Source organism: Acanthochromis polyacanthus, chromosome 22, assembly GCF_021347895.1.
Source record: "Acanthochromis polyacanthus isolate Apoly-LR-REF ecotype Palm Island chromosome 22, KAUST_Apoly_ChrSc, whole genome shotgun sequence".
Taxonomy (NCBI): domain Eukaryota; kingdom Metazoa; phylum Chordata; class Actinopteri; family Pomacentridae; genus Acanthochromis; species Acanthochromis polyacanthus.
Genome location: NC_067134.1, coordinates 13765986 through 13838074, shown reverse-complemented (window position 1 = coordinate 13838074; position 72089 = coordinate 13765986). Strand labels below are relative to the sequence as shown.

Genomic DNA, 72089 nt, shown 5'->3' with positions numbered 1-72089 from the left:
TGGAACCCTGTCCTCACCCAACACGCAAAAGGGGAGTGTGTGGGGCATGAATAAGGCGCCAAGCTCACTCCACAAGAACGTCAGCCATGTTCCCTATCTGTTTAACTTTTTTCTTTTTTTTTAATCTGTCACCCCAACCCCTCCCCTCTGAGCCCTGGGTGAGTCTTTTTGGAAGCAGCACCCTTCTTTTTGATGTTTGACAACTGAGAGAGAGGAGAGAGAAGAAGGGTTCAGGGAGGTGGGGGTGTGGGCTGCACCTTTCATCCAGCGGATGCTATCCTAAAGGGAAAGATGGGAAGTGTGTGTGTGTGTGTGTGTGTGTGTGTGTGTGTGTGTGTGTGTGTGTGTGTGTGTGTGTGTGTGTGTGTGTGTGTGTGTGTGTGTGTGTGTCCGTGAGCCGGAGAGTGTATTCTGGATCTCTGTGGCTGTGCAGGCCAAGGTCGTCTGAAGAATTAAGCAAAATCGCTTGCAGGTATAATAAGTAAGACTCACTCGCTCAAACCACAGAAATAAAAGAGTTGAATATATTTAATTTGTGATGTTAAAAACCTCCAAAAATATTGAAAGCTAGGACATGGATTACCTTTGTGAACAATATATAGGGAAGCATCCTCCTGCTAGGTTTCCATGTATTTGACAACATCTTAAGGTATTTAGTTCATTGAGTAATTGACCATGAAGTGTAACCTCAGTTTTCAAGCAAAGATGGAGGTCAAATAATTCTTAAATTCAGTTGCATTCTTCTAAGAGTCAATTTTTCCAAGATCATTTGTTACAAGCCCAAGTTGAATTTTTCAAAAAAAGCCCAGTGTTCTTCATGAAGCCAAGCCCGTTCTTCTGAAAGCCCATTACATTTTTGTAAAAAAAAAAAAAAAAAAAAAAAAAAAGTCTAAACCCAAGAAAGTCCAAAAGAAAAAGTCAAGTTGCATACCAGTGACTTTCCTCTATATAGGAGGTTTTGGAGCCAAATTCAAATCAGCATCTAACCAATCATGAATGTGTACCAATCATGAAGGGGTGGTGTTGAGTTTCACTGTTCAAGAGAGGTCAGAGGCCATCTTCCTTTAAAACTTAGTCTTAGTTCATTTCTTAAATGTAGAAATCTAATTGTACAACATTTATTGGGATCAGAGATCTGCAATAACACCGAATAAATGATTAAAATGACACCAAACACAACATGTTTATCTCGTATGGTTCCTGAGATAATAATAAAATGTGTAAACATATGAATAAACTTACAGATTGTAGACTTCGGGGTACATAAAGGTAAACTTATAGCATGGCTAGACATAATAGCGTATACATTCATTAATAAGAATACTAAGATTCTTAAAGTAAAAAATCTCTCTGTGACTTTATGGCTGTGGTCTGTGACAGAGAGAGAGGGAAGGGTGTGTTTGTGTATCATATGTGTGCATCTTCCACAAACACTTCAGACTTGGTGTTCTTCTTCTATATTGGTCCTGATCAACCTGGTATCAGAGACTGAGTCCAGATCGTCATTCCGATGATGCATTTCTTCAATGTTCTGATTTAAGCTGTTCTATTCTATTCACTCCTGTGTAGAAAGTTCTGTGTGTTACGTTGGAAGATCAGAAGGTCAGAAGGTGTGGTTTTCCTCACAGTTGACACTTGATGACCCTTATGAGATTCTAGTGGAGGTAGGAGGGATCCTGTTGTCTCCGAAAGTGTGAGTGGTCCTTTAGTAGTAAACATCCAATCAGCAGATGCTCCACTGGAGGTGAAATTTGGGTTAGTTGTCTCCTGAAATGGTATCTTACCAAATTTACAGCTTTGGGAGAGGGTCTTTGGATCTTTGTGAGTTGCTCTGGAATGTTCTGCTCCTTAGTACGCTACAGTGTGCATCATGTGACTAAAACAGACAGAGAAGAAAACATGGAATGCCTAAAGCACTGTTTTTGTTGAAGAAAATAAGAGTGGTCTAAGGGTGGGAGGGGGACCCCGGCTGATGGGGTCCCATCTTTCCTTCCTTTGTTCTCTTTCCCCATATTTCTTCAATGTCACTTCCTAATAAAGGTAAAAATGCCCAAAAATATGTTTTCCAACATCATGCTTTTAGCACATTTTATAAAGCCAGGCTGACGTAATTGTATGTGATATACCGTATATTCATGCTTATGTGATTTCATACCCAAGCGTGTGACACTGAGATCAGGACGTGCAGTAATGAATCTCAAATCCATGTTCAACCATATTCTTCACACAGTAGGGGTGAAGACACACAGGCCACATCCCTTTGCTAACAGAAATCAGGAGAGAACTGAAGTCGCATGTGTCCTTGTCCCTGGCATGGCAGCTCTTGTCATTGTGCAGCAATAGCCCTATGATCTCCCTCCCTCTCTTGCTCACTAACATAAAGCCCCCTCAGGCTCCTCTCTCGCCCACCTAAGGTTTCAAGGTTGCTGCTCTGCTGTCACATTCTGACTATATCTCTCCTTTTTTATTTTTCCTCTGCTGTGAATGGACTATTCACCTCCCCCTCAGTGATTTTACTGTTAGCTTATCATTTTGCCAAGATCAGGCTTCAGTAATGATGTCTTATAGTCTGCTGATACATACAGTGCAACCTTCTAATGTCTGTTTCTTGTCTGAACAGTAGAGTATTCCCACTTGTTTGCACTGAGCATCAAATTTGTGGTGCCTCAAATTAAACAGCACAAACTACACTCATTTTTCAGAATACTTGGCACACAGATCAATCAATTGATATGTATTGCAGATATCTGTGATTTAATTCTTCCTTGTCCAAAAGGACATTTCATCTATCCACAGTGTTACTCTTATTATACACAATTGTCATTTCACATATTTACACCATCATCCGTCTTCGGAGAAATGACATAACTTTCACCATTCATGTGCATAGGTTTTCTCAGTATAGATATCTACAGTTTAGCTGCAGATATCTACAATTCTGCTGGTATTTTCAGCTGAATAATGCCTTTTGGGAATTTAAACTTTCGGGAATCTATTCGTCTATTTCGTATTTGCCAGAACATCTATATAACATCTTTAAGTTTTAACTAATCAGAATGCCGTTTTAGATGTCTTGAACAAGAATTATCACGAGTCAAAATCAAGCTGTAGAAATCTCGAACTGGAATTCTCCCAAGTCAAAATGTAACTATAGACATCTTGAATTAGAGTTTTGGCTAGGGTAACTGTTGATAAGGTATGACTATCCCACTGAATTGTCTTACAATTTTATTCACCACATCAACCACCATTACTTCTGCACACTGTTCAAACACACCGCCTATTATAAAAATACATCAATAACTAGAAAAGCACTCAGAGAGTGCAGACCTCCGCCAAGGATAGAGAGGAAAACAGGAAACCCATGCAGTAAAGGATCATGAGCTGGAATCGGACTTGCGTCTCTGACACAGTTCTATTTACGAATCACCTTCTTAACCAGTTGAGCTATCTGGACACCTTGCTACAATTTGTTGGACGACATACTAAGCTATGATGTTTTCGTCATATTTTGGACCACATACTAAAAGATACTAAAAAATTCAAAGTGATCCAGAATCCAGGATCCTTTCCGGATTGCCACCAAAATTAAATCAGCTCTTCCTCTCACCATAGTCTACATCCCCTCAGAATTTCATGTGCATCTGCCCAGGCATTTTTGAGCTATCTTGCTAACAGACAGACAGACAGACGGACACACACACAAACGCCGGGTGTCACATAACCTCCTTGGCGGAGGTAAATATCCAGAATAAAAATTCAGACTAGTCACAGCATAATTATGACTAGTCAAAATGACATTGTTGATCAACAAATTTAATTAAGGAAGGTCAAACTCAGCTATTTAATTGTTTAAACAGTTACCTGGAATACCCATTGTGGAAATTTGTGGCTCAATTGTAGATATCTGCACTGAGAATCCTAATGCACATGAACAATAAAAGTGATGTAACTTATGTAATGAATAACGATGATGTGGATATCTGAAATTAAACTTATGGATGAAGAAGAATGTTCCTGTAGATAACTGAAATGTTCTTTTTGACAACTAAGAACTGATTTATGGACCTGTATAAAACACATTTAGTCTAGCTATTATATGTGACAACACTTTGCCATGGGCTGCTTCTTATACAGTGGGTACGGAAAGTATTCAGACCCCTTGAAATTTTTCATTCTCTGTGTCATTGCAGCCATTTGCCAAAATCTAAAAAGTTCATTTTATTTCTCATTAATGTACACTCAGCACCCCATCTCCACAGAAAAAAAACAGAAATGTAGAAATTTTTGCAAATTCATTTAAAAAGAAAAACTGAAATATCACATGGTCATAAGTATTCAGACCCTTTGCAGCGACATTCATATTTAACTCACATGCTGTCCATTTCTTCTGATCCTCCTCGAGATGGCTCTTCTTCTTTATTGGAGTCCAGCTGTGTTTAATTAAACTGAGTGGACTTGATTAGGAAAGGCACACACCTGTCTATATAAGACCTTACAGCTCACAGTGCATGTCAGAGCAAATGAGAAACATGAGGTCCAAGGAACTGCCCAAGGAGCTCAGAGACCGAATTGTGGCAAGGCACAGATCTGGCCAAGGTTACAAAATAATTTCTGCAGCACTCAAGGTTCTTAAGAGCACAGTGGCCTCCACAATCCTCAAATGGAAGAATCTTGGGACGACCACAACTCTTCCTAGACCTGGCCGTCCAGCCAAACTGAGCAATCGTGGGAGAAGAGCCTTGGTGAGAGAGGTAAAGAAGAACACAAAGATCATTGTGGTTGAGCTCCAGAGATGCAGTCGGGAGATAGGAGAAAGTTCCACAAAGTCAACTATCACTGCAGCCCTCCACCAGTCGGGGCTTTATGGCAGAGTGGCCCGACGGAAGACTCTCCTCAGTGCAAGACACATGAAAGCCCGCATAGAGTTTGCCAAAAAACACATGAAGGACTCCCAGACTATGAGAAATAAGATTCTCTGATCTGATGAGACCAAGATTGAACTTTTTGGTGTTAATTCTAAGCGGTATGTGTGGAGAAAACCAGGCACTGCTCATCACCTGCCCAATACAATCCCTACAGTGAAACATGGTGGTGGGAGCGTCATGTTGTGGGGGTGTTTTTCAGCTGCAGGGACAGGACGACTGGTTGCAATTGAAGGAAGGATGAATGCGGCCAAGTACAGAGATATCCTGGAGGAAAATCACTTCCAGAGTGCTCCGGACCTCAGACTGGGCCGAAGGTTCACCTTTCAACAGGACAATGACTCTAAGCACACAGCTAAAATAACAAAGGAGTGGCTGCAGAACAACTCTGTGACCGTTCTTGACTGGCCCAGCCAGAGCCCTGACCTAAACCCAATTGAGCATCTCTGGATCACCATCCAACCTGACAGAACTGGAGAGGATCTGCAAGGAAGAATGGCAGAGGGTCCCCAAATCCAGGTGTGAAAAACTTGTCGCGTCATTCCCAAGAAGACTCATGGCTGTACTAGCTGAAAAGGGTGCTTCTACTCAATACTGAGCACAGGGTCTGAATGCTTATGACCATGTGATATTTCAGTTTTTCTTTTTAAATGAATTTGCAAAAATTTCTACATTTCTGTTTTTTTCTGTGAAGATGGGGTGCTGAGTGTACATTAATGAGAAATAAAATGAACTTTTTAGATTTTGGCAAATGGCTGCAATGACACAGAGAGTGAAAAATTTCAAGGGGTCTGAATACTTTCCGTACCCACTGTATCAGTCACTTTCAAACCAGAGAAATTCATATAAATTCCAGTATTATTATTGCAGCCGAACATTGAATCAGTAGGGGAAAAAAATGGCCTAAATACTTGAGTAATTGCAACCCATCTTGCAATTCCAGGTTAATTTGGTTCATGTTTGTGAATTTTTCCAGCAAACAGATGATGCTGTTATGTTTTATATTTTAGAAGTACTGAAAACTCCTTTAAAGTCTTAAGTGTACTTTGTCAAAAATGTCACAGTTTGGCCACTGAATCAACAAGGAAGGGCTCCCTTTCCAAACTCATTTTTTACCACCACTCAATACTCAGCTAGAAATTATTTGCAGAGAATGGAACTGGACACATCAAAGAACGAAGCTGTGAATCACAATATAACTCTTGCGTCTCTTCAAGATCAAACCTATAAGATTTATTACCGTGTAAGAGTATCTGAGGGCAGATCTGTTTCCTAAGTCCCTCTTAAAATGTCTGTGTATTGCTCCTCACTTCATAAAACCCACTGGAAATGGACAGTGTCATTGCACTGAAAGAATTCAAACAGTTTTTAGGAGTTTTACAAGGTCAGCAGCGGAGTTAGGACGCTTAAAGTTAGGACGCACACACACTGGTATCTATAAATCCAAGCACGTCGGCCTTGGTACTGTAAAAACCAGCAATCTCACCCTCTGTCTCTTTATCATTTCTTACAGAGTAGTCACACACCTAAACACATTCGTCGTCTCTCCAGCTCTCTCTTCTTTTCATTTTTTTTGCCCACTCCTAACGTTTGCCTTCATTCAATTTGCTCAGACCTTGGAAAGCTGTAACTGAATACAGTCAGAAGAAAAGTTTTTTTTTTTTTTTAAAAAAGCATGAGTTGCACTTGGGTCTTCTTTTTGTGAATTGTCCTGCATGCCTCTGCAAGATAAATACTTTCCCAAAACTTTTAATGTATTTCCGCCCACACTTTGCCATGCATTTTTTAAATTATACAATGATTCTGAAGAATCAAAACCCTGGAGGTCATACATATTCTTCACCCCAAGCGGGGGATAGTCCCTAAAAAAAACTCGGCCTGTGTCCCGATTTCATACTAATTCTGAGCAGATTTATCAGCCCAGCGCGCCTGGAATATTGGACAATTCTGCACCTCATTATTTATATTCAGTGTCAAAGTGCAGCGGCAATGCAGGAGGTAGTGTGTCATTTATGCAGGTAGTTAGAAAGGAAGGTGAGGAGGGTGTGCAGCATGTCAGAAGTTCAGCAGGAGTCTGACATTCTTATCACAGACCTGCAGTTATGTCTGCCTTTTTAATCTCTGCTGTCTAAAAGTGTCTTCTCCATCCAGTCCTCTCTGTCGACTGTTATAAGAAGCACATCTAGGCTAACAGTGACCTCCTGACTTACTCACAGACTGGCCTCTTTTATCAAGCTGCACAGCAGAAATATGGAGAAAACAACAGCTACATTTTTTTATGTCCTTGGATGCACTTAGCTCCTTGGATGCACTGGATTTTTTTGACAATTTGCACCAAAATCCGTCAAAATTTTGCAGGGGGCATTAAAATAGCAATAATTTTCTCTTTCTGGTCACACACTCTTTCCCCTTTTATAATTTTTCCCCTATTTATTCATCATGTCTTTCACCCTGTCCATCTAGTCCACACTTAAATGTGAACAGTTTTATTTTTACAAGGACAGCCAGGATGACATACTGCCAGCAATTCCTGTTAACTCATATCACAGTATTTTTGCTAAAGTGTTGGCTAAAGTGGTAATGCTCCAATGCCTGTCAGGTATGGATTTAAGGTACTATTTGATCATGAAACTATGATTTTTTTTTCTTCAATGTCAGATATTAAACCTCCCAGCAACACAACATAAATGGCTTCTTCAACACCTTGCTCTGTCAGAAAAAAAGTGAATAAGATGGGAAGCTAATAGAAAGAAAAAAAGAGAAGAGCTTGAAGGAGGAGTTTATCTATGTGTAGTACATGACTTTTTTTCACTTTGGAACTCTCAAGCTGTCAACATGATGGATAATGTTTTAGGGCTACTTCTCCTGGGAGTGATGTGTTGTCTGTACCATCAACCGTGGAGAGCAGAGATAGAAAGAGAAAGAGAGAATGAGAGAAACTGACAGAGGGCAGCAGACAGAGAGAGCAGAACCAGTCCTCATTACAGCCAAATCCTGCTGGGGTTGAACAAACTGGGGCGATTTAAAGTTTAAAGTTTAAAGAATTTCCCTGTCTCTTTCTAGCGCTGTCTCTCTGTACTTTAATAACAACGAAAGACACACATGCATACACCTTCAGTCAACATGCACCCACACACTCTATGCACTATCTCTGGCCTGTGGGAACTCATTATCTTCCCAGACGAATGGTGCCACAGGTTGCCAAGTTGGTCTCCTCTCACCATGTCACTTTGTGACGTTGGGTTCAAATATATGGGTTGTGGAGACACTCGATTGGGAGGACACGGAAAGACAAAATAATGGTTGACACATGAGGCTGGTTTTGGTCTTTGGGGAATTAGATGGTGTGCCAGTAGAGGTTTTGTTGATTCATTTGTTGGGCAACTTCAACAGCATTCGTGGTTATCTTCTTTAGATCTGGATCCATCGAAAAACATCATTAAAGTGTTGTTATTGGTACATAGGAGATTTACAGCTTTGCTCATGCTCTTTTATGGTTATAGTGATAATGCTTGAACTGAAATCAAGTCATGCATGTATCACTTGAAACCTTTTTGTTTGTTTGTTTTTTTGTTTGTTCCACTAATATCTTTTACATTTTTTTCTATGTGCAAGAAGAAGAGTGATAGAAGAAGAGCAAAATAAGCAGTCAATGTCATGACCAAGCATTTCTACTTTGAAACTACAATGTGCGGAAGACAGTTTCAAAAACATGGACTCCTGAAGTTTCATACGTAACAAACCAAAGTCAAATTGCAGGGTGAAACTTCCAGCACCATTATTCTTTTTCAAAATCAATTTCTGATTCAAATATATGTGGATGAATTACCTCAATATTACAACTTGCCATCATGTGGCATACACTCAAATAAAATGACAATTATAATCATAACTGCCAAAGTTATCACCAATCTTTGAGTTATGACAACTTTTAAAGAAATTATGTTCAACTAACAAACTGTGTAGAATTCGGGGAATTTGCTTTTCCTCTGCAATCAAAAGCATTTTTAATTACAACTCATTTGACGACACTAGCATAAACGGTGGGTAGACAATTCATAAACTCATATTTCAAAAGGAATTTTTAAGTTTCATCTACTACCATAATGATGAACAGATGTTTTAAGCAGAGAAACCTTCAATTTAATTCAAATAAGTCCAAAAATTGATTTTGTTCAGTATTTTTAGGGGACCTATTTGTGTTTTCATTCATACAGTTTAGAAAATAATTCATTCAAAAACATAATTTTGTCTGATAAACATTGTTTTATTTTAAAATGCAGTTCCTTTTGAAAACAAAGTTGAGTTGAAATTGTACACAAAATTAAGGTGATGCGGCTACTATTGTTATTTTTGCCCTCATCAAAATATTGTTTGGATGTTACAAGTTTTACCTAAATCAATGATTCAGAATTCTATATCTTTGCTTTTTACCATGCCTTTTAGTAGCTAGTAGGAATAAGTAACCTGTATTCGTTTTTTCAGAGCATAGACGAGTTTTACAATGTTTGAGCAGAGCTATAGGTGAGCTGGTGTGTTTGAGCTGCAGTAAGTGACAAAGGATAAGGTTGAGAGAGAGGCTGGAACTTTATATGTCTACAGTTTCTAACAGAGGGAACAGTAGTGGAGTTACATCATAGCCATGTTAAAGCATGACGGTATTATTTCAGTGGGAAGAAAATCTAAATCTCTATATTCAATATACAAGGATGAGTTTTTAGGGGTTAATCAATGACCAAAGTGGTCAAAATCCCTGAATGATGGTGACTCTGAAAATGACTAAAAACAATGGTATTTTCAATGAAATTAGCCAGATGATGCTCCAGATTTTAAGCTCTATGCTGGGGGTTTTCTCTGACTTATGTATTTAAGAGCCAAAACAAAAATAGTCAGATGTGTAAGATATTTGCAGTGCAGTTACAATTGATGCTTTAATGTAACCTGTGGTCTCTGAAAAAAGCAGGATCAGCCACTGTTTCATTTTTACTGTTTTCTTCTGGTGAGACACAACCCATGACACAAAGAGAACCATAATCTTACAAAATTGCAATTTTGAACTATGCCCAAAAAAGGCACTTTGAGTCCTGAGATTCACATCACCTTTACTTGAGAATCTATAATATGAATGACAGATAAATGTGGCTGTTTGAGGAGCAGCAGCAAGCATCAATGTGGTGACCCTGGATGGAGGTGAGCAGGTCATCCACTCACCACTGACCAGATGATCTACGTACAAGCTCACAGAAATATGTTGATGGCATAAACTAAATCCAATAGGAATATTGCTTTTTATTGATTTTTTTTATCCACCTTGGGATAATTCACGTATCTCTGGGAATAGATGTGTGTGTGAGTGTGTGTGTGTGTGTGTGTGGGTGTGTGTGTGTGTGCATGCGTGCATGTATGAACACATGATGGATAAAACTACTGATGATTGGTCGTTACAGTAGGTGTGGACTAATGCCTTCATCACAGGAGTGAATAGAGACGTAAGTCTCCTCTGACGTATGGGAGACATAATATTATAAGACTATAACTTAGAGTGAGAGTGTTATTATTAGTGTGCCAGGGCTTGCTCAACCAGCCATTGCTTAGGGAGACAGAAGAGCGTTATTTGTTAAATGCCACCACGACTGTACCGAGTCCTTAATTGGATTTCGTCTCTCGCTGAAAATGTCCCCTCTACTTTTTACGGGAATGACCTCCAAAGCTGTCACACACACACACACACACACACACACACACACACACACACACACACACACACATAGACACACAATTAAACACGCTTATTCTGGTGTAGATACGTACATGTTTAGAATGTGCAAAAATACACTCATCACTTCTAAGTTTATTTTTAGCTATCTATCATGTACACACAAATATGGGGCACAAAGCCCACATTAAAAGTCATCTCAAGGAGTGTGTAGCATCCCATACTTCTAAAGGTCTTTCAGACATCCATCCATCCATCCATTGTCTATAGACCGCTTACTCCTCATTAGGGTCGAGGGGGAGGGGGAGGATCAATCTATCACAGGGCTACACAGAGAGAAAAACAAGCACATTCACATTCACACCTGTGGACAATTTTGAATCACCAATGAACCTCAGCATGTCTTTGGACTGTGGGAGGAAGCTGGGGTACCCAGAGAAAACTCATGCATGCACAGGGAGAACGTGCAAACCCCATGTAGAAAGATCCCAACCCCCAGCCAGGACACGAACAGGGGATCTTTGAGCTGCAAGGCGACGGTGCTAACCACCATGACACTGTGCAGCCTCTTCCAGGCCCGCTGCTGCAGGCTCCAGATAATGCTCTCCCGTCCTCCAGTCCTTTCTGTTTCTCTTAGGTGTGCTTGGCATGGAGGTTGTGGCCACCGTTTTCTCCAGCCTCTGGTTTTCATAGCTCTTGGTAACTTGTGTTTGCTCTCTCCTAGTCTGGATTTCCCACCTGCTCGAGCACTGTCTGTCCCTCGTCTTCCTGGATCCTCCGGTTCTTGGCAGTTCTCTGCTACGCCTGCCATCTCTCCACGTCCTCCTGCCCTTCTCGAAATCCCCCACCTGGCCCACTACCACCACTACCTCCTTCCCTCTGACGTCTCACACCCAACCTGTCACCGCAGTCTCTAGCCACCATGTCCCTGACCAGCTGCACACCAGTCCTCTCCGCTGTCCCAGCTAGCACCATCTCAGCGAGAAGACTCTCCGGTTTTTCTGGTCCCAGTTCCCTCAATTTCTGTCAGCTAAGTCCCAGTCCTGGCATTCCAGACTGGAATAGCCTCGCTCCTTTGTAGTCCAGAGCTTATATATTCTGTTTTGCAAGTTAAAGTCTTTGTTTTACAATGCCATTCTCCTTCGTTTTCCTCCACTTGAGCCTCAAAGAAACTGTAGCATTCATTGTTTCTTTCTCTAATGAATGGGGAATTTTTTAAAATGTGCCTTTCAGACCCGAGTTTTGGATTACAAAGGGTTACCAACATTTTTGCATAGCTGGTTTAAGCAGGCTTTGACCCTAAGAAAGCAAGAATTGTGTGACTTTCACACAATTCAATTAAGGTTTGGAGCATCCATCTCATTTTAGGAAATTACAATATTCCAGCCAATATGATATCAGACAATGATCATTTAAATTTCCACTCTGGATTTCATCCATGCTGCTCTCTGAACTGTGCTAAATCAACACAGTTCAGAGAGCTGAAATGACTTTGAATTTATATTTAAATTTGTAATCGAGGCTAATTGCGTGGTTGTGACTTGTTTTGTTCTGCACTCTGCCTGCGGTATTTTCAGGATGGTGGAGTCACCACCTGAACTTATGTGACGTCCTCAGCATAAGGACATTCTTATTGACCCATATTTATTTGTTTTGTATGTAATAAATAAATAAATAAATAAATAGATAGATAGAAAATTATTATTAAAGAAATAGCAGATTTTGACCTGAGTGAATCAGCATAATGCCAAAAGAAAACACGTTAAGCTGTGCACATTTGCATCATGCTGCTTAAGCTTACAAAAGGCCACAGGAACAGATATTGAGGTTGAGCTGTCACAAAGCAGAAATGGAGGCCACAGGACCTGATGTTTCAATTTAAAGTTTTTTTTTGTTTGTGTTCTATTACGTTTTTCATAAAAAAGCTGACATGCAAAAGTGCTTCTGTCTTAAAATTATTTTCTTTAAACCCACAGAACTGTTAAGGTTGATTTTGTAGATATACATGAATGAGACCAAAACAGTATGGGTGCATGCATGAGGGACTGAGGAATAAAAAGAAAATAGAAAGTGTGGATATGTGGATTGGCCAGCAATCCATTCAACGAGCTGTTGCCTTCAAGCTGGATTACATAGATCCTGTTGGCAAGTTCAATATCAAAAGTGGAAAGAAAATAAAAATGAATCTCTCTTTTCATTGAGGGACAATATTCAAGCCTTTCTCATGGTAATGTCATCATAGAGGTTTTGAGTTATTGTCTTTGACTTGAGTAGCAAATGTAAATAATGCTACAGGTAATAATGTTGCTGCTGAATAACCCCTGTCACTTCACTGGCCTAGCAGTCATTTCAAATTCATTTTGTGCAACCAAACATTGTACAGTCTGATTGGAAATTACTTTATCTTTTAGTGGAGTTTCCAAAGTTTTCAAAGCTTAATTCAGTGGAAAGTTGCATACAATGATGCATAAGGTATTTACATTTCTGTTTTCCGAAATCATGGAACCGTTAACAACATTTGAATATCTCACTTGGTGTAAACATCCTATGGCTTTAATGAGGAGGTGGATAAAGGTTATTGGAATTTCACATAAAACTGTTAGAAAGTGTGAAATAAGGCGATTTAACAACCTTAAAGCTGCCCTTAGTGCTTGTTTTTTCTTTGTTGTTGCATATAAATGAGCCTTGTTTTGGGTGTGCGGAAACTATGCAAACATAAGGTGCTGGCAAGCTGGAGACAAACATATTTGAGTTTTCTGTTCATTTTGTCTAGTGTTTTCTCACAATGTTGAAACTGTTTATGTATTAAACTGCTGTGTGTAATTTAAATTTAAACTGCATTTTGCTTCGGTACAGTTACACAAACTGCTAGGAGTTTCATTTATTCCTCACCTGCAAAAATAAAGCTTCCATCAAAAAATAAAACCCCAAAAATGCAATAAAGCAATCAGTACTCTCATCTAAAGCACAACATCTGCCGACTTTAATTGTTTGTTTATGCTATTTCACTTGCTCCATGTCATCATCCTGGAAACAAACCTGTCCACCTGTTTACAGATGGCAGAGCACAGAATAATCCTCATTCACACCCACACATACCGCCTTCATACATTTTTTTTGTCACTCATTTTCTACTTTAATACCTGCTCCTGTATGCAGAAGAAAACTCCCACACATGTGATGTATATGCTCACCATGTCTGTTTTTTTTTTGTTGTTGTTGTTGGTTTTGTTTTTTATAGGAAGCACCTTGTTTCATATAGGCTGACTTTGTCTAACAGCTGCTGAATGCACCAAATCTTGAAGATGTGTAGGAAACCACAGGTGTGAAGATTGGTTTGTTTTCTTATTTAGATTTAATTAATGCTAACGAACCTATCAACGAGGAATCATGTGAATCAGTTGACTGTTTAGATGTGGCCAACATAGATCCAGCAAATGTATTAATTTACATACATGATAAGAAAATTGCACTGTATGGCTATTAGCATCTAAATGGTGTCGTTCACCATCTATCTTATTGAGGCAACAGTCAAACCTTTCTGAGGGCACAAGAAACAAGCTCTTTACATGCTGTTAAAGCAGGTTTCAGGTGATTTAAATGTAGTGTTGTGTGGCAAATTTCAACAACAACTCGAGGAGAAATGAATGCAACAAAGAGTGATAACATCTCAACAGGTAGCTGTTTTCACCTCAAATTATTATTCCCTCCATTTTTTTCTGCTCTCTCTCTTTCTCTGTGTGTGAAAGGCAGAATGTCACATTTAATATTCACAACAAGCTTCTTGCCAGTCCCCCAGAGTTCTCTGGTGCCAGATGATGAGCAGGCTGTCAGGGGTCACCCAGCAACCTGGTCACTCTCGAAACACTCGTCGGTCCTCTGCGGAAGTGACCTAATAACTGTGCCAGGCCCTCGCTGCTCCCTGCCCTCTCTGTCCCCATTGCCCACTCAGCAGTAACCAATCGTGATCTCGCCCCCGCCGCCATTGACTCCTTCTCATTGCTCCTGCCTCAAGGAATCTGCACTTCTCAGATCCGTTCAACAGTTTTAGGAGTTGAGGTATTATGAGCTTCAGCTTTTTTTCCCCTTTTTATCCTCCTCTTCCTCTGCTTTTTATTCTAACAGACGTTTCCGCAGACAGCTTTCTCAGCTCATTTCCATCAGATGCCCTACAGGGAATCACTGAGTGTAAAGTTGTGTCTATCCCTAGCCGTCGCACAACTTCTGCACCCATAAAGCAAATAAAAATGTACTTTAGTGATTTGTCAACTTCTGTCCTTAGGGAGATATAATGTGAAGATGGGCTATCTTTGAAATCTATTGTTTGGAGATGCAGCGTGAGCCATCTTTCTAAAGTGTGTAGTGCTATTCATGTATTTTTTGTTTGATTATCCCTGTGTTATGATCTGTTAAGCTGGTACCAGTCATGTGTGCACTGCAGGCAACTCATCCATATGCTTACAGCTACCATCATATCACATGATGAACATCAACAACCACAACCCCATGTATTCTTTTTACTTTCATTTCTTTGGGTGTTCAAACATGATTCCACCTCTATTTCCATTGTTCTCCTCTCCCGCCTTAACTTGCTTTCAACATGCACCCAGATGAAAGGCTGCTTCTCATGACCTCTTCTTATCTTCCATCCATTCCTACTCTCCTGCCCCTCCTTCCCATTCACACCCAGCCCCTTACCGTCAGACCAGAACACCACATGCTGCTCCTCCTCCATCCCTCACTGCTCTGACGGACAGCAACAATAGATGCAGGAGAGCCAAAATGGCAGCTGCCCACCCCTGTCTGGCCCCTCCCTAGGTGGGCCAGTTGCATATCGACTCAGCCAATCTTAATGCACGTCTTCCGCAACAAATTGGCCAGTTTACTTAAGAGTCTGCTGTGGCCCATGAATATTTGATGTGGTCAGGGCTGTGGAGTGGAGGGATACAATGACAGGGTCTTATCTTATTTAGCCAGACAGAGGAGGTCGGTTCCTGGTCTCACCCCGAACACTCCAGTGTTCTCCTGAGATCTGGAAGAGCCCATTCTAGGAGAAAGAGACACTCCGAAAACATTTTTTTTTCATTTGTCTGCACTTTTGAAGTGTAAAAAGGCCAGGTCTGGAAAATGTACCAATCACTAATGTTGGTTGAAAACCATGCAAAATGCAGGGGTTTTTTTCCTCTCTCTGTGACAGACATTTTGAGAAATCATACAATGGGCTTTTAATATGTTTAATGGACCCAAGAGTGATGTAACACACCCAGCATGCTCATTGGGAGCCACAAAATAAAAATGTAAATTCCAATCCAAATAACAAAATGAAAATATGTTCACAATACTGAAGGTGTGCAGGTCCAAGAGCAGCCCATGTTACATCTGCTCTTGAAGATGAGGAGTTCTGACTTTAAAAACGGAAAGACATTGTTTGAGAAGAAATGTGAGTAGAACCATGTGAAATATGTTATTTCTCTGTGAAAAAATCCACACAATGTGGCAGGGATGGCAGCTAAAGGAAACAGAGTGAGGATAGTTTTCCCAATTATCCCTTCCCCCTCTCCTCTCTCTCTGTGTCTTCTCACTGTCCCTCTGGGCTTAGGCTAGCTGTGTGATTTAAAAAAGGCCTCTCATATTGCCTTGGCTGTGATGGCTAGTAATACTGTAGCCTCCAAATCAATGGAGCCTGTCCTAGATTTCGCTGCGGTCTCAACTCTCACTCTATAAAGGGATCTGGAGGGCACTCTATATTTTTATTACCTGCAGAGAGAAATGGAGAGGCTAGGACCTGGATCTCATTTCACACACACAAACACACACACACACACACACACACACACACACACACACACACACACACACACACACACACACACAGAAATTCATGTATGTACACAGCTACATGTTCCAAAGCATATAGGCTCAAAGGCAGGCTTGCATGCATGCAAACATATAATATTACACATGCATGACCACACAGACAAATACAGACACAGGCGAGCAGTCAAGCGTACACAGATACATAAAATGTCCACCTACTGTACCCGAAACCCCTTCTGGCTCGGAAAAAGGGACCCCAGCAGAGACTGTCACTCTTCATTACGAGCTAAACACACTTATACGAACACACACCCACACACACACACACACACATAGAGGCATGATGCAAATGCCACAGTGGGTCACTCTGACTACTCTGCTGACTGTGCACACTGGGAAGCTGCAGCAGGAAAGGTTGCATCCAGCTTCTAGAGTAAAGAGAGGATGAGAGAGGAGAAAACTGAAAAACTGAAATGAGATGTACTGGATGTTGTGTGAGAGCTAAGCAAGAGGCAATCCCAACACTATAAATCTACTTTTATTTTCACCAATAACAATGTCTTGGCTTTAAGGAACAAATTCACATGACTGTGGGCTATCGTGTTGTGAAGAAACACATATTTCGAACAGCCAACATACATTTTTGCTGTTTCAGAACCATTTTAAAGCCTACGCAGATTGGTAGCGTATTATAGCATTACTTTCACACTTTTCAAAGACTGTTTAAAAATTATACTGATATGGCAATATTAAAAGCTGTCCTCTTATCTTGTGTAAAAAATACATTTTAAACTTCAGCTAAGGTCTGCTATTTCAGTAGTATGCTCATCAGTATTAACATAAGTAGTATCATCTTTATTTTTTGCCTGGCTGGTAGTATGTTATGCTATCAGTTAATCTAGTGGCAGCATCCAAGACCGATGTCAGGGCTGAACAACTGAACAATTCCTACAATTCGGGCACAAGTCTGCAAGAATAGAGGCAAGGAGCAACAAAGGAGGAGCATACCTTAAATGGTGGTGAACATATTTCCTGAGGGACAATGGCTTTGCCTTAAACAAAGCATGGACTTATCATAGAAATCAAGGATTGTTATGTTATTAAGCACTGATGAGATGATGATGCTCGATGAGAAAAAAAATCATCCATGACATCACCCACAGGTTTTCTGAAGAGCTATTTTAAATGTCAGTGTGTTGACTTCAGCTATTACTAACCTGGCAGTGCCTTACTTTGCCTATAATTCAAAATGAAATGAAAAGGTCTAGCTTGAGTGGAGCTGTCATAACTTATCCATACTTTAAGCCTTTATTCTAGAATCTGTAGTAGAAAGCAACAGGACTTCGCTTTTAGGTCTCTCAGCCAAGTGGTTTCTTCAGTTCTGTAACTGAACTGAAGAAACTGAACTGAATCGGGAGCGAAGAAGCCTCTTGGATGAGTGGTAAAATGTATTCAAGGGCCTAAAAGAGAGTTGCTTTTTACTGATGCTCCTAAGATCACCATGACCTGGATGATTGAGAATCTACACAGACATTTGAGGCTTTATTGTAATTTACAATTTACGGTGCTGTGAAAAAGTGTTTGTCCTTATTCTATTTTTGCACATTTTTCATGTTCCAGATCATGAAACTAATGTTTATATTTGTTTAATATTGGACATAGATAGCCCACACAACATAAAATAATTTTTTTCAATGATGATTTTAACAAAGATTTATTGAAAATCTATATCACCCCTGTGAAAAATTAATTGCCCCTAAATCTAAAAACTGGTTGGGTCACCGTTAGCAGGAAGAACTGCAGCTAAACATTTGTGATAGCTTGTGATCAGTATTTTAGATCCCCATTGAGGAATTTTGAAACACTCTTCTCTGCAGAATAGTTTTAGCGCAGCCTCATTAGATAGGTTTCGAGCCTAAACTGCCCTGTAAAGGTCTTGTCACAGCATCTCAATTGGATTCAAGTTGACTCAATCACTCCACAACCTTACATTGTTGGCCTTGATGACAAACAGTCGAGCAGAAGAACTGGCTTCCTTTCAACAAAAACAACAAAATGGAAATAAAATCTTGAATGAAAACTGTCTGTCGACAATGCCTGCACTGACCAGTCATGGGGAGCTCTCAGTCGAAGACAAACCCACACAAGTCATCCAGAACCAGCCTTTTCTTAGTATGTTTGAGAATGAACATGCTATGAACCAAACTGAAAGTATATTAACGTATATTAACTTGCCCAGCCCTACTATTTTTATAAGGCATAGATTTATATTTGAACAAAACTTGACAAAATTTCCTATCAGCGTTACTGGCTCTGTCATAGTGTAGTCAGGAGAAAGGAACTACTGGTACTTTTTTCGGATTAGATAGTCATATGAATAATGTATTGAAAACATAATCGAAAAAATTTGGATCTATCCTTGAAAGCCAATCCTTTACAGTTACAGGCTAACAGTCATTTTACACACAGTTGCAGTGCATGGAAACCTCTGCCAGATTGTCAGCCAAAGCTCCTCACAACCTTCGACATCAGCGGGTTAAAGGCGAATAGCACTTGTCTCCCCCCTGAGCCTCTGCATCCCATCTACCCAGCTGACTGCCAGCCAGCCATCCAGCAAACCTTCGTCAGCAACTAATTAAATCTAACGCTATTCATTTGGTACTAATGTGTTTTTAATTGCATTACAGGGCAGGTCATGGGGAGAGTTTGGGAAAGGGTGAGGAGGACAACACAGAGCGGGGCGTGAGGTTAGGGGACGAGGGAGGAGCCGCTGTTTGACATGAGCATGAGCGCAGTAGCCTTGCTCTTCTGTCCAAGTAGGGGGGGAAGAGCACTGAGGGAGAAAATATTGAAGGCTGCAAGAGAAGAGGAAAGGATGAAGCTTTCATAATGATGTGATTGAGTGTTTGTTTTTCAGGATTAAGAGTCAGCAGAGTAAAGAGAAACTACACGGGGGGAGACAGAGAAGGAGGGCTAGAAGAGATGACACTTTGATGCGGTGATAAGAAAGTTACACTATTTAGGTATGTTGTGGTATTTGTGAGTAAAATAAGAGCTGGAAAAAAGATGGCACCAAGTGATAGCAAGAGAAGGAAGAAAAGATCAGAAGAGCAAGAGGAGTGACAAGAATATGGATGGCAGAGAGAAGAACTGAGGGTTTGGTGCAGCACTGAGAAATGCATAAGCTGTTCATTGTCAGAAAGAGAAGTCCGAAGGGCTTGGAAGATGCAGGAAAGCAGAAGCTGAACTACTGAGCTTTAAATAGTCCCACTTTTGAATTCTAAAACAAAAGAAAGAAAGAAAAAGTGGTGTTTCACCATGACTTGTTTAACTTCTTGGCATAAAAGGTCCAACACTGGACTGCTCACTTGGTATTCCAGTCACTATGTCAAACAAGATTAAAAGGAAAGATTTTCAAAGAACAAGGTCAATGTTTAATTTTTTGTTGAATTGATAAATAAATTACAGTTGGATCGATGGCCTTTTAATCTGCAGCTGGTCTTGACAGGCAGCCAGGTCTTGCTCCCTTTTCCGCCCACTGTTTGCAGCCAGGGTTGGCTCCCTAATTATGAATGAAACTTGTGTCCAGCAGGCTGACCCTTCATCTGTAGTGCCTGACCCACTTTGAAGTTAAGCTTGTACATATTTAACTCAAATACACAGGCACTCACACAAATACTTGCATGCACAAAGTCAGCATGGCTTTCTCACAAAGATGAACAGAAAAACAATCAGCAGAAATTTGCACAATAATGGTACCTTCTTCTTTTTGAAGCTGCTACTGTGAACATTTTGAGATTTACAATAGGTTGAGTGCAGTGGCGGCTGGTGAATTTTTCTCTTGGGGGGCGCACTTAATTTACCAAACCAAATAGCAGAGTCGGCAACACCGGAATACAAGAATTGATGTAAATTATGTTCACAGCCATTTGATGTGCTATTACTATGCACCACTACGAGGGTACACCTAAGCACTACTGCTGAGTCAAATAGACAATTAAATGCATGTAAATGTTACCAGCTAGTGAATTTGAATTTATCTCCACAGTGTTTGATATGAGTTGCTCCAGATAAGGTGTAATTGGTAAACACAAACCCTTAAAATCTCCTTTTCTATAATTTAACAAATTAAGAATGTATAAATATGCAAATCTATTTTTTACTTCAAAAGTTAAAAAAAAAAAAAAAGAAACAATTCATTTTTCCAGCTTCAGAGAGTGCCAAGTGCTTCTTCTGTCCAGCAAAATCTATGGAACAACATATTTATATTTACATACTCAAATAAACAAAAACAAATCCATACCTGTGAAACCAACAAACATTGGACATTTTGTTAAAAACCTAACCATAAGGCTTAAAGCAGACAGTGCTTCTGTGAGCTAACTTTTAGATTAACAACCTTACATGACAAAGAGAAAACAGCAAATCTGCATATTTAAGATCAAAGCAATAAAAATTTGTCACTTTGCCTGAAAAAAAATACTGAAACCATTAGGCATTATACTATGTATAACTGTGCATGTGACAAATAAAATGTATCTTACCTTACCTTATCTTATCTTAGGCTTTGAGCCCAAAGTGCTTCTGTCAACTATATTTACAATGAAAATTTAAAAAAAAAACAGTAATTCCTCAGATTTCAGAACATATGAAAATCAACAGGCTTTCAATCTAAAGTGCCACTTGTGTCAACTAACATTTCTATTTACATTATTAAAAAAGTAAATCCTCACATTTTAGAGATTAAAGCCAGCACCTCTACATCTGTGCTATTTTTTGAATGCAAGTTTTAATTAAAGGCAAGCGGATGAACAAACCGCTCGCTTCTGCTGCCACCCCATGGCCGGTGGTGTGTAAAGCGATCAGAGGGAGACAGGCTGTCTCCCTCTGATCGCTCTGATCGCTCAGCGGGGCGTGGTCAGCCTGCGCCCGCGGTCTCCTGTCTCTTGTATTGAAGAGGAACGAACTGCGCATGTCAAAGTTATAACAAGAGTCAATGGGGAAAGATCAGTGTGCCCCAGGCCGGATATGACGTTTCTAATCTGACTTTTTATTACAAATTATACATCTTAGTAACTCTCTACAGGCTTTATTATCCATTTTGCTTGTTAAAAACATAGGATATACATGTAAATGAAATTTTAAAAACGTTTTATTAAAGGAAGGGCTGTGACTCTCTACATGATGTGAGCATAGACTGTATATATAGTGGACGTAGCATCCATAGACTGTATATATAGTGGACGTAGCATCCATAGACTGTATATATAGTGGACGTAGCATCTGGCTCCAGAATTGAAGCAAACCCGGAAGTGTCAAAAACTTGCAATATCCCGCCGTCCGCTAGGGTTGGCTCCAAAAAGCTTTTTCTCCATAGACCCCAATTCATTTTTGGAAAAAATAAAATTTGATAGACTGATTTTCTACAGCTCAGGGTTTTTTTCCTGTTAGTTTTCATGGTCAAAATGAGAGATCAGGTGGCTGATCTTAAAATAAATCAATACTGAATTTTAAATAAATCGTTAAAGTTGGCGGAGCCAGGGGGCGTGGCTATACTTGATAGACAGCAACAGAAGTCTCTGCGGTAAAATGTGGGCGGGATAAGAGAGTCCTCAGCCAATCCTGCCCCGAGTTGCTCTCCGGTCCAGTCTGTTTGATGACGCTTTTTACGTCACTGGCTCCAAAAAATCCAAAACGGCGACCAGGAAGTAGCAAAATCCGGGCTTCATTTTCTCGGCGTTGAAACCAACGGGTGATGTCACGGTTAGTTTCCGCCTGGATGTGAGACAGAGGGGGTGGTGCCCTAGCGCCCTCTATTGAGCAGCCGGACCTGGTTGAGTGTGTCATCCAAAAAAAAAAAGAGTGGTTCATAGAGATGCACCCACAGGGAATCTTCACCCAACTCTACAGTTCCTGTCTTGAAGGTCTTCAGCTTTGTTTCAGTTTTTACAGTCAGCTGTTTTAATGTTTTGGTTGACTTTCACCATTGAGCTTACGTCCATATGCAGCAAAAAATTGTTTTCAGTGCATAAGCAATGCTTACAAGCAAGATGAGCAGAAAGATTAACCAAGCAGCTTAGTAAGCAAAAAGTTTGTTGCACAAAGGTTGGTGGAGACCGAAACAAAACAAACAAGAGAGCAAATATTGAATGTATTTCAAATGAGGCTAGTATTATTCTGCATCTGCTAAATGCTAATATAGCAAGTGTCTGCTAGCATATCCACCATATCTATTTTTTGAGGCACTGTAGGCTAATATGTCAGTGTTGTATTTTAAATAGTTTTCATTACCACACAAATACTGCAGTGTCACTTCTGTCTGAGAGATACACATAGGCATTTCTTTGACAATGCTGCCACCTACATCATTGTTTGAGTTTTTCCGAGCTAAAATAACATAATAATAAGACCAGGAAAAGGATCATGGTTTTGGGTTAAAATACATATTTTTACAACATTAAGAGCATGTTACAAGGCAACCGTGTGGTTTTCTTGTTGCCTAGAAAGGAGTAACAGCGCTGATACCAGCAGAGCACTCATAATGATGTTTAAGTATTGTTAAAGTTCTATCAAACCTCCATGTACATTGAAAAAAAAAACACTAAATGGCACCCAGCGCATTGACATGTGACACCAGACAATGCAGCCATATGTTAGAAATGGGATCTGTTGTCCTGCCATCCAGTGGCCAAAAATGTAAGAATGCAGCTTCAAATGCTTCATGTAAATTGTGTCTTTATAATGCCTATGCAGTTAGATTATTGGTCACAAAATACAATAAATGTGCTTTCTTGAGTCAAAAAGATGCTTAATTTTTTTTCTTTTTTTTGCTTTAAAGCAATCCAGTGCTCCATGGCCCACAGGACAGATACAATGTAGAGGTTTGTAAGTGGTCCCTCGACGCAAAGTAAATAAACAAATCTATCAGTTAATCAATGCAGTAATGATGTACTGATATTGCAAAGATAATAGCAGTATTATTTGTTTTTGCCTGCACACAGTACACAAGGTCTAAACCAGCAAGCAGTGTTGCTTGCCTGGAGCTACTGTATGTTCCCTCTGCAGGCTTGTCTTACTTCCCAGAGCTCACAGCCACCTATTGTTTTCAAAAACTCCATTAATGGGCACTGTTTTCACTTTTCCTATTACATTGCGCTGTTACATATTTCTTATAGCTGTCAAAACAAAAACTTAAGGGAGAGTGGCAGGCAAACTTGAAGACGTGGATTGATTTCTTTCAGTAGAAAGATTCTACTTCCAATACAAATTAAATGAATTTGACTTTATGGTACTTCACAGCTACATTTGGTGGAATTAAATAGGTCATCATCCATCAAGCGAGGAACCACATTTTCTACTGGAATAACTGCTTTAATGCACTTTTGAAAACAAAGGGAGACTTCAATTCAAAACTCACTTCTTGAAGCTGGTCTTAAGTCACACAGGTCATGGAAGAAGCCCTTCAACAATGAAAGACAGAGGGAAGCCCGTTTACTCTTTGCTGGGGATCACAAGGATTGGACTGCTGATGACTGGACTTCACTGATTAATCCAATTTTCAGTTGATGCAAACTTACTGGTTTGGAGTAAGCCTGGAGATCCTGCAAAAAAGACTGTCTTGCCCCCAAAGCTCTTTCCTGCCTTAAATGACTGGATTTTCCAACAAGACAATGCCCCTTGCTATACGGCAAGGTCAGTTAAAGCCTGTATGGAGAACCAGAACACTGGAACCATGACTTGGTCTGCTCAATCACCAGATCTAAATCCAATTGAAAACCTGTGGAAAATCATCAAGTGCAAAATGGAGAACCACAAGTCCAAAAACAAAGCAAATTTGTTTGAATTTGTGCAACAGGAATGGGCTGCTGTGATAGCGGAACAATGTCAGAGGCTGGCGGAAAGCATGCCAAGACGCATGGCTGCAGTCCTCAAAAACAATGGTTTTGCACTCAAGTACTAACTCCTGTGTGTATCATGTGACTAAAACAGAGAGAAAAGAAAACATGGAATACTTAAAAGCATTGTTTTTGGAAGTACAATGCCATAGCTGTTGATGTAAGAACTAAAGTGATTTTGGTTATTATTAAGAAAACCATGGAAAATGGCTTGAAATCAGCTCTTAAACTGAACTCTTTAGAGCTATTTTTGCTGTTATCACTTGCAGCATTCTAAGGAGCAGAACATTCCAGAGCAACACACAAAAATCCAAGACCTTTTCCAAAGCTGTAAATTTGGTAAGACACCATTTCAGAGGACAGCTAACCTAAAATTCACCTCCAAATGGAACATCTACTGATGTGATGTTTACTACTAAAAAACCACTCACGGCTCTCTTGGAGACAACAGGATGTCTCCTACCTCCACCAGAATCTGATAAGGGTCATAAAGTGTCAATTGTGAGGAAAACCACACCTCTGCAGAAGCTGATTGGCATTCTGATCTCTCCCTACTTAACACAGAGAACTTGGTATGCAGTAATGGATTAAACAGTTTAAATCAGAACATTAAAGAAATGCAGCATCACCAGAGTGCCGATATGGACTCAGTCTCTGATACCAGATTGATCAGAACCAGTATGAAAAAAATAATTATTATTATTGTTTGTTGGTAGTATTAGTTAATAAATGTTTGTGTATAATTATCATCAGTTCTGCCAGGTATTTCTTTTCTTTGGGAACTTGAGGTCAATGAAATTAGAGTTTATGTCTTTTGTAATGATACTGACCAATTTCTTTTTCATCAAAGTCTCTTTTAAACTTAGTCTAAATTGCTAATTTTCTCAGACAAAATGAGAATGGTGTCCCTAAATGTGTCCAGCCCAAATTTTTATACATTCATCTTTCTGTCTAAAATCTGGTATTTCTGAAGACATTCAGTCCTTCTCTTAAAATTCTAGAGGAGTCAGAGAAAGTGACAGTATTTCTTCTGAAAGGCTGCACAAATACTAATATCATATGTTTTTACTCCCTAAAATTATATTGGCCCCCTCAAAAAATGTATTGTCAGTTGAGCTCTAGTATGTAAGCATAGTTTCTAGGAGACAGGGTTATTAGGATTGATCCTCAGGAGATTATAAATTAAATTTTATGTCAATCTATTCAATAGTTGAAAAAGTTGCCCCGATAATGTGCCCAGCCCTGAAAGATATATATTATCTTCCCTCTCAGATGTAGTGTTTACATGAGAAAACAAAACTAAACTGTTGACAAGTGAACGCTGGTGCAACTTGCTGCCGCTGCTTGTAATATTGACGATTCTGGAAGCTTGAATCTTAGCTGCAGTTTTTCCTTTGAAATGAGTAGCTGAGGTGTAATCACATTTACCTCTAGTTGTTTGTCTGGCAGATCTTCCTTTTGCTCTTTGAAGAATGCTCAGCTTAAGGTGTCCGCAATATGAAATTCTTTACCTGGACAATAGGTAACAGTGAGGCTGTGTCTTTGCAGCCGAAGCAGCATTCTTTGTAGCCTCATAGGAGCTTGGTGTAAAGGTTTTTTTTAAATATGCTCTCATGTGGCTTGTGGTCACTCTCAACATAAATGTTTTCTCCATAAATGTATTCGTGGAACTTCTCACATCCATAGACATTTCAAGTAACTTTTTTTCTATTTGTACATACCTGCATGACTGATTTGTTCACATCATAAAACTTCAAAGTTGGAGCACTGGTGACCAGCTGTTCAGGAAGTTCAAAACTTTTCTTTTGTGCTTCCTCCTAGTGAGACTCTATGTCACCTTAAAGCAACTTTCTTAAAGGAGCACTAATATCTGACAAGTTTGGTATGAACTTGTCAAGATACTGGATCATTCCCATGAACCGCTGCACTTCCTGCTTGTTTTCTGGCGATGTAGCTGCATCATTGCTCTCATCTTTTCCTCATCTGGTCTCAGTCCACTGCTGCTGCGTTTGTGTCTAATGTATTTTATTTCATTTGTCCTTATAACACACTTGGACTTGTTAAGTTTCAGGTTGTATCCTCTGGCTCTCTCTAACAGCTTCTCCAGTCTATGGCCATGCTCCTCCCCAGAGTCTCCCCACACTTGCAAGTCATCAATGATATTTACCACACTCTCTAGTCATTCAATCATTTGTGTAACAGCCGTTTGGAATACTTCTGGAGCAGATGAAATCCCAAATGACAAACACAAATCTGTATCTTCCTATGGGGATGTTAAATGTACATACCTTTGAGCTATCTGCATCAAGTTTTACCTGCCAGAAGCCCTGGTTGGCATCTAGTACAGTGAAGTAGTTCGCAATTGGCCTGCAGGACACTTCTTTCTCAACAGCAAGCAATGGATAGTGCTCCCATTTTAAAGCCTGATTTAAGTCTTTTGAGTCCATGCAGATATTGATTTTCTGAGGCGCAACCACAGTTACCATAATATTGACCCACTCGGTCAGCTCAGTCTGCCTGGCTATCACTCCCAGTTTTCCATGCAATGCAGTTCCTCAACTACTCCTTCTCTATGTGCTACTGGGACCTTTCTGGGTGCATGCACAATGGGTGTAACTGTGTGGTCAATCTGTATGTGGTGCTGACCGGGTAAACATCCACCAAAGAGATCATCATAGTCTTTTAGAATGTCATTTTCCTGTCCCACATCATGTATTCTCTAAACTAAGCCTAGCTTCACACAAGTGGCTCCTCCCAGTATTGCTGGAACATCTTGTGTGATTTAAAATTCAATTTTGTGTTTTTGTCCTTTGTATTCATATGTTAGTGATTTCTTTCCAGTGGGTGCTATCTTTTGGGCAAAGTATGCAGCCAATTTGCTTTTAGTTGCTCCAACTCTGCCTGTAACATTGAGTGCTTTAAATGTTTTGAATGACATTGCATTACAGTCTGCACCTGTGTCCAGTATAGAAGTAATTACTTATTTATTCGAAGACTTTCAGTCAACTTTTCTTCCGCAGTTTGTCTGCTGTCTCCATCACGCTGATGTGTTTCCAGTGTTCCACTTTGACTGTGCCAACAAACATGTCATTGTCACTCTCACTTTGTTCAACTGCATGTACTCTCTTCACATGCTAGTATTGCTGACCCAGGGATTTACACATCCTGGGAAAGATGTAAAGCCACATCTACTGCAACTTCAGTCTTTTTGTTCATGCTTTGGTGCATTGGTTTAAGGTGTGTTTTGCTCAACAGTTGTTATTCTGTTTCACTTCTACTTCCTCTGTCAGTGATGTAATCTCACTTGCCCAGCAAATGTCAATTGCTTTTCCCAGAGTTAAATCTGCTTCTCTGAGGAGTCTGACTCTCACTTGGTCATCAGTTGCCACAAACTATTGTGTCATGCACCAGTGAATTGTGCAACTGTCCAAATTCACAGTCTTTGGACTTGCTTTTTAAATCCGTTACAGATGCATCAATGGATTCCAACTGTTTCTGGGCATGTGTGAAGAACATGTGCCATATGTAAGGTAAGTTTTTTTCTGGGCTCACAGTAATCCTGAAACTTCCTGTTCAAGCCTCACCCGTCCTTTTTTTTACCTGGACATCGATACTGCCTGAGTTCTCATCCACAACGTGGGCCAGTAGGACATACATCTGGTCCATGCGTGTTTGGCTTTTCCTACCGCCTGTTCACCTGCCACTGACGGGTTTGCTCCAGTGCTCAGTTGCTGAACTGCTCCAGCTGCGCTGTAACCTCCTTGCGGCACTCCACCTCCACCCCGACATCACCTTCCAGCTCCATGCGCCAGAGATACTTCCACCAAGGGTCTTGCCGGAATTTCCATCAAAACATCTCAACAGTAACAAAGTCTATCTTGTCCAGTTCTCGATGCCCACCAGCCGTTTTGTTGACCACAGCGTGATAGCCCACCAACTCGGTCAGCTAGCACCACCACCAGCTGTGACAACACCTCACTCAGCTTCGATCTGCTCAACATCCACTCACTGACAAGTAAGGGACAAGCATATGGGTTCTGTAAAGCGTCTTGAGACAATTTCAACTGTAACTGCCACTATATAAATAAAATTGTATTTAATTGAATCTCATCCAGGACTTCTTGACCAACTGTAAGCTAGACTTTCTCTGTTTAACCGAGACATAGCAAGAGACCAATGAATTTTCACAGCTGAATGAATCCACTCCTCCTGCGTTTGTTTACATCTGTCAACCTTGTGGCTCCAGTTGGAGAAGAGGAGAAAGTGACCAATTCCGGTTCTGGGTCACTGCTCGTGCAGTTGACCGGTGGTGCAGACAATAGCTTGAAGAAAAAATGTTTCTGTTTCACTTCGCCCCTGTCATCTCCCCAGGGAATTTCCACAACTGTTTCTCATCTTGGGTTATATTCACTCCAAAGCAAATGCACCTGCAGCAACAGATCATATTAAAAACACATTAGGCAAATTTGAACTGATATCCCCAGATGCTCCCAAATTCATCAGTTGAAAATATTTGAAAGGATATCACCACTATGTCAGCTTTCCTACTCGCCAGGGGAAAATATCGGATAAATGTTTTGGTTCAGTCCCAGATGCCTATCAAGCTGTCTCCCTTCTCCCGCTCGGTTCCGCTGATCATGACACCATTCTGTTGGCTCCTGCCTACTTACCTGTGGTGAAGAGGATGAAGACAAACATCAAGGATGTCAAGTAGTAAACCACAGAAAGCATCGACAGGCTGCAAGCATGCTTTGAAAGCACAGACTGGGACACCCTCACGTCCTCCTCTACCAACATCAGCAGGTATACTGAAGGAATACTGAATAAGAAGAAGAGAATTTTTCAGTGCACCATGGGAGTTTGGGGTGTTGGGGGTTTAAATGTCATTATCATGGTTTATGTTAGTGTTACAGTGTTATTAGTGTTTGTGTTTTATTGTGTTGTTGTGGTTTAGTCAGCCTAGTTAGTTTGGTTAAGGGTTATGTTGTCAGGACTGTGTGTGAAGTGTGTTTCATCACTTCCTTTCACATTTGTATTGTCACTCTGCATCAAAACAAAAGCATCTAGCAGTTATATAGTGCATAAAGAGCAAATATCTGTCATCCAGTGCTGTTTTTCGATGACTCTTACCACAATAATAAATACAGCTATGCGGATGACACTCAGCTCTACTTCACCAGTCAACCCTCATCCACTTTCCCACCCACCTTCCTAACTGAATCAATAGCTGAAATAAAAAGCTGGTTTACCCTAAACTTCCTTACATTAAACAGCAACACAACTAAGGTTTTCCTCATCAGTACAAAGTCCACTTTATCCAAAACCAACAGCTTTTCTCTCAACATTGATAACTCTTCCGTTTCACCCTCTCCCCAGATTAAGAATCTGGGTGTCATCCTCGACAGCATTCTATCTTTTCAATGTCACATCAGTAACATTACCCGGTCTGCCTACTTCCACCTATGAAACCTCAATCGTCTTTGCCCCTCCTTCATCCCCCACATCGCCACCATCCTTGTCCACAGGCTCATCACTTCCCATTTAGACTACTGCAACTCTCACCTCTCCGGCCTCCCCCACAAATCCCTCCATAAACTTCAAGTGGCCCAGAATTCAGCTGCCCATATCATCACTCAAACCTGTCCTCAAACAGCTCCAGTGGCTCCCAGTTCAATTCTGCACTCAATTCAAAATCCTCCAGTTAACATTCAAGGCCATCAACAACCTCCTCCACATTCCCACTCCCTCTTATTCCCTTCCCTCAGATCTTGTTCCTCTGTATATTTGTCTGTCTCCTCCGCCTGTCTCTCCACCATAGGGGGCAGAGCGTTCAGCCGCTCTGTTCCCTGTCTCTGGAATTCACTACCGCCCCAACTCAGAAACATCGATTCACTCCCCCATTTAAAATCGCAACTCAAAACACATCTGTGTAAAACTGCCTATTCCATCTGATGCCAATTGCTCTGTTTTTATGTGTATTTTGTGTTTACATGTGTATGTCTGTACAGTGTACTTGAGTGCCAAGAAAGACGGCTTCAAATAAAATGTACTATTATTATGTTTAAGGTCTTTCTCTTTAGTCTTTCTGATACGCAGTTCTCAATGATCCTTTAAATATGGTCCAAATTAAACCTAAGATTTAACTGAAGCATTCATTTTATGTTTTATTGTCACTTTTCTCTAAGTTTTTGTATTTTTATTTGGTGTGCCCCTTTCAAAAGAAATTTCAATCTCTCGGGCAATATATGGTTTTAAAATTTAAAGGAAGCAGTTTCAGAAAAACACATATTTGGTTTCTTGACAAGAAAAGTAGATGATGTCAGTCTCACTTTTAAATATGAAGTTACAGTCAGGATGTGGTTAGGTTAGCTGAGCAAAGTTGAGGAACAGGAGGACAACAACTCAAAATTCCATGAATCAACCTTTACTTCAGTGTAAACCCAATTAGAAATTGAATAGCAAGTTGTGAATAAAAATGTGCAATTATTTCTTGGCACGATGGCTCACCAGCTGACAAGCTGCATCTTTTTCATAGAAATAGCCCCTTAATGGTGTATTTGTTTAGTGGCTTGTTTTTAGTCAATCACGACTACACTAAACAAAGTACATAGAATCTTATGTTAAATGGCATTTTGACACAGTCTCAGCTCAGCTTTGTTGCACAGATGGGGGGTTTGGTGACCCTTCAAGCCTGCTGACACAAACAGGGTGACACTCTGATCACCTTGGTTTAAGATGCGCCTGCTAGCGCACACCCCAACCAGATGATGTCAAAATCAATATGGCAATGTCACCAGCCCTGGTCAGGAGTAATGTTGGTCCCTCAACCTGCTCTAAAGTGATGCGTATGCACACACTTTAAATACACCCATATTGCTCCCCCGCTTCTTCATCATATCATCAAGCCCATCACCAGGCTTAACTTGGAAGGGATCGATACATCCCAGCGGTCAGGGTAAGTGAGGCGAGGCTCGTGATAGTCGTACTAATGGTGCAGCAAGTCAACACTGTTTCACTCATCACTGTCAAACTAACTGTCTCGACATTGTCCTTATCATCCCCACCTTCGCCTAAGCCACTCACTGTCTCTGCGGGTGACTAATGTGTCAGATGATAACAGGGCTAAGGTCAATCCCTCTTGATGCTCCTTTGCTTTTAGTTAAGTGTGGGTAACAGCGTTGCTCTGACATCCAGATGAGATCTTGTTCGATAAAGATCTGGTAGTCTTGGATTCAGTGATCACATTGGTAAAAAAGTGTGCCCACTTTGCTTGTTGCCTTGAGTGTGTGTTAATCCTTAGCCTGTCTCCTCACCCTACCCCTCATTACAGCCAGTTTATCATGCCAGGAAGAGAGTGGCAAAAACAAATTAGTCCACAGGAGGGGAAAATAGCTGGGGATATCGATTTCGACTTTTCATGCCAGAGTGGAGTACAGAAAATATTGGGCTATAAAAGGGAAACAAGGATATAAAGCCATTATGGTGCACACTTAATTGATCCCACTTCCCATAACAAATTAATTGAGCGGAAAATGGCAGATGGCTTTGATGAATGTCATAAAAAAGGCTTGTCAGCAAGCCTTGTGTGTGCGACCCTGTGCTCATTCATTGTATCATGTGGAGCCGCTTAGAAAGGAGACACGTAGGAGTGCATGTGTTTCTTTGAGTATTTACATCACAGCGATCCGAATGTTAACCATGTTGACTAATCGATATTGCAGATAATTGTCTACTGCTTCCTGGTGTATTTTTTGTCTTTGCTTATTGTCTAGTTTCTTTTCCTTTGCATTCCTTAACTGCAGCTGCTGTATATGTGCATGTTTGTTTGCCTGTGTGGGAGTGTGTTTCAGTGTATGTTTATACTGACAGGTTCCTGCCCCAGTAGCAGAACAAATGCTAATTTAATCAATTGGCTATAAATCCTACTGCCCGCTGACTCATGCGTCTTCTGCCCTGGGGACTCCAACAAAAACCCTGCCAGTGCAGTTTGTTCAGCATACACAGTTTTGTGCACACACATGCAAGCATCAATCTTCCATTTTCATCTTTTCCCACGTGCATCACTGCAACATCAGAATTATTTGAATGCAACCAGCGAGTAAAAACGCATATGCAGATATTGACGCATTGAGATAATTGCTGTTTTTTTGCTGTCAGTTCAGGGTTTTTATCTGTGAAGTTGCAATTGATCCAAGTTGGAGCTCATAAACACACACACACACACACTAGCAGGTGCATCCATCTTGCAGTTAACTTTCCTGCAACCCATCTTAAACACAGAATTATTTATTGAGAGCATATTCCTCCTCACTTTTGCCCTCTCCCCTGCATTCATACACAATGCTGTTTCACACACACCTGCAGTTTCATGACATCCAGATCTGCTAAGGCTGCTGAGACAGTGTCTTCAGGGTAGCTGCAAGTGGTTGGGGGCCACACTGGGGTGATAGAGTTACAGAGAAACAGAAAAAGAGGGATGCAAAAAGTGGCAGAGTGACAGAAAAAATGCCAGGACGAGCAACAGAGCGATAAAGAAAAGTGAGGAAAAAAACATTGAAAAACGAGTGACAAGAGACAGGAGGAGAGAGAAGCTGCTGTCTGCCAGCAGCATAGCTGGCTGGTACCCAAAGGCTCTGTTCAAAATTCTGCAGGGCCTCTGTGGCCCCTGTGTTCCCCATCAATCTCTGTACACTCTGGCAGCCTCCAGTGGCTGCATCTTAATCTGTTGGGGCTGGACGTGAGGACGGACAGGTCGCCTGGGCTGTGTAGTAAATAACCCTTCTCCTGACTGTCCCCTTCTATTCCCTCATGCATATATGGAAACTTACACACACACGCATTCTGGCTGCTCTCTGTCTGCACAAATATCCAGTGTTTTCTGGCCTCAAAAAGACAGCTGGACGAGTTCTGGCTCAAGTTTGAAGCACTAAAATTGCATGCTAGATCACTAGAATGTCAAAATGCATGCAGTCAAAAGGGCAAAAAAAAATTTAACATAAAGCACTTTTAATTTTTCATTACAAACACACCAGATAAAATTTAATCTAGTATATTTTAAGGTTTAAGATGATGGCTTCTATAAACATTAAGAACAAAACAGCAGTATTTTAGGATTCAGTCAGATAGGAGGCACAACTGCACTCTGGATGACATTTGCCTTGATTGTTTCATATTTGCCTCATTTAAAAAAAACAATAAACTGACTTTAGATAGATGTCAGTTTATGTCAAAGTAATTCTAACCTTGCAAGCTATGCAGAATGAAAAATAACACAATATAGTGTAAAAGACTTATCCTAAAATGCATAAATTCTGCTGAACATAAAAGTTTAACTTTTCACTGCAGAAAGTTTTTGCATTTTCAGCCCTTGGTTTGGCAAGCTTTTTCTGGAATTTTTTTCTTCAAAGTAATGACGCACTCTGCTGTTGAATAGACAATAGACTGACAGCCTCTTGTTTAGAATAAGTTTTTCAAATTTGCAAGATATTTGCCACATTGCCTTGCCCCACAGTCCTATAGCTCGTTTTTGGTGGAGGTTTGTAAAGGCATCTCTCACATCTATCACTTTTTAAAGGGCATTTGTCTGCACCTCTGTCTCACATTTGGACACAAACATTTATAAAGCCAAGTGTCATCTTTATAAGCAACAGTGATGACAACTGCAAAGATCAGACACAAAAGATCCACCATCTGAGAAACTGAGGAGGCGAGGTGAGAGAGACTCGAAGGATTAGAGGGCGGCTATCTGTCTCGCCCAGAGCCTCTGTGGAATCCAGGAGGTGGCCAACACTGGTCGCCAAGCTCAGAAAGCTAAAAGGCTACTCTGCCCACAAACCAATCCACGGTGAGGATCAGTTGAATTTACAACCCTGGTGCAGCCCTGTTATGCTAACCCCCCCAACCTTCCGTCTTCTCGATAATACCTTGATGGGTCAAAGGTCGCTGTATATTCCTTATCCACCAAGCACGCTTACTCCAATGACTCCAGGGCAGAGCACATTGTGTTCCCACTGGGATACCAGTAGTCATAGCAACATTTGAACTCTGCAGCTAGAGGAGGTGAGGGATGAGAGCGGGGTTTGTAGGGTAACCATGTCCTGCTTGTGTGAATGACAGCTTCCTAGCTGCTTCATATCTTTCTGAACACACACAGACTCAATCACACATTTATTGAAGTTGTAAAAACACACAACATATACCACGAATATAACCACAAATCTTCAAATAGTGAAGATATACTGCAGACACACACTTGCCTTCTCTGTTTGACAGATGACCTTATTCTCTGTGTCACTGAGCTGCAGCAACGACCTCTGTGGGGACGGATAGTGTCCAGAATGACATGTTATGACGGAAAGGAGAAGTGCAGCAAGTCCACACATGCAGTATCACCAGCATATATGTGTACGTTTGCCTTTACCACTGTCTTGTCCTCCTACTGGTTTGCTCAAAGAAAAAAGGCAACAGGGAGAAATTGAATGCCAATTGAATGCCTCACTTCGGAAAGAAAACAAGCTGAAAAAGTCAAAGATCAAAAGCCAAAATATGAAAAAACACTTCTGGTTTGACAGTATGTGAATTTTTTTTAAATATTTTTAAATACAGCTTATCTATTTAAAATGTATTATGACTTAAACTTATGCATAATTAGAACATGACTGCTTTGAGGGACATTTACAAGGTCTGGCTCAGGTCACTTCTTTGCTCATTTTTGGATTAGCTGGAGTTACTAAGACTCAGGCACACTAAGATAGCGACACAACACGAAGCTTCTGGATGGCATTCAGGAAACTTACGAGTGACATCACAGAGGGTTCCTTCATCATTACATGGTACAAATAACAATCAAGAGCAGTGGATCCCTATTAACATAACGTTGGTATCTTTCTGTTGGCAGTTGCTGAAAAAGCCTTCTGCAGCAGTTTAACAAGGAAACCTGACAATGAAAAAATTGCTTGAAAAAACAACTTTAAAGGATACAACCTCTAGAAATTCAACTTTGGCTGAAATTTGGAATTAATTTTTGGAACTGTGGACTTTGTCAAAGGGCTGCAAAATACCTTGTTTGTTAGCACTGTTGCCTTGCAGCTAGAAGATCCCTGGCTTGGCCTGGGACTGGGATCTTTCTGTATGGAGTTTGCATGTTCTCCCTGTGTATGCAAGGGTTATTTTCCGGATTCTCTGGCTTACTTCAGTCCAAAAACATGCTGAGATTAACTGATGATTCTAAATTGTCTGTAGGTGTGAATGTGAGTGTGCTTGTTTCTCTCTTTGTGTAGCCCTGTGATAGACTGGTGACCTGTCCAGGGTGTCCCCTGCCTTTGCCCAAAGTCAGCTGGAATAGACCCCAGCCCTCCTGCGATTCTAATGAGGATTAAGCAGTGTATAGCCAATGAATGGATGGATGAATGGACTTTATCAGAGAAAGAATGATTACAGATCATTATAACTTCATGTTTACTAATGTAAATATGATTAGATGAGATCATATTTAACATTTAGAAAAAAAAACAAAGGATGGATGGTCAGATGGAGGGGGAGTGGCAAGAGTGAAAAATCCTTGGAGGAAAAGATAGAGAGTGAGGGAGAGGCTGACACCTGGATGGATTGATTGAAATTGGCCAATACAATGATGTTGCCTACAGCCTAGATTAGCAAGAGGTGTGGGTCAGCACAATCTGTGCCTTGCAGCTGCAGCTTGATACTGCACTACAGCAAGACCTTGTTTTACTGAATATCTCTGAAACTCACATTTTCAGATTTGAGAACCTCGCTTTTTACTTTTTGTATGAGATAGAGAGAGACAGACTGAGAGGGCCCAGTATCCATGGCAACCTCAGCCAGGTGCACTGGTTTATATGCAATTCAGATAATTCAACCTACACTGAAAAGCATGCATATAAGGTCACTGCTATTCAAATGCTACTGCGTGTTTTCACCTCTCTCTGGATGGTGGCACATGGCCTCCTGCAAACCCATATGACCTAATGTCTCCCACAATGTCTTGCTTGAGTGGCAGCTATGATATTTCCACACCGTCTGATTGAGTGCTGCATTTAAAATTCGACAACAATGTTGACTGAATATATCAGGCGTGTTATTAATTCACTCGATGTTGCAGTCCCTCATGGAGAAGACATGCTTTGGCACAGAGTGGTGTGCTTGCTACATACACCGCCTCAGGCCATGACTTGGAAGGGGTCATGATTTTTCATGTGACTGTATGATTAAAACACACACACACACACACACACACACACACACACACACACACACACACACACACACACACACACACACACACACACACACACACACACGAAGAGGTGCAAATGTAGTTAAATAGAAAGAGGAAGAGATGAAAAACCAGGGGAAATAGAAAGTGACAGGCTTGCTGTCGATGGGGTTTCGAAGACTTGTGTTAAACCAAGAGCTCTGACAACTGGGTGCAGAGAGGAACAGGCTATGGATTGAAGTCAGGTCTCCGCTTCATATTCAGAAGATTAATCTCCTATCCCTCCTCTGCCTACACCATTTTAGACGTCTGTGGCATCATTTTACTTGTGGATGTTTCAGCAGTGATTTACAGACAGGGTTATGCGTAGCATGCTTGTTGCAGAGCACTGTGGCGAAACATTGCAACCAGATGTTTGGCATCAGAACTAGCAGCATTGAAAGTCATATTCAGACATTTCCTATATTGACGACACTCACTGACTTCTCCAAAAATGTGACGGTAATGTAATAGAGGCGACAGAAGGACAGTTTGATTGTGCAATTATTTGTTTGTAAATCTGAACGGATTTTTGCGAGATAATAAAGCAAAAATAAAATTGTATTGCAGAATAATCAATGCTTTGAAATGTATTGGTAAGAATTTCAATCACTGATTTGTACTTTCTATGCAGAACTAACAGTATTTCACAGTTTCAAGCTTGTCACATTCTTGCTTTTGAACAATGTTTTAATTTCGCACTGTGCTTATTTAAAATGTAGAAGATTTAGTAGATATTTTCATCTTTTCTGACATTTTAGAGCTTAAGAAAATAATCAGCATTATTAATTTATAAAGCTATTTTTCTCCATTTATGTTGTTGAACTATAATTTAAACATGGCAGGTGTGAAGAAGTTATTACACTGCTGTTGTAGGCAAAATTTCTGGCAGTAATCAATTTATCATGCGCACATTTTAGGTTACTAACTTTTTCTCATAAAAAAAAGAAAATTAGCAATAAATTAAAATATAAGCTGGAGGCTGAAAGCTACAGAAATAATGCAAATAACCTAAAGGAGCATTGCATGCTTGCATGACCAAGTGCAAATCCAGTAATAATTAATGAAACCTCTCCTCTGATGCAGGTTAATAATGTTTTTCTAAGGCTGCCCTGGAAGGTGGTGATTATTAAGCAAAATCAATGTCTAATCAAGTGTATAACATGGATTCAGGAGCAAATATAAAGGCTGTTTTGTGGTAAATATTTATCATGTTTAACATGACATAGGCTTAATGATGAATAACCCCACATATTCATGTCATGTTAAATATTATACATACTTACCACAAAGGAGGCTTTATATTTGCTTCATATGGTTCATTGTCAGTGTATAGAAAAGTATAGAAAGATTTTTGCTGGCAAACGTAATTTAGCTTTTTTCTATGGCAAACATGAGAAGATTGGTTGGGTCAGCAGTGCATATGTTGGCACTGCTGCTGTAGTCTATCACTCTATAGGTGACAACTGTGTGCGTGTGCTTGTTTGCACTAAAAGGCCTCTGAAATGACCTCAAATATAGAGCTGATAGTCATAAATTGGTCTGAAGTCTCAATTTTCCCACTGGATCTTGACCAGCTGTCGAACCCATTTCACTCCTACGCCGTCATGCTCATACACCAAGTGACAGTGTTAATGAGTACATTTTATGACTCAAGGCAATGACCAAGACGAGGCAAATGTAATATAAGTCACAAAAGCTGCAAATAGAATAATAAGGAATACAGGACCACACCCCACTGTTTTGTTGTTATAATCACAATGTGGTTACTATAATTCATGATGTTTAAGACTAATTCATGGGCAACCAACTAATATAAAAGCATGTGCCTAAAAAGAACAGAATGGAGCAATGGCAGTGCCAACTCACGAACAAGGTGGACAGAAATAAAGAAGGATTTTTCTGCCATCATGTGGACCACAGGAGCACTGCAGTCCATGAATTATAAAACTGTCTCTAAAATCGTTTGTGATATTTGCAGAAAAATAAAATGCCTCATTTTAAGTGGAATGAGTTGTTTTCCTTGCTTTTTGTTGATGTTTTTTTCTTTCATAAAGAACCTTTCAAGTGAAAACCAAGCTTTTTGCCCTTTTAACATGTCCAAGTCTTTTTATATGCTTGAAGACACACCATATGGGTGAAATAAGCAATCAACATTGAATGAATGCAATATTTCAATTTGCCATTGTGTAGTGTAGAGTAGTTTTACAGTGTATAAACAGAGTCATAGATAAGCTTTTGTGCTCCAGATGCAGCAAGCCACAGAGAGGGGCATGGATTTCATAGATCTGCATATGCTAAAGGTGTAGAGTTACAACTAAGCCTTTATAAGGTATGCCGGGATTATTTTTCATTGGAAAAAATGTTAATGTGTCATTCTATTACACAGAGGTGAGCCCCAAGGAGACCTGGGGAGGGGTTCTCTGTATGCAGATCAACCATGGAATTGTGATGAACTACATCCATATAAACTGCAATAACCCTAAGCTGAAATAACGTGAACATGTACAAATAATGTTTGCGTTGAAATGACACGGAGTTGAAATAACTGAGTCAAAAGAACTGAGAACCTCTCAGTTGAGAATCTTATTTGAAGAGCATTGACCAACTTGTGTTTCTTACTTTAATTATGCAGTACACTTTTTTCAAACCAAGATAGATAGATAGATAGATAGATAGATAGATAGATAGATAGATAGATACATACATACATACATACATAATTTTACGCGTTAAATGTAGATTACACAACCCCGCGCATGCTCAGTTAAGTTTCAGGATGTCAAGCTTTCTCCTCGGCTATCTCCGTGCTTTTCTCCATTTTCCTCGGCAGTTCTCGTGAGCTTCCGTTCCTCCCCGTGCTCACTCGAGTCCTTTCGGCAGAGCAGATTTTCGCTGTCGTCGTCTCCCTCGTCCTCCTCTCCGTGTTGTTGTTCTCGGTGACGCGACGGAGGTGTAGCCTGACGCGGTCTCTTACGTGTCGGTCTGAATAAAAGTGGAGCTCCGTAGACCCGGGAGTGACGAAGCGAGTCCGTGTTGGTAAGAGGATACGCATCCGATGTTTGCTAAACAGATAGATGGCTGCCCAGAGAGGTTTTTTGCGCCCAATATCCGCACAGAGCCAACAAAGAGATCATGGCGGCGTTGCAGAGGCTCACAAAATGAGTCAGTCTCTGCAAGGCTCGCAGGCTCGCAACACAACTGAGACATAGGTATTAATGTGGGAGTGGGCTTGAATCTTTTTTAATGAACTGCTTAGAAATAAGTTACTGAAGCAGTTAGCCTTATAAAGCTGTTGCTGATTGACGTAAAACCCATGTTAAACTTAAATTAAGCGAACAAACTAGTTAGTGAAAGTGGGGTGTCCTTCTTGGAAAGAAAAGTGGCTTACAATGTATGCAGGCATTTCCCTCCATACAAGCTCTCAGCTAGCAACTTAACGGTGTCAGTCAGTGCAACATTAGCCCGCACTGCAATTGAGTGTTAAGGAAAGCGCCAAACTGTGACGCTAGTTATTAAAATTTGGGATTCAGAACCTCGATACATGTCAAATAAATTGCTCCTGAAATGGCTAATATTTAATGCATTCCCATTAGCTTGTTAGCATGCTAACCGAAGCAATGAAGCTCAATCTGCTAGCTAACCTAAATGCTAACTGTAAGTTATCCACAACTTCGCATTGCTTTGGTTTTAGCCTTCAGCGTTTTATGGAAACAGCGAGCATGTTAGGTTCTTATTATCACTTCTGTATGTTTTAAAATTATTCGACAAGCAAATATCCATATGGTTTCTACAAGGAGACAATTTTATTAATGAACGAGCTAGCATGTTAAGCAAAGCCACACCCTTCTTTAAGACGCCAAGCAAGTAAGTTGTGAATGAGGCACAACCTCCATCAAAGTGTCTGCTGTCCACCGTAGACCACTTTTTCTGTGTTTGTGCTGCAAAGTACAGTTTAAAGCATGATGTCACGGATGCAAATGAAGCGTTTTTTTTCCCTCAGATTTTAAATGACCATGGAGGCTGGTGCAGACACACAGCAAAGTGGTGAAACAGCAGTCTCTGAATCTGAGACCCAACAGATTACACTGGCACAGGTAATTCTTACTTTCATGGTCAATTTAGACTTTGCACAATTCAGAAAATCAAAGCAATGACCATTCCTGGGGAGTTTTAGTAACTTGACACACATACGATGTATGATTGAGTGTTGTTGTGGTTGTAGGCGTCCATAGCAGCAGGCCAGGTGACATGCAGTAGTCCCACAGTCACCCTAGTGCAGTTACCGAACGGTCAAACAGTCCAGGTGCACGGGGTGATCCAAGCTGCTCAGCCTTCTGTCATCCAGTCACCACAAGTTCAGACAGTACAGGTGAGAGAAAGATGATAGAAGTTTTGACGTAAGCATAGTTAGTTTGCATACCACAGCGAAAGAAATTGTTAATTTTTCTTCTTTAAAGGAGTTTCTTGAGACCATTGTTGAAATGAAAGTATTCTGATGTTTATTCACTTGTAGATTTCGACTGTTGGTGAGAGTGAGGACTCTCAGGAATCCGTAGACAGTGTGACAGATTCTCAGAAAAGGAGAGAGATTCTGTCCAGAAGGCCTTCTTACAGGTCTGTGTGACATCTTATACAAATAGAATTTAGAGTTCCATTTATGTTTTATTGTTTTTGGTCTTTTGTCTGTATCACACCTGAGTCTGGAAGACACTGATTACTGCTATTCTATTTTTTTCAGCTGATTTTAGAACAATGTTAAGAACAATGGCTTCACTTTTAACTGCTTCCAAAGAAACCAGAGGCCTGTGTTTGCAGTGTATAAATGACAAACAGGTCACATGATTTGGGAGAAATTTGATAATTTGACAGGTTATTTATGAGTTGAATGCCAAAATTTTTCTGTGATTGTTATCCTCGACAGGAAGATTCTGAATGACTTATCATCAGACGCTCCGGCGGTCCCTCGAATTGAGGAAGAGAAGTCAGAAGATGACTCAGCCCCTGCAATCACCACAGTCACCATGCCCACTCCCATCTATCAGACCAGCAGTGGCCAGTACAGTAAGTACTTTTTGATACAGGAAGTTTGTGGTTTTTGTTGAAATATGTAGGTGTTACTGCAGTCAAGAATTGCACATCGTCTGTGCTGAAGCAAATTCAATATAGCAGCAAAGTCTTGACAAGCAGATGTGGTTTTGAGTCTAAATTTTTATGTTATTGGCTTTTATCACACCAAGAATGATTATCAACAAACTGAGCAGTTTGTTTTAGACACATCAAAGCCTCTGACAAATTGATTTGCCACATGAAGACAGTACAGAAATATAAGATGAATTTGTACACTATAGAAAAAAAGTGCACTTTGAAGCTTCAATTTATGATTACTCGTCTCTGCTGTACTCATGTCTGATGTACTTTATATGGAGAACAGGACATTTGACATCATTCTAACACCCAGAGATGTCCCTCTGCAGTTGCCATTACTCAAGGTGGGGCCATTCAGCTGGCCAATAATGGCACAGATGGAGTGCAGGGTCTGCAGACACTCGCCATGGCAAACGCTGCTGCAGCCCAGCCTGGAGCCACCATCCTACAGTATGCTCAAACCAGTGATGGTCAGCAGATCCTAGTGCCCAGCAACCAAGTGGTTGTACAAGGTGGGAAAATATTTTTGGCATAAATTTCCATTTAAACTGCATTGAATGAATGCATGAATTTAGCAATACAGTAACAGCAAACACAAAATGTTTTAAATTTCTTGACAAACCAAACAATCAGTCAAGTAATGGAGAACATCGTCATTAGATTAACCCACTATAAAAGTATGTAATAAGTACTGTTCTATGAAAAAAAAAGTTGAAAATTAGCTCCACCTCAACCAGTTACAACAGTAAAAAATTGCATGAGTAATACCAGCGGAAGGATTCAATGTAAATGGTGTAACAGTCATAGGGGACATATTTCTGCAGTGAGAGCTTTTACTTTACTTAGGTAACGGATGTCAATACTTCTCCCACCACTGCTACTTAATACAAAGTACTGCGTTTCTCCATATTTGTCTGTCAGCTGCCTCTGGTGACGTCCAGGCATATCAAATCCGCACTGCCCCCACTAGCACCATCACTCCTGGGGTCGTCATGGCAACCTCGCCTGCGCTGGGCACAGCAGGAGCCACTGAGGAAGTCACACGTAAAAGGGAGGTCAGACTGATGAAAAACAGGTAAGTGTATTGTTTTACTCTTAAGTCTAAAAACTGTAGACTCTGGAAGATTTGTCATTGGTGAGTCTGACAAAGAATATTGCATTGTTTGAAAGCCCTGCTTTGCCCTAAATATCTGAAGAATGTCTTGTAGTTTACAATTCAGCTGTATGTGGTTCTGTGATGGGTATGCAGTTCTTGGCAGGTAGGTAGAACTTGGCATAACTTGCCATAACTGGACTAACTTCTCAGTGATGATCAGAGGCAGAGACATCATTCTAATGCTGCATGAACTAGTTCTTTATTTTCTTTTCTGGGGCAGTGAGCCAAAAACATTTGGAAAACTGAAAATCTGGGCCTGTCAAGACACTTCATGCCTAATTACAGCAACTTGATCACCTTTGTGGGCATGCACTTACAGTGGCTGTGGCTGCATGCTGGTAATGCTACTTTTCACATGCTCACAACAAAGTCAGCCTATCATGGCTCGATCTCTTATTTTTAAGTGTTTTTTTATCTTCTTTTTGTCAGTGTGCTAAAACATGCGTTTTAAAACTTCACTAAACCATTATTATGCAGTTCAGAATATTTTATCTGCCTCTTGTGCTTTCTCATTGCATCTATTTTGTTGATTTTTATAACATGATTTACTCAGTCCCTGTTTTATGAAGTCCTTCATTTGAAACAAAGTTGTTTATAAAAGAAAATCCATTTTTTCTTCTGCACCACACTTGGTCACATTTTGTTTGTATGTACATGTCCATCCTAAGTATTAGTTTCCTGTCACAAACTTCATTACACAATTAATCCTTTGTTCTTACTGGTGGCAAATTCTTTTTCCCTGTGGGCTCATTTTTCACCGCACTATAAAGTCCTACACTTCTATGGAAACAGCGCAACATCACTCGAAGAAAAGGGAACTTAAAATGTCTTCTGTGTGGTATGACACAGTTATGCCATAATTCAGCAAAATAGTTATTTTTTCTGCAAGTTTCAAAGGAGACACTTAAGATAAGGTTATTTTAATGAACCATCACAAGCTTAAGCTAAGATTTGTTTAATTTTCCCAAAGAAACATTCAAATCAAACTTAAGTTTCAAGACCAGTGGTCCAGACTGACCAAAATGGTTGCATATGCAGCCGTTTTTTTTGGGGGGGGGAGTGTACAAGTTAATATTTTAAGTGGTCGCATACGTGCAAGTGAATTATGATTATTAAGCTGTTTGGGTGTTTGTCTAACCAGCGCAGGTTGCTACTGCGTTAGCTGTAGTGGTGAAAAGTATTACTTTCATTTGTCTGTGGCTCAACCAGTCTGTCCCTACCAGACGCTATTTAGCTGCTGTGCGTGAAGTTAAAGTGATCTGTAGATGATCATTTTAAAATCAAAATTGTCTAACAAACACAACTGATGATCAGAATGCAGGTGAAGGCCAGGGTGACACTGGCTGAACAGGCAAAGGAAAAAGTGCAATACATTGAAGTAATTCAATTTTTATTTAGCACCAAATACAATTCAGGTCATCTCAAGATGCTTTACAGAACCCATATGTCTGAACAGTAGTACTGGAGGCCAAAGTGTAACCATCCAGAGTAGTTACATGCTTTGAAAGCGGGTTTCTGAGATGTTGGGGGCCAAATACAATGATTTCAGTCTGGTCTGAATTTAGTAGTACAACCATAGTTTTTTCCCTCTGCTTGATCTCAAAAAGCAATTGTTATTGACTACCTTCTTTTTCTTGATTTCTTTTAATGTTTCTTAAAGCCAGAAAGTTGCCATTTTAAATGACTTTTGTTTTGTGGCATGTCTGTGATCTACTTTTTTTCTACAGTATTAAACAATTGAATGAGCATCCTCCAAAAATGGTGATTCCATAATTTTTGCCAGGGATTGTAGAAAATTACAGGTCATCCATGTCTTTATGTCTATAAGCCAATCTTGCAGTCTGGCAAGCTGATTAGTTTCATCTGGTTTCATAGATAAATACAACTGAGTGTCATCAGCATAACAATGGAAATGAATACAGTGCTTCCTAATATTATTGCCTTAGGGAAGCATGTATAATGTGAACACTATGGGTCTTAAGACAGAACCCTGAGGAACTCCATGATTAATCTTAGTATGCTTAAGAGTCATTGTGACGTGCACCTGTCTGATAAGTAAGATCAAACCAGTCCAGTGCTGTCCCTTCAATGCCAATAGAATGTTCTAGTCACTGTAATAAAAGTTTGTGGTCGATGGTGTCAAATGCCGCACTAAGGTTCAACAAAATAAGCACTGAAACTCTTCAGATAACCTATTCCTTTTTAAATGTTCACATAATTGATTTGCAACAGTTCTCTCAAGAATTTTAGAAAGAAATGGGGGGTTGGATATGCAGTATCTCCATTTTTACTGAGGGGTGTACTCACTTTTGTTGCGAGCAGTTTTGACAATGGCTGTATTGAGTTATTTTGAGGGGACCGTAAATTTACACTGCTGTACAAGCTGTACACTGACTGCTTTACATTGTAACAAAGTGCCATTTCTTCAGTGTTATCCCATGAAAATAATTACATATTTGCAGAAATGTGAGGGGTGTATTCACTTTTGTGAGGTACTGTAGGTCTATAGTTAACTAAAACATCTGGATCAAGAGTAGGCTTTTTAAATTCACATACGTTGAGCCAAACTGTTCTCTAAAAAGGTTAAGATACTGCAATATTATTTATGATATGACTATAAATATATTTTAAAAATGGCTTCCAGCTGTACTGTACTGTCTTGTAGAACTGTTGCAATCGTGAAATTTTAATTTATGATCATCATTCAAATAATCACATTTAATGATTTAATTGTCTTCACAGAAGAAGAAACATAGTCTAGTCTGTTATTTATACAGCACAATTAACCCTGTACAACCCACTGTTTACTTTGAATTTTGAACTCTGTGACTATGGCATTATGCACTTCTAAACTTTGTCATTTTGGGTCAGAGGAATAACAAACTAATAAAAAGAAAATAAATAAATACTGTTCTAAGTCATCATTTACATGTGCTCTTTGTCACACAGGGAGGCAGCCCGAGAGTGCCGTAGGAAGAAAAAGGAGTACGTCAAGTGTCTTGAGAACCGTGTGGCTGTGTTGGAGAACCAGAACAAAACCCTCATTGAGGAACTTAAAGCCCTCAAAGACTTATACTGCCACAAATCTGAGTAGAAACGTAACTGAACGCCTGCCAGGGGCTTGAAAGTGCCCATCTGTTAACATGTACAGAGACTCAGCATAGAGCCATACATCTGGATGCCACTCCTCCTTTTCTACTATTTTGCTTTCTTTTAAAAAAAAAAACTGCTGAAAATCTGTGAAATGACTCACCAGGAATAGGAAAAAAAACATGCCCAGTCCCCACTTCAACAAGACCTCTTCACATCAGCTATCCATAAAAGAGTGAGGCAGTGTTCAGAATGATGGTGGAAGAGACTACAACTATACAGGGTCTTTGTGGTGAAGCAGTGGAACGGACTCTTTGGCTGTTCTTGTCTTGACACCGCCAAGGGAAGCATTCCAGTCACTGGTGCCTGGTCAAACTGGGCAACATCACCAGCAACAGGGAACTAACCATAGTCACCAATGATGGAACTTTTAGAGTTTTTCTCTCTGAGACGCTTTGGAGAGGTTACCTTTGTGTGCAACATTTGTATTTGTATCTTGCGCTCTTGCATTAACATCTGTTACTTATTAATGCTTTGAAATGTAGACGGGCTGTCTTGGACATTTTATCTTTGAACTGTGTTTTGGTTACATGCTTCCTTACTGCCATTGACTTTTTTTTTTTTTACTTAAAATTACTTTGCCTTTATACGACATGAACAAAAACATAACTGTCAAGTTGGGTTGTAAAAAATGTTTTTTTATATTAATTACAGCTTTTAGAACACAGAGAATAAACTCTGGAACTTGGAAAGAAGTGAATTTAGAAAGCATGTAACTCAAATTCTTAAACGCACGTTGTCTCTAGCGTTTCTTAGCTTTAAAGACAGTAATCAAGACAGTGGAAAATTCTGATATCTTCAAGTGGGCCGGTGCATGTTCCCAAACATATTACAAAGGCTCATTGATGTTGATTTTTACCCATCTCCATGAAAACTTCCCCAGAGTTAAGAAAAGATAAAAAGTTGTTTAAAACCTGGGAGTCCCATGCTAAATACATTGTTCTTGCTAAAAGTCCATTGTTAGCAGCAAATACAGTCCTACTCTTCTGACATAATGTGCCTCTAATAACACAAGAAATGAGGAAAAAACATGGAACTGAACTGTTGCTCATTTGTCAGAAAATGTGTTAGCCAAAATGGCTAACCTGCTGCCATTTGCTAAAAGTGGTATTTTAAAATTATGATTTTCATCTGTATTTTTGTATTATGGATTTTTCAATCCATTTTTAAAAAAAAAAAAAGTTAATTTTATTGACAGATTCTTTTGGAACAAAAGCAAAGTAATGAGCCTTAAGTGTTATGCAGTGAAAGAATTTATCTGCATATTTCTAAGCACATTTTGGAGACGCAAGGCATTTCACTGGAATAACAGGTCACTGGCTATGCTAGTGTAATATACTGTCCTGTTTTATTTAACTTGTGTGTAACCATAGACTGCATTTATAAGATGGAAAGATGGACATAGCCAATGCGGAAGTGAGTTAAACCTGGATTATTTCTAATGGCCAGCAGGGGATGACTACTCTGGTTTGAAAAAGAAGTCGGATTGTATAAAAGTTGTATAGAAAGCGATCCTACTTCTTATGTGATTTAATACTGTAGTAAACATTTTCCTGATTATTTTATGGCCTCATTTGTTATTTTAAAGTTTCCTATGATACAGCGTGATGTTGTGTAAATTGTACACAGAGCTGTCTGATTTACCATTTGCTTAAAACTTGTCTGTTTCAAAAGACCAAATTGGCAATTCCAAACTCGCGGCTTCAAAACTATAGTCCACTAACCAATTGATGACATCAGGTTGGCTACATCCATTTTTTTTAATATACAGTCTATGCATGTAATTAAAAAGAGAAACAACTGTTCAGCAGAGCCTGTCTCCAAAATCTGTTTAATACAAAGTGTCATGCGCACTTTCTTTGCATTTACAATCACGATTTAACAGAAGAATCTCAGCACAGCTCTACCAGACAAAGCCTGCTGAGAGGCCTCTATAAATTTTACTTGAGACTACACTATTAACCTGTAATTATCAAGTGTCCATGAGTGTTATGTTGCTCATTAATCATCAAGGTATTAGCATGCATTTGACAAAATGTTATTAATTTTATGGAGCGTCAAATCTCACCATTTTACCTAACAAACACTGCAATAGTGTGACCGAATCAAAAAAACAGGAAAAAAACTTCACAGTGAACAAAATGGATATTTTCATTATAATGGAATGCTACAATGTATTCTTTAGGTATTGTGTATTGTCATTAAATAGTACGCTTTTTCTTTTTTTGAAATGTTGGTTTTCATTAATTTTTATTCACAATTTCTAAATGTCAGCACCAACTTGTATGATACAGTGCATTATGTTAGAGCTTTTCAAATATTACATTTTTGGCAGCTGTTAATAAATGTCTTTCTGATACTCTTTCATTTCATTCTTATGTGGAAACAGTAAATCCGAAGGCAGGTGAAAGAACGCAGACAAGTTAGGATGCCAAGTTGTCACAAGTCCCTCCTATGTGGCAGTTTGCAAGCTTTATATACATAGATGTCCCTTTGCTTCTCATAGTATACTTCTTCGACTTTGAACCGCAGCTTGAGCATGCTCAAAAAGTTTGTATCTCGCTCATAGCGGATCTTGCAGGCCAGCAGCACCACGGTGGTGTCCGAACACAAGTGCTCCAGAGTCTGCAGCAGAGGCACAAATGTGTCCTCCAGGTAAACAATGTCTGCTCCCAGAACCAGATCAAATCCGCTAGATGGGTAGCGCTCAAGGCCCTTACCCCAGGTCAGCTCTGACACAACCACTGATCTCTGGTAGTCAGTGGGCAGGTTTGCCTTTACATTCGCAGAAAGGAAGTCCAGGGCAGGTTCTCTGTCGGTGATGGTCACTTTGGCACCTGGTAAAATCAAGAACGTGGCACTAATAAGCATAGATGAAGATTCACAGGGGCAGGTTAGAGGCTGTAACAAGTTCCCAATCTCTAGATTTGATCAATGATTTCATTAGTTACGGTCAATATGTGTTGTATTCTTGCTTTCAGTCAACATCCGTAACACAGCTGTCTGTTATTTCGGAAAAAACATCCCAAAACACACAAGAACATGTGTTCTAAATATGTAGGTTTTAAATCTGAGTTGTTAAAGTCATGGGGTGAATAAATTCATTAAAACTGAATGAATCTGTCATTGACAGAAAAAAGTGCCATTTGCCATACAATTGAAGAGGTAATTCCCTCAAACAAAAGATGGAAAAGATGACAGATGTCAGAGCTTATATGCGTGTTGAATCAGCAAGGATAATTCTGAATAAAAAGAGCTGAATTATAGAAGAATAAATATTTGAAGGCAATACAGAGTGCCTGAGAGAATTACTGCATTATATATGAAAGAGAATATGAATTGTCACCTTGTGCCTAAATTTTGCTAACCATAAACTGATGCTGAAAAGGCACACATGGCTTTTTGCAGTTTTGTTTTGTTAGGGCCTATACAGTGGCTGATTATTAGTAATCAAATAGAAAAATAACTGATATTTGCAACCAACATGCATGCACAGCACAATTTAATACCTTGGTCTGAAAAGATGAAATAACACACACTGAAGCATAAAATGTATTTGCAATACTTTTGTTAATATAATGTTTTACTGATGTTTAATTGCAAGAGATTTTTTTTTTATCCTGAAGTGTTCTTAGGCTATTATTAACCGTGACATGTAACAAATCATCTTGCATGTGAGTGGCAATTCCAGAAAGAATAAGAACTGCATTTATTTTGACAAGAATCTACTTAAAAAAAATTTTTAGACCGCCCTTCTTTCCTTCAGTTTCTTGTTTATTTAAATGCCTGGTACATCTAAAGGTATATTTGTTTGGGCAAATATAATAACTACAACAGGTTAATAAGAGTTTAATTTAAGAGCTGATATCTAGCCATTTTCCATGGTTTTCTTGATAATAATCAAAATCACTTTAGCTCTTACATCAATAGCTATTCAATTGGATTTAGATCTGGTGATTGAGCAGGACAAGGCGTGGTTCTAATGTTGTGATCCACCCCCATGTTCTACTGCAGGGGCAAGACAGTCTGGTTTGCAGGATCCCCAGGCTTCCTCCAAACCAGTAAGTTGGCTGGAGTGGGCATTAATTGAAAATTGGATTATTCACTGAAGAGAACCTTAGCCCAATCATCAACAGTCCAATCCTTGTGATCCCCATCCTCTGCCTTTCGTTGATGAAGGGCTTCTTCCGTGATCTGTGTGGCTTCAGACCGGCTTCAAGAAGTGAATTTCAAACTGTCTTTGCCGAACGAGTTACATTTCTCTAGGAATGGATGAGTGCACGGTCATCTCATGGGGTAGAAAGGACACTTCCTACCATGACCAGCTAGCAATTTGGTAGTATCATGTTCGGCTTGTGCTTTCTTGGTGTAATGAACGGCTGTCTTGGAGATCTTCAGTTTTTCACTACCTCACGCCAATTTCCAGCAGTGCCAAGCTGGCTGCCTTTGTGGCTTCACATAATGCCTTTGTTTTAGGTATTATGTGAGAGCTGACTACTTCTGAGTTGTGCTACAGCTTTATTGTAAGCAGGAAACCATTCTAGGCCTTTGCATGTGCAGTGCTGCTTATGACAGAATGACCTCTTATTTACCCTGGGAATACACTGCATTTTTTTGTCATGTTCATTGTATTCTTTGGGTAATATACCTTTCGTGGTACAAGGCACTAAAATGAAAAAGCAATTGAAGAAAACATGTGTGGTCTGATGTTTTTTTTCCATGACTATATACACACGTGGACAAAATTGTTGGTACCCCTCAGTTAAAGAAGGAAAAACCCACAATTCTCACTGAAATCACTTGAAACTCACAAAAGTAACAATAAATAAAAATTTATTGAAAATTAAATAATCAAAAACAGCCATTACTTTTGAATTGTTGATTAACATAATTATTTAAAAAAACAAACTAATGAAACAGGCCTGGACAAAAATGATGGTACCTCTATAAAAGATTGAAAACTATTTGACCAGAGTGACATGATTAACTCAGGTGTGTCATTTAATTGACATCACAGGTGTTTCCAAACTCATAATCAGTCAGTCTGCCTATTTAAAGGGAGACAAGTAGTCACCCTGCTGTTTGGTGAAAAGGTGTGTACCACACTGAACATGGACAACAGAAAGCGAAGGAGAGAATTGTCCCAGGACATCCGAAAAAAAATGATAGACAAACATCTTAAAGGTAAAGGCTATAAGACCATCTCTAAACAGCTTGAAGTTCCTGTGAAAACAGTGGCTCATATTATTCAGAAGTTCAAGACCCACGGGACAGTAGCCAACCTCCCTGGACGTGGCCGCAAGAGGAAAATTGATGACAAATTGAAGAGACGGATCGTTGGAATTGTATCCAAAGAGCCCAGAGCAACCTCCAAAGAAATTAAAGGTGAACTCCAAGGCCAAGGTACATCAGTGTCAGATCGCACCATTCGTCGTCGTTTGAGCCAAAGTGGACTTCACGGGAGACGACCAAGGAGTACACCACTGCTGAAAAAAACTCATAAAAAAGCGAGACTGGAATTTGCAAAAATGCATGTTGACAAGCCACAAAGCTTCTGGGAGAATGTCCTTTGGACAGATGAGACCAAACTGGAGCTTTTTGGTAAGGCACATCAACTCTATGTTCATAGACTCAAAAACCAAGCATACGAAGAAAAGAACACTGTCCCTACGGTGAAACATGGAGGAGGCTCAGTAATGTTTTGGGGCTGCTTTGCTGCATCTGGCACAGGGTGTCTTGAAAGTGTGCAAGGTACGATGAAATCTGAAGACTATCAAGGCATTCTGGAGAGAAATGTGCTGCCTAGTGTCAGAAAGCTTGGTCTCAGTCGCAGGTCATGGGTCTTCCAACAGGACAACCATCCAAAACACACAGCCAAAAACACCCAAGAATGGCTGAGAGAAAAGCGTTGGACTATTCTAAAGTGGCCTTCTATGAGCCCAGATCTGAATCCCATTGAACATATGTGGAAGGAGCTGAAACATGCCATTTGGAGAAGACACCCATCAAACCTGAGACAACTGGAGCTGTTTGCTCATGAGGAGTGGGCCAAAATACCTGTTGACAGCTGCAGAACGCTCATTGACAAATACAGAAATCGTTTAATTGCAGTGATTGCCTCAAAAGGTTGTGCAACAAAATATTAAGTTATGGGTACCATCATTTTTGTCCAGCCCTATTTCATTAGTTTGTTTTTTTTAAATAATTATGTTAATCAACAATTCAAAAGTGATGGCTGATTTTGATTATTTAATTTTCAATAAATTTTTATTTATTGTTACTTTTGTGAGTTTCAAGTGATTTCAGTGAGAATTGTGGGTTTTTCCTTCTTTAACTGAGGGGTACCAACAATTTTGTCCACGTGTGTATATACAGTGCCTTGTGAAAGTATTCGGCCCCCTTGAACTTTTCAACCTTTCGCCACATTTCAGGCTTCAAACATAAAGATATAAAATTGTAATTTTTTTGTCAAGAATCAACAACAAGTGGGACACAATCGTGAAGTGGAATGAAATTTATTGGATATTTTATACTTTTTTAACAAATAAAAAACTGAAAAGTGGGGTGTGCAATATTATTCGGCCCCTTTACTTTCAGTGCAGCAAACTCACTCCAGAAGTTCAGTGAGGATCTCTGAATGATCCAATGTTGTCCTAAATGACTGATGATGATAAATAGAATCCACCTGTGTGTAATCAAGTCTCTGTATAAATGCACCTGCTCTGTGATAGTCTCAGGGTTCTGTTTAAAGTGCAGAGAGCATCATGAAGGCCAAGGAACACACCAGGCAGGTCCGAGATACTGTTGTGGAGAAGTTTAAAGCCGGATTTGGATACAAAAAGATTTCCCAAGCTTTAAACATCTCAAGGAGCACTGTGCAAGCAATCATATTGAAATGGAAGGAGTATCAGACCACTGCAAATCTACCAAGACCCGGCTGTCCTTCTAAACTTTCACCTCGAACAAGGAGAAGACTGATCAGTGATGCAGCCAAGAGGCCCATGATCACTCTGGATGAACTGCAGAGATCTACAGCTGAGGTGGGAGAGTCTGTCCATAGGACAACAATCAATCGTACACTGCACAAATCTGGCCTTTATGGAAGAGTGGCAAGAAGAAAGCCATTTCTCAAAGATATCCATAAAAAGTCTCGTTTGACGTTTGCCACAAGCCACCTGGGAGACACACCAAACATGTGGAAGAAGGTGCTCTGGTCAGATGAAACCAAAATCAAACTTTTTGACCACAATGCAAAACCATATGTTTGGCGTAAAAGCAACACAGCTCATCACCCTGAACACACCATCCCCACTGTCAAACATGGTGGTGGCAGCCTCATGGTTTGGGCCTGCTTTTCTTCAGCAGGGACAGGGAAGATGGTTACAATTGATGGGAAGATGAATGGAGCCAAATACAGGACCATTCTGGAAAAAAACCTGTTGGAGTCTGCAAAAGACCTGAGACTGGGACGGAGATTTATCTTCCAACAGGACAATGATCCAAAACATGAAGCCAAATCTACAATGGAATGGTTCACAAATAAACGTATCCAGGTGTTAGAATGGCCAAGTCAAAGTCCAGACCTGAATCCAATCGAGAATCTGTGAGCAGAGCTGAGGACTGCTGTTCACAAACGCTCTCCATCCAACCTCACTGAGCTCCAGCTGTTTTGCAAGGAAGAATGGGCAAGAATTTCAGTCTCTCGATGTGCAAAACTGATAGAGACATACCCCAAGCGACTTGCAGCTGTAATTGCAGCAAAAGGTGGCGCTACAAAGTATTAATGCAAGGGGGCCGAATAATATTGCGTGCCCCACTTTTCAGGTTTTTATTTGTTAAAAAAGTTTAAAATATCCAATAAATTTCGTTCCACTTCACGATTGTGTCCCACTTGTTGTTGATTCTTGACAAAAAATTAAAATTTTATATCTTTATGTTTGAAACCTGAAATGTGGCGAAAGGTTGAAAAGTTCAAGGGGGCCGAATACTTTCACAAGGCACTGTGTGTGTGTGTGTGTGTGTGTGTATATATATATATATATATATATATATATACATATATAAAACTGTCAGAGTCTATGGAGAAATCCAAGGTCCTATACCATTCCAAATAATCCAAGCTGTTCTAAAGCATAAAATTACTCTTTTTCACTGTAAACAACTGTTTTAATCAACTCAACAGGTGAAAAACAGCAGTTCTCACAAGTCAGAAAAAGGCTATAAAGCCATATCTAAGTGTTTTCAAGTTCCAGTGGCTACAGTGCCAAATATTATTCAAAAATACAAGACATTCCATACTGTGTAAAAATCTTAGAGGATTCTCAACAACATCGGGTAGTGTGCAGAGAAACTTGACCTTGGGCACCACTGGACATTTCAGCACAGCAAAGACCCAAAACACACAGCAAAAATGGAGAAAAAATGGTTATCAGAAAAAAACATTAATGTTTTGGAGTGGCCTAGCCGAAGTCCTGACTTGAATCCAATTGAGAATCTGTGGAGGGAGCTAAAGATCAGGGTGACAGCAAGGAGAACCTCCAACCTGAAAGAGTTGGAGCTAGGCATAAATACCAGTGGAGACATGCAAAAAGCTGGTCAGCAATTACAGGAAGCATTTGATTGCTGTAATAGCCAATAAAGGCTTTTCTATCGATTACTGAGATGGGGATGAATAATTTTGAACAAGTCATTTTTGTTCAAATGTAAATAAAAGCTGAGGAATATTTTTTCCACAATGATGGCTCTTGTACATCATTTTATTATTTTTGAGAGAAACCTGTGCCATTTCCAGGCAAAAAACAAAAAAACAAACTTGCTGTTTGAATAAAAGTAACTAAGTCAAAATTTGCCAGCGGTATGAATAATATTCCCTTGGCAAGCTCTGGGTAGATAGATAGATAGATAGATAGATAATCAGAAAAATGCTAAATATCAGATCTGATAAGCAGTCAGGCTTATCATTGGTCTACTTTTGATTTATGTTGTTGCTTCTCTTATACAATCTACATGCACTATTTTAACATAATTTTAAATTGTAGCACAGTACATTAAGTGATGTTTGATGCTCACAACTTCCAAGTTTCAAGTATCAAACTCGTAAATTCTTGTATTCTGATTAATTTTTATGCGTGGTGCAGAAGCCTTTAGTTGTGTAGAGAAAACACAAAATTCAGGCACAGTGAGGTGGGAGGGACAAATGTTCTACATATCCCCTGCATCCCCTCTGAAATCTACGACTATGATGCCCTTCAATCTATTTCAGAAGACTTGTAAATGGTTAATAATGATATACTTACCCAGCAGTGCTGCTACAATGCCCACCAGCCCAGTGCCAGCGCCCAGTTCAATTGCCAACGTCCCGTTTAAGTCCACTTTCCCCATCTCCAGATACATACACATGACAATTGCCTGGAAAACAAACGCCATATGCATTTTAATCAAACATGCAGTAGATATTAAACACAGAATATTGTTACCACTTACCGCATCCCACACAACTGCTGCCACCCCGAGCTTTTTCCAGTCCTGTGCGAGACGCAGGTCGTGATTTGCAAACCGAAACTGTGCCGATGAATTTTGGAGTTTGGACAGCGCTGGTAACGAATTTTCAACATAAGGTACCAGAGCCATATTAACTATTATAGCTACGTGTGTCATTTACCCATGCGCAGTACAGCTCTTCTTCTTCGGGGTTTTAAAGTTGATTTTTTTTCACTACCGCCATCTTCTGGAGCTAATCATCATATTAATTTCGGTGTTCTTTATCATTTTTTCATCGTCTATATTTTCCTTAACATATAAACCCAATATTTAGCTTCACCACCCAGAGCTAACGACTCCATTCTCTTGTTTTGGTAAGAAGAATAGCGAGTCTCTTCAAACCTTATTAGCCCATTTTTGACAGCCAATGAGCTTGTCAACCAATCACGTAACCGCTTCTATAATGCTAACCAATTGGAAAGTCTGTCTTTGCTATGGGCGTATCTGCAAGGCTTTTCTCAACGACGGGGGCGTGGACTTTCACAAGAAGTCCACCAGGTGTGTAAAGCTAACGATACGTAGCAGCAATATAGTTTCCCTTTCATTTGTGTTTCTGTACGTAAAAATAGAGAATAAAATAAAATAAACTACAGAATGCAGATTTTGTCTATTGTTTCTCCTGAACCCAATTTGCCTTTCTGGTCTTTTTTAAGCACGAAGATAACCACAAAAAGTTCCTTGAAACAAAAGGGCAGTCTGGGTGCACAGTGATGGAGTGATTAGCACTGTTGGTTTGATTCCTGGTCTGAGGTCATTCTGTGTGGAGTTTGCATGTGCTGCCTGTGCCTGCGTGGGTTTTCACCGGGTGCTCTGGCCTTCTTCCACAGTCCAAAGATATGATTAAGTTAACTGGTGATTTTCCCACAAGACACTGGTTTCGCATTCAGCTTAAAGCTCTTAATGCGGACTTTTAGTGTGAAAGGCCACCGGTTACCTCTGAACCTAAACACTACCTACTGTCAATTGACATCCAAGACTCCCGTAAATGCGACGAGATGAAAGCTAACGTTGGCTATATTTTTAATACCCGCTTCTCTCTCGCTTCCTTAGCTGTCGGTACAGTGTTTTCCAGCTGGTGAATCTGCCAGTTAGTCTGCTAGAACCGCCTGTAACAGTGACTTCAGTTGCAATGAGAATGGATCGATTCACGTTGCTAAAGGAGCCAAGAATGGATTGAGGTGCGGTAGCTAGCGTTAGCCGGCTAGCCATGGAGGGAGACAGAGGAGCCTGTGACTTTGTCTTGTTAGACTCTAATCCGTAAAATGACGTGATATTAGTTACTCACCATAACTGCTCAGCCCACGCATGTAAGTGTTATTAGTGCGCCAGTACTATGCTGCGCACACGCCCTGAATATGTCTGTTCTGCATATACCGCAGATTTGGTTGTCAGTACATAGACCCCATTCTGCTGTTTTCACCCTAATACACTAAACTATAATAATCTAATTTTAGCAATCTAATGTAGGTTTTTTTGAAAGCTAGTCCCACTAAACTACAGTCAAAGTTTCTATTTACTTAGGTGTTACATTATTTATCTTCCCCTAAAAGATCTACTGTGAGGCAGACATCCTGCAGTCGAGTGTTGCCACTTTGACTAGTTCCTCCTCAGTCATATGGGAAACTGCATCCCTGGCTGTAGCAGGACTGCTGTAGGTCAACCATGGGAGGTTCAGTGTCTTGCTGTATCTCTCCTGGAGAGAGTCCCAAGATCCACAGGAGAGAGGTGGAGCTCGAGGAGTGTCCCATCACCACCACTGAAGACGTGAGCGAAGACACCGGGACCTACCTGCAGCACATCAGCGACAGGGAGCTCCCAGATGGTGCGTGGTGATTAGTTTGAGGGCTATTTTTGGAGTTTAAATCATCTTTGTAATATGAATGTGTGCAGGTTGCCATGTCTTGTCTTGCTGTTTTCAGATCAGTGCAGGGTTTTTCCTGCATACAGAATTTTTTTTGCATGCAATGGGGTTGGTAAAAAAAAAAAGCTGGAAAGTTCATCGGGATAAAATTATTTATTTCTGTTGATATTGGTTATTAATGATTTTTTTGATAAACCAGGAGAAAAAAGTTTAGCCTGTTTATCAATGTGCACGGATAATCATTTTAATGTTACCATGACAATAAAAATACACATAAAAATAAATGAGTGTTAATGAATGATCTCACTTTGATACACATTGAGTGAGAATACCAAGTTAAACCCAAAGAGCCGGTTGTCACTGAATGGACAAGCCCTGGTGTCAAATCTGTCAGCCCTCGGCACAGGTCATCCTGAGTGGGGGATGACCTGTGAAATAGATGAGCCTGGTGGGGGACATAGGGTCGCCTGTGTTTCTTGACTGTGATTTTGGTACCCGCTGACTTTAGCACCATCTGTAGGCATGATTAAAAAGACAAGAAGTCCAGCTAGCTGCAGGCTAGCCTACCTTGGAGGATCTGCACAGAAACTGCAGCAATGATGATGGAGAGAAAAGGGTCTCCAACGTCAAGTGATATGATGGGCTGTGTATGAGTCAGGAACATGCTTGGAGTTAAATTATGCAACTGAATTTTGTGTTTTTCTCCTTCCACCTGTTCCTGATTTTTCAGTCGACAATCTGTCACGTTTTTATTGTTATAGATGAAATATTTATTGCTGGTGAATGTCAGGTTCGTTTTATCACTCAGGCCTACCCAGAGAGTGATTTTTAGCAAGAACCGAAGGGCATCACCAGTGCCAAAATGATAAGAACTGAGAAAAAAATATCGGTTTTCTTACCTCTTTTGTTAATTGGGGTTTCATTTACTCGAGCATAATTTGTTTATCAATGGTCAGAAATAAGAGGAACGTGTATAGATTTCTATGAATTAAAGAAACACAGGCCATGCTTTCATAGTGTATTATTATTATTACGACCATGTATAATGCATTGTCTACCACCGTCTTGTGACAACACTACGCACATTAGTTTATTTACCCCAAAGCAATTACTGGAAACAAACCTAATTAGAATTTTCTTGTTTCAACCAATTTTTATTAATAAACACAATTCAACACTTGCATCCCACAGAACTGGCTCAGGAGGCCAACCCATCAGACCACCCCAGAGCCAGCACCCTCTTCCTAAACAAGTCGCAGACAGACGGTGAGTATTATCATTTAAGACATCATTTTTTCGACTGTTCTTTGAAATTTCTTATCTCACTGACTTTTCTTTCCTCCATTCCAGTACGTGAGAAAAGAAAAAGCAACTACATGAATCATGTAAGTGATGGGTTTGCATGTGTTTAATGCAGTTTTGATTCTGAGGTTTTTTTTGTGTGTGGAAAACAGAGAAACTGTCCAATCAGGCCCAGACACACTATCTTGCAGGATTAAGTCAGGATTTGTGCTCTGAATGTCTTAACATGAATATTATAAAACGTTTTCAATTCCCTTTTAACCCATCATGTTTAGGATTACACTGGCATTTCTCCAAGTTCACTATTATTTTCCTTTTATGCATTAGCATTTTTTCTATTCTCAGACATCCCCAGGGCTCCTGACAAAAAAGTACAGTTCTTGCTCAACAATATTTATCGATGACAGTACAGTCAGCCAACCCAACCTCAAGAGCACCATCAAATGGTGAGTGATCACCCCCAGTCTTCTACATATCTTGACACACATAGTTTCACATTTTGAATATTACCAGCCTGGTTTCCTTTATCAGGAATTGATGATGAGGTAAAAGTTCATCTTTCAGACATGCTCTACGAATCAGCCATTAAAACTAATGTGAAATATTGAATACTATAACGAGAAAACTTATTTTGACTTGTGCTTTGACGATAGAGTAGTTTAAGAATTTATTGGGATAGAATGTGTAATAAGAAAGGTTTCTTGATAGAGAAACTTTTGTTTGATGCAAATCTTGTCTTGTAGTTCATTGTGTTTATTTTTGGTCTATTCTAGTGTTGCACTGGCCATATACTATCACATAAAAAACAGGTAGGTAAAGTTTGAAATATTGTCAAAGATGTCACAAATTTAACATCCTGTGTTAAATTTCCAATTTTTATTGTGCCCAGGACTTTGATATCCAATGATGAAACAAACATTTGCACAAACTGTTTCTCTGTAGTGGTTAGTAGTCAATCAGTCAGGATTTAATTTGTTAAAAATGCAGCTTCAAGTGGCAGTTTCAAAGATTTTATTTGAATAAATTTCCATTGTCACTATCAAATATTATTATAACATTTGATATTTATATATATATATATATATATATATATACACACACTCAACAAAAATATAAACGCAACACTTTTGTTTTTGCTCCCATTTTTATGGTATGAACTCAAAGATCTAAAACTTTTTCCACATACACAATATCACCATTTCTCTCAAATATTGTTCACAAATCTGTCTAAATCTGTGATAGTGAGCACTTCTCCTTTGCTGAGATAATCCATCCCACCTCACAGGTGTGCCTTAGACTGCCCACAGTAAAAGGCCACTCTGAAAGGTGCAGTTTTATCACACAGCACAATGCCACAGATGTGGCAAGATTTGAGGGAGCATGCAGTTGGCATGCTGACAACAGGAATGTCAACCAGAGCTGTTGCTCGTGTGTTGAATGTTCATTTCTCTACCATAAGCCGTCCCCAAAGGCGTTTCAGAGAATTTGGCAGTACATCCAACCAGCCTCACAACCGCAGACCACATGTAACCACACCTGCCCAGGACCTCCACATCCAGCATGTTCACCTCCAAGATCGTCTGAGACCAGCCACTCGGACAGCTGCTGAAACAATCGGTTTGCATAACCAAAGAATTTCTGCACAAACTGTCAGAAACCGTCTCAGGGAAGCTCATCTGCATGCTCGTCGTCCTCATCGAGGTCTCGACCTGACTCCAGTTCGTCATCGTAACCAACTTGAGTGGGCAAATGCTCACATTCGATGGCGTCTGGCACGGTGGAGAGGTGTTCTCTTCACAGATGAATCCTGGTTTACACTGTTCAGGGCAGATGGCAGACAGCGTGTGTGGCGTCGTGTGGGTGAGTGGTTTTCTGATGTCAATGTTGTGGATGGAGTGGCCCATGGTGGCGGTGGGGTTATGGTATGGGCAGGAGTCTCTAATGGACGAAGAACACAGGTGCATTTTATTGATGACATTTTGAATGCACAGAGATACCGTGACGAGATCCTGACGCCCATTGTTGTGCCATACAACCAAGAACATCACCTCATGTTGCAGCAGGATAATGCACGGCCCCATGTTGCAAGGATCTGTATACTATTCTTGGAAGCTGAAAACGTCCCAGTTCTTGCATGGCCAGCATACTCACTGGACATGTCACCGTCACCCATTGAGAATGCTGGGGATGCTCTGGATCGGCGTATACGACAGCGTGTACCAGTTCTCGCCAATATCCAGGAACGTCACACAGCCATCGAAGAGGAGTGACCCCCCCTCCCCCCCCATAAAACAAAACTGCACCTTTCAGAGTGGCCTTTTATTGTGGGCAGTCTAAGGCACACCTGTGTACTAATCATGGTGTCTAATCGGCATCTTGATATGGCACACCTGTGAGGTGGGATGGATTATCTCAGCAAAGGAGAAGTGCTCACTATCACAGATTTAGACAGATTTGTGAACAATATTTGAGAGAAATGATGATATTGTGTATGTGGAAAAAGTTTTTAGATCTTTGAGTTCATCTCATAAAAAATGGGAGCAAAACAAAAGTGTTGCGTTTATATTTTTGTTGAATGTGTATCAATAATTTAGTATTATAATAGTACTATTAAACAGTAATATACATTCCATCCTCCAACAACTATCTTTCTACCAGAGAAGGTTGGCAGAACTAATGCAACAGTCACTCTTTGGGGGAAGCAGCGGACTGTTTTTACCTTGTTGCAAAAGAAATTATTCCTTTTGTTCGTTCATGTGCTAAACTGGAATTGTTATGGAGTGTGGCACATGTGCTATCTGATTGACAACATCACATAAGTGATACTGTTTGGACCAATGGGAAAAAACAAACAAACCTGTATTTCTCACTACGGAGATCACCAAGATTGGCAATTTAAACATGACTTTTAAACTGATGAATTAGTACATAATAAATTGAATCATTGTTACTGATGTCTGTACAATGGGATGTAAGTCATATAAAATGCACACTTAACACTGACTTGTTAATGCTCCTGCAGAGATTCAAACCGCTCCCTGGATATATTCGATGAGAAGAAGCACCCTCTGTCTGTGAGTTGTGGTTTTAATTGCTTGAAACAGCCATGTTTACTGTGCCGATAAATCGATAACAGTGCCTTTTCTGCTTAACAGCGAGAAAAGGTTCCAGATGACTACTCTGTGATCGACCCAGAACACAAACTCATCTACCGCTTCATAAGAACGCTTTTCAGCTCTGCGCAGCTCACTGCTGAGTGTGCCATTGTCACTCTGGTAAGTTTGGAACATCCAAAAAGTACAATTTAGAACCTGTTATTGCCGTTATCATTTTGCTTATGTATTGCTTGTGTGAACGGATGGGCTGTGCCCTGTGTTAGGTGTACCTGGAAAGGTTGTTGACTTATGCTGAGATGGACATCTGTCCTTGTAACTGGAAACGCATCGTTCTCGGTGCAATCCTGCTGGCCTCAAAGGTCTGGGATGACCAGGCAGTGTGGAATGTCGACTACTGCCAGATTCTCAAAGATATCACAGTGGAGGACATGTGAGTGTTACTTCTCATTTGTAAAGGGGTGTGTCCATCAAAGCGTTTTTTTTCCAGCTGGAAGCACTTTGGGTGTTTGGGTTTTTTCAGCTGAGATGCTTTGGTTGCTATGATGTAGAATATCCAAGAGCGCAATGTATTGCAATAGGCTATAATTTTGTGAATTGTTTGTGTTGTTAACAAGCAATGAATGTAAAAATGTTGGCAATGAGTAGAGTACTTACTCTGGAGGAAAAGAAGGCCCACCGGTTTATGTGGATTCGTAATATTTTGTGGAAAAATCGCCTTGGTGAGTACAATTATGTTGATTCACAAGCGGAAGTTGGACATTTGCTCCTCCTCTACTGTGTCAGCATTTAGGGAGAAAAAATGAAATGAATGCAATATTTTACCAAAACATCTTTAAACTCACAGCAACCAGGAAAAAAAAATGCAAAGCCTTTATCACAAAATGAACACCTTGTCACACTGCTGGCATTTTTAGCATTGTATACAATTGAAAGAATGCGCTGTCCTCAGGGAAAAAAGTGTTTTGGTGGACATGTCCCCTTAAACTAACTTCGCAAGCTGCTGTAGCCCAAATGTAGTAACTTATTACAATAAGACGGATTTGTTTTTAATAAAAGTGAAGTAAAGTTTTTTTGTTTTGTTTTGTTGCTTGTTTAGATTTTTTTCTTTTAGTTCTTGCAAACATGCAATGTACATTGTGTTAGGCCAGACTCCAAATAATTTACTGAGATATGTTCACCTTTATTCTGCCTCTGTATGTCTGTATGTTTGTACAGTGTGAAAGCAATAAAAAATATTAATCATAAAAAATAATAAAAACAAAACTGACCTGTTTTGCAGGAATGAGATGGAGCGTCACTTCTTGGAACTGCTCCAGTTTAACATCAACGTCCCAGCTAGTGTCTACGCCAAGTATTATTTTGACCTGCGCTCACTGGCTGACGACAACAACCTCAGTTTCCCTCTGGAGCCACTCAGCAACAAGCGGGCCCAAAAGCTGGAAGTGAGTATGTCCAAGTCTGCATATACACTGCAGGTGAAAATGTTTTTATTTTCACTGTGTTGATAAAGTACAGTTACAAAATTTGTGTTATGCCTTGACATCACTCCTCCTTTTGTTGTAACGGTTTTGTCCGTATTATGTTGTCTCCAGGCTATCTCCAGGCTGTGTGAGGACAAGTACAAGGACCTAAGCAAATCTGCAATGAGGAGGTCTATCAGTGCAGACAACCTGGTTGGCATCAAGAACGCCCAGGCAGTGCTGTCTTAAGTCTGCAATCTTAAATCTAGCGAGGAGATAGAACACCTGGTTTCAAGTTAAGCTACAAAACATGATGCTACATTCTTTGAGAGACTCTTCCAAAGTAGATTAAGGTAATATCTGAAAAGCTTCATTACAAAATTTGAAATGTTCATTTTGGAAAGTAACAAAACATATGAAGCTTATCATACACTCTCACGAAAATATCATGACTCCCATCGCTAAGCGTTCATTACAAGGAACTTCAGCTATTTGCCTTGAAAGCATGGTAATACGGGAAAAAAAATTGCAGACGAACATTTTTTTTCAAAAGTGGATGGAATTGGAAGGAATCGCCATGAAAATGCTTGCTGAAACCACAAACATTGAGGATGTTGTCTTTTTATTACATCAGCCAGTGTTTTGCAGAGTAATTTGTGGCTACAGCCCTTTTCTGTCACCAGCTGTGTCCCTTCTCCTGCATTCACATGAAGACAAACTGTCTCGAACTACCCTGTGGTGTAGTTCTGCACTTGGACAAAGAGTAGACTTTGTTTTGCTTACTATGTAGGCCCCTATAGCTGTGAAATGTACAAGACTTTATTTAATTCAAATAAATTTCATTCACTGTTTAAAGTTGAAGTTGCATAGGTGGGAAAGTGTGTCATGGTGGTTCTTGTTTGCGGGCACTGTGAGCTCCTTTAAGGTGGGTGAAAAAAACTTCCGCATGTTAATGTCTCATTGTGCTCTGAAATGAAAGCATAGAAAAACTAAACAAAGGAAGTTTTTAAAAAAGATCATTCAGAAACCAAGAAGCATTCTAAACTTATGACACATCAAAGTAGCAACCTTTGGCAGATAAAACAGCTAAACGCACTCGTGGCATTCTTTCCACAATGGAAATCAAATATTTTTCAGAAAGTTTTTCTCAACTCTATTGCAGGTTGCTGTGCTTTCACTCTTCTGTCCAGTTAATCCCAAATCAGCTCTATGGAGTTTAAATCTGGAGACTGTGCTGGCCACTCCATGTTTTCAGGCTTACCATCTTGTTCTTTTTTGCTAAGATAGTTGTGGCCTACTTTGGACTTGAGGTGATTATCTTGCTGAAGGATGAGCCCCTGACCAACTAGGAACATACCAGAGGGTACTGCATGGTGCTGCAGAATGCCGTGGTCGCTTTTTTTGGTTCAGGGTACCTGTCGCTCTGTACAAGTCACCAACCCTGGATCCAGCAGAACAGCCCCAGACCATCATGCTTTCTCCTCCATGTTTGGCAGTTGATGTCACACACTGAGGAACCATTCTTTTGCCTACTCAACAGCATACAAAAATCCTGCGTGATGAACCAAAGATTTCAAATTTTGATGCCTTAGTCCATAATACCTTTTTCCAGTCTTCAGGAGTCCATTGGCGGTGTTTCATGGCCCAGGCAAGCCTCTTTTTCTTATTTTTACATCTTAGCAATGGCTTTCTTGCTGCAACTCGACCTGTCAAACCTACAACTCCAAGTCTTCACTTCACATTTGAAACTGAGTCTTGCCTACTACCACCACTGTGCTTGAAGCTGTTGTCCTGTGAGCCGCCTATCATGCAAGCTGTTGAGACTCAGAAATTGGTCTTCTGATTCTGTTGTGGCTGTGGGTCTCCTGACTCCTTCCTGTCTTTCCCCCAGTTTGAGTTCCTTTTGATGGTGAAAAAAAACTGTACTCACGGTCACCTTAACTTTCTTCACAATTTCTCAGTAGGACACACCAAAATTTTAAGTGTTGTTGCTGTCTTCTGTTGTTAATTGCCTTTTTTTATAGCAACACACTACTTTCTGCAGTACAATACTGTTCAAATAATGCTTTCAAGAGTATGGCGCCACAGTGTGTTCCAACACTACCTTTATGCAGACAAAAGGGGTTTTAAGTAATCAATAAAAGTTGGGACACCTATCATAATTTGATAGGACCAACTTTCAAGGTTTGATCAACCTCCATTGCTGCAGAACAGCTTTAAGTTGTTAACCCATTTCTGGTTCCCTGAAAAAGGCCTTTTAGTATAAATCTTAGAGGTTTGGTGTAACCTCACCTTCTTCTTTTTTTTAACCTCCGGCAATTCACTTTCATTTATGCCAATTCAAGCTATTCATTGGACTTGAACTACTTGAATTTCAATTAAAAAAAACTGGAAAAATTGATTCATGACTTGTAGTGTACCTTTAAACAAATTTAGCAGCTATTGTGCCATATTTTAATATTAAATATGCAGGTATACAGAACTTGCTGTTATTTCTCTTAAATAAAATGATTATTTGTGCAGCTCCTAAGTACTGTTTTTGGTAAGACTGGATCAACAAAAACAGTCAATATTAGTTTGGTTTGTTGCTGCAATTGGACACATTATTTAGGGACCCTCTTACAGATATGTATTCCTTCCCATTACCTTGACAGCATCTTAAGGTATCAAATTCATTTCTGAATGAGCACCCTGGGCACTTTTCTATAAATGTTGTGACTACTAGGTCAGATCCAGTAAGATTTCTGTGTCACTTTCAACATGGCACAAGTCTGAACTGCATGTCATCCCAATAATTAATAAGCACGCACAATTAACAATTCAACAATCAACAAAACTAACAATTAGAGTCCTTTCTCAAAATAGCTGAGAGGTAGTTGGTTGCAAAATTATAGTGCCCATTTGTGACCACAGAGGGGCAGTGTTGCAGTGTGTAAAACAGCTGACCTGACTGCAGGTGTGAGATTAGTCCATGTGTTAATGCGACATTCTCCTGACTCTCTCTGAGCTTTGGTGCAGCTTGCTTGTGTCATTGCCAGACTCAGGAACAGAGAAAGATACAACCAGGTCTTTTACAATTGAAAGATGAGGACATGAAGACGAGCATTTGCTTAGTGTTGTCGATGATGTCATTCTGAAGTCATATTAATGACCAATCGACAGGATGCCATTGAAGAGCCATGTTAGATATTTGTAAAATAAATATCCCACTTGAAGGTAAAATTTGGAAAAACTGTAACTGTCTGATGAAATTAATTAGATCAATCTATTGAAATCTGTTAACAGCCCTTATTTTGGCACAACACGCTCAGAGATGGTTTGTTTATGAGAACATTTAGCGTCTTTACAATGCATCCTCAATGCAATAAATGTTCACATCATGTTAAGTTCACATTGGTGTGGGTACATAAAAACTGTCATAATCCGAAGTGAATAGTGTGTGTGCATGTGCGCCTGTGACTGTGTGTGTCCTGTAGGGATCACAGTGCCAGTGCAGCTTCATTAATCTCTCAGCATCATGGGACTTGTCTGAACTCTAAAAGAGGGCTAGAGAGAACAAGCTGCCCACCCCCGGGAGTCACTCCGTTTACCCTCCACGCGCTCAGGTCACTCCTCATATCACACACGATTCAACTGTACAATGTCAAACTGCTGCTGCTGATCTGCACTGAATGTGTCCATGTTTGTGTTCGTCCATGCATTAGCAGAGATGGCAGTCGCGTTTTCGGCCATATGTGGGTCATACTGACTGCATTGCATTAAGTCTTCAAATAGCAAAAGTCAAAACTGACTGAATCATAAATATTCATTTCTACTAATGCATAGGGAACATACCGTATATACTGATTACATTACAAAACACACTACTTTAAATATCTAGACATTCACAAATTGACTACAGCTGTGATGGAGTGAAAAAGATGAGGCCAGACCAAAGGAATATCAGGAAAAAGTTTGTTTTCCACTGTAATCCTGCTCAACAACAAGGAAGGACAATGCGATTTTCTTCAACAGCTTTGAAAATGGCATCAGTAGTGGTACTAATCAATCAAATATAATAAAAATACCTGTTATACTTAATTTTTAAAGCATTGCACTCTGCACAAATTGTCCGTCGGTGTGAATGTGAGTGTGCTTGATTGTTTGTCTCTATGTGTAGCCCTGTGATGGACTGCTGACCTGTCCAGGGTGTCCCCTGCCTTCATTCTAAATCAGCTGGGATAGGCTTCAGCCCCCCACGACCCCACAGAGGACAAAGCGGTGTATGGACAATGGGTGGAAGCATGATTGGCTATTACTATACAGCAATGTAGGTAGTACACAGTTAAATGAAATGATGGTTCTCACATCCGTTCACAGTGCAGAAATAAAGGTAACACTATAAAAAGTTAAAAATAAATATAAGGTAAAAATATACCTTATATGCAGCAAATGCTCTGGCCATTACCATAGTGCCTGACTCCTAATTCAGAGCTGTCTCTGACTGGCTCTTAATTCTGCATAACTTTATGCTTTAGTATGATTTAAATGAGTAAGTTTTCATGAACAGGGAAATTAGCAATAGAGAGGAAACTATTTTTTGTACCATGCTATAAGCATCTTTCCACCTTCTTAAATAATAACTTTTCAATTAGATGCACATCATGCTGCTGCTGGTGTTGGTGTCATCCCTCTTTAATTTTTTTGTTCATTGCATGTCCATGCCTTGCTGTCTGATCCAGACTCCTACTGTCTCATGGCACAGCTTCCATCTCAACCTCACCACCCCACTGTTGCTGCCACTGAGCTGGCACAAAAATGGTGGTTGGCTGCCGCTGGTTTGTCTTTACTCTAATGAGCTAGGTGTGCAATTTAAATCTTGTCCTGCACCGCTGGTTCCTGGCATCAGGTAAGAAAAAATAGCAGGACAGCTAGTCTGTCACTCTTAAACCAGACATTCGACAGATGCCAACAGTCAGGTCCAAAAAAGGGCAAAATGCACTTTTGCATAATAATTTCTCTTTTAACCTCCTAAACTGCTCTGCAGGCTTCAACCTTTACATAGTGGGAAAAGGACAGAGACTGAATCTTTGTATGTACATTTGGTTAGGGTTAGATGGGCTTAAATGACGAAGAATGTTTTACATGACTGAGCTGCTGTGCTGTGCTAACTGGTGAGACTCAACAGTTCTTTCCACAACAGCTCTCATCCACAGAAAACCGCTTATCTAGATACATGTTTCATTTACACAGCATATGAGGAAAATGTTGCCTGTGTTGGACCAAGGGTTTTTCTTTTCCTTGCAAACTGAAGGCCGCCCAGTTTTGTGTTATATGGTGCAAAGCACACAAAATGTGTTCCTGCAGTGTTTTCTTGCCCTGGTCATGTGTTTGAGCATTAAATTGTACACAAAATGCTTTTTACTGTCAATCTGTCAGTCAAAGGACTTTTTCTAATTCAAAGAACTTTTTTTTTCTTCTGAATAGCAGCAGTGCAGAACAGAACAGAAATATCTGTAAATTGACTGTTGCCAAGGCCATACTCAGATTTTAGTCTTTGCATGTTTTAACATTACTTCAATGGACAATACGAAACAGAAGTTCAGACAAAGAATTTTGTTCATTTATTTATTTTTAAAGGGCCATTATAATCAATTATCTAACATTAAACCAGGCCATACTAAAGGTTAATTTCTGCTGACATTCACATAAGTCCTGTTACAATTAAAAGCAATGTTGAATATAGACTGTGACTTAGCCTTAATAAAAAAAATTGCTTCTTGGAATTGGGAGTATGATGCCAAGCAATGGTCATGTTCATCTATGATCTTAGGAATGATAACTGACATCTGAACGCCTTCAGGAATTCTTGCTTTATTCGTGTTCCAGCATCAGATAAAGTCCAGCTGGACAGGAGGTGTGAACAAGGAGATAAAAAGGGAGGAGGATTGAAAGGTTTGGGCTGTGAACAGGGGAGACTCTGCACGCTGTGATCAGCAGACGCATTAGAGTGATGATGACTCGCTGAGTAGAACAAAACTGTTTAATGGGCTGGAGGCTCTGCTGCTGTGCATTGCTGGCTCAGAACATAGGGGAGGTGCAGATACGTTAGAGAGCGAAATCAGAAAGAGAAAATGTCCACATCTGCTAATACAAATTTTATTTACGCACAATCAATTCACAACATACAGTGGGTACGAAAAGTATTCAGACCCCTTGAAATTTTTCACTCTCTGTGTCATTGCAGCCATTTGCCAAAATCAAAAAAGTTCATTTTATTTCTTATTAATGTACACTCAGCACCCCATCTTCACAGAAAAAAACAGAAATGCAGAATTTTTTTTACAAATTTATTTAAAAAGAAAAACTGAAATATCACATGGTCATAAGCATTCAGACCCTGTGCTCAGTATTGAGTAGAAGCACCCTTTTCAGCTAGTACAGCCATGAGTCTTCTTGGGAATGACGCAACAAGTTTCTCACACCTGGATTTGGGGATCCTCTGTCATTCTTACTTGCAGATCCTCTCCAGTTCTGTCAGGTTGGATGGTGAACGTTGGTGGACAGCCATTTTGAGGTCTCTCCAGAGATGCTCAATTGGGTTTAGGTCAGGGCTCTGGCTGGGCCAGTCAAGAACGGTCACAGAGTTGTTCTGAAACCACTCCTTTGTTATTTTAGCTGTGTGCTTAGGGTCATTGTCCTGTTGAAAGGTGAACCTTGGGCCCAGTCTGAGGTCCTGAGCACTCTGGAAGAGGTGTTCCTCCAGGATATCTTTGTACTTGGCCGCATTCATCCTTCCTTCAATTGCAACCAGTCGTCCTGTCCCTGCAGCTGAAAAACATCCCCACAACATGATGCTCTCACCACCATGTTTCACTGTAGGGATTGTATTGGGTATTTGATGAGCAGTGCCTGGTTTTCTCCACACATACCGCTTAGAATTAACACCAAAAAGTTCAATCTTGGTCTCATCAGACCAGAGAGTCTTATTTCTCATAGTCTGGGAGTCCTTCATGTGTTTTTTGGCAAACTCTATGAGGGCTTTCATGTGTCTTGCACTGAGGAGAGTCTTCCGTCGGGCCACTCTGCCATAAAGCCCCGACTGGTGGAGGGCTGCAGTGATAGTTGACTTTGTGGAACTTTCTCCTATCCCCCGACTGCATCTCTGGAGCTCAGCCACGGTGATCTTTGGGTTCTTCTTTACCTCTCTCACCAAGGCTCTTCTCCCACGATTGCTCAGTTTGACTGGACGGCCAGGTCTAGGAAGAATTGTGGTCGTCCCAAACTTCTTCCATTTGAGGATTATGGAGGCCACTGTGCTCTTAAGAACCTTGAGTGCTGCAGAAATCCTTTTGTAACCTTGGCCAGATCTGTGCCTTGCCACAATTCTGTCTCTGAGCTCCTTGGGCAGTTCCTTGGACCTCATGATTCTCATTTGCTCTGACATGCACTGTGAGCTGTAAGGTCTTATACAGACAAGTGTGTGCCTTTCCTAATCAAGTCCAATGAGTTTAATTAAACACAGCTGGACTCCAATAAAGAAGCAGCACCATCTCGAGGAGGATCAGAAGAAATGGACAGCATGTGAGTTAAATATGAATGTCGCTGCAAAGGGTCTGAATACTTATGACCATGTGATATTTCAGTTTTTCTTTTTAAATAAATTTGCAAAAATTTCTACATTTCTGGGTTTTTTTTCTGTCAAGATGGGGTCCTGAGTGTACAATAATGAGAAATAAAATGCACTTTTTTGATTTTGGCAAATGGCTGCAATGACACAGAGAGTGAAAAATTTCAAGGGGCCACCCACTGTAAGTAATCTCAGGGCACTTAACATATCGAGGTCAGAATTTTACAGCATTACATGTTTTCAAAAAAACTACAATTTCTTGAATTTCCAGTGGGAAGAAAAAAACAGTTCAGTTAGTTTTTAAAAAAGATATTTTTTCTATTACTGAAATAACAAATTTGTGTAGCTATGATAGGGTCTAATTTTATACTTCTTTAAAGAGGTAGAGTCACTCATGAGTGTGAGAGAAAATCTTGACTTTATTTACATCGGAATCAGGGGAATTTCTCTTATCCTACTTGATCTTTTTCCATTATTAAAAAAAACATATTTTAAGATGGCTAAATCTGGGATTGTACTCCCAATGGACAAATTTGGACACTACATATGGGTAGTTGTTTTAAATGATTTCATGGAGCATGAGTTTTCATACATGGTGCTTTATTTTGTGCTTGTATTTTCTTCATGAAAAGTCAGCAAGCTTCATTTTCTTCATACCAGGATATTTGTAAGAGACTTTCTATTATTTGCAGAGTTATTTCTATTCTAGCCTACAGTAGAAGAATAACTGACTAATAATGTATATTGCATTTATTGCACTATATGAAAACTCATCTTAATCCATCGTAGGGGCCCACTGATGGCCTTGGGAAAACGCTAACACTCCCTACTGAACAGTATCAAAGCCAAAATGGATTTTTTTGTTGACCTTCATGATCAAGTAACTGTACACTAGCTTGACTCCTCAGCCAAGAGACTGCAATAAAGCTAATGGAGCAAAAGAGAGTCAAGAGAATAAGAGGAGGAGACCAGGAGACAGCGATGCATCGGTTTCCAGTCCATTCTCCACAGTGAGGCATATAGGCTACACATATATGACGTCTTATTGTTCATGTCTGCCTTTGCATGTGCTCCTCCATTTCTTTGCTGTTCTGTTCCTCTCCCACTCTCTCCTCTTTCA

At 40.0% G+C, this 72089-nt stretch overlaps 3 protein-coding genes across 4 annotated transcripts; 2 read left to right on the top strand and 1 right to left on the bottom strand.

Annotated features, from left to right (window-relative positions):
• Positions 1-39506: 39506 nt before the first annotated feature.
• On the top strand, positions 39507-48440 carry LOC110952860 (cyclic AMP-responsive element-binding protein 1). Of its 2 annotated transcripts, none has more exons than XM_022196603.2 (8): positions 39507-39666; positions 40631-40724; positions 40853-40999; positions 41144-41244; positions 41552-41691; positions 42105-42287; positions 42697-42850; positions 45881-48440. In XM_022196603.2, exons 2-8 carry the CDS (start codon positions 40638-40640, stop codon positions 46023-46025), a joined length of 957 nt encoding a protein of 318 aa, XP_022052295.1. In that variant the 5' UTR covers positions 39507-39666; positions 40631-40637; the 3' UTR covers positions 46026-48440. The 2 variants fall into 2 exon arrangements, with proteins under 2 accessions (XP_022052295.1, XP_022052296.1); XM_022196604.2 differs by lacking the exon at positions 39507-39666 and adding an exon at positions 39673-39839.
• On the bottom strand, positions 47896-55954 carry mettl21a (methyltransferase 21A, HSPA lysine). The gene is made up of 3 exons (XM_022196607.2): positions 55565-55954; positions 55378-55489; positions 47896-48918 (listed from the first exon to the last, which is right to left on the bottom strand). Exons 1-3 carry the CDS (start codon positions 55736-55738, stop codon positions 48521-48523), a joined length of 684 nt encoding a protein of 227 aa, XP_022052299.1. The 5' UTR covers positions 55739-55954; the 3' UTR covers positions 47896-48520.
• Positions 55955-56575: 621 nt separating this feature from the next.
• On the top strand, positions 56576-64221 carry LOC110952858 (cyclin-Y-like protein 1). Its single transcript, XM_022196601.2, has 10 exons — positions 56576-57443; positions 58674-58748; positions 58833-58867; positions 59130-59230; positions 59558-59593; positions 61807-61858; positions 61940-62059; positions 62164-62330; positions 63180-63342; positions 63493-64221. The coding sequence occupies exons 1-10, from the start codon at positions 57284-57286 to the stop codon at positions 63607-63609; spliced, it is 1026 nt and encodes a 341-aa protein (XP_022052293.1). The 5' UTR covers positions 56576-57283; the 3' UTR covers positions 63610-64221.
• The last annotated feature ends 7868 nt before the right edge of the window (positions 64222-72089 follow it).

Coding starts and splice junctions, on each gene's coding strand:
- mettl21a (XM_022196607.2), bottom strand. CDS start 55,738: ATGACACACGTAGCTATAATAGTTAATATGGCTCTGGTACCTTATGTT. Junction 55,490..55,564: donor CAGCAGTTGTGTGGGATGCG/GTAAGTGGTAAC, acceptor TTTGTTTTCCAG/GCAATTGTCATGTGTATGTA. Junction 48,919..55,377: donor CATTGTAGCAGCACTGCTGG/GTAAGTATATCA, acceptor TGATTTTACCAG/GTGCCAAAGTGACCATCACC.
- LOC110952858 (XM_022196601.2), top strand. CDS start 57,284: ATGGGAGGTTCAGTGTCTTGCTGTATCTCTCCTGGAGAGAGTCCCAAG. Junction 59,231..59,557: donor CTCAAGAGCACCATCAAATG/GTGAGTGATCAC, acceptor GGTCTATTCTAG/TGTTGCACTGGCCATATACT. Junction 62,060..62,163: donor AGTGTGCCATTGTCACTCTG/GTAAGTTTGGAA, acceptor GCCCTGTGTTAG/GTGTACCTGGAAAGGTTGTT.
- LOC110952860 (XM_022196603.2), top strand. CDS start 40,638: ATGACCATGGAGGCTGGTGCAGACACACAGCAAAGTGGTGAAACAGCA. Junction 40,725..40,852: donor AACAGATTACACTGGCACAG/GTAATTCTTACT, acceptor TTGTGGTTGTAG/GCGTCCATAGCAGCAGGCCA. Junction 42,851..45,880: donor GTCAGACTGATGAAAAACAG/GTAAGTGTATTG, acceptor TTTGTCACACAG/GGAGGCAGCCCGAGAGTGCC.